Raw genomic sequence first — 72,089 nt, forward strand, 5'->3', positions numbered from 1 at the left:
ATTAGGTTAAGGGCTGGGGTATGAACGTTTGGACAGTATTTATTTTGGGACATCGGAGCACATCAGACATATCGAATTGCATTCTGAATACGAAGAATGTCATTCTGATATCAAATAATTTTGATTTTTGAAATTCGCAATTTAATACACATTTTATGGCAAATCATTAAAATTGATATTTTTGATATTTAACAGTACTTGAAGTAAACTTTATAAATCTGATGATTTATACTTAAAAGTGTATGTAGGTGGGATGAAAAGCCGACGATCAATTGAAAATTTTGACCTTTCGTATTGAAGATATGGATTTTTTCCCAAAATACCAAAAAAAATTAGGTCTTTTGGGGAAAAAATCCATATCTTCAATATGAAAGGTCAAAATTTTCAATTGACCGTCGGCTTTTCCTCCCTGCTACATACACTTTAAGAATATATCATTAGATTTATATAATTTACTTCGAGGACTGTTATTATATCAAAATTTGAAAAATATCAAATTTTTATAATTTGTCATAAAATTTGTATTATATTGTGATTTTCAAAAATGAAAATTATTTGATATCAGAAAGACATGCTTCGTATTCAGAATGCAATTCGATAGGTCCGAAGTGCTCTCATGTCCCACAAAAAATACTGTCGAAACGCAATAAACGCTCATTTTAGATCCCTTAAGTCCGCGGGATTCAGGAATCCGCAGAATTTACACATTGTTTAACAGGTTGAAGGTGGTCAACATGGTCAATACTTAGTATGGCATGGTTGGTTACACCCAAATCAACAAAATTGGTACGATTAGAGCACTATTGCAGGGTCATATACAAATTCGTCCATACAAAATATTTAGAGGTATTTTCCCCTAAAACTCCCTGGACACATTCTATGGGCACATTCCAATACAATTGCTTTTAGAGAACGCATCGGACTTCTTTATTCAATTTCCCCAAGTGATGTATGGAAAGACTTTCAGTGACAATCCAAAATGAACATGGATTTATAACAGTGTTGTGGAAATGGCCCCAATATGTCGGACATGAAAACCATTTAAGCAATTAGGCGATGTACTTAACATGCTAAATCACTAAACAAGAGTCAAGGGAAAGGGTTTTGACATCGTGCTATTCTATTTGACACCCATACACCCCCTATGAAAGACATAACCTTAACCTTCCACACAGGGAGGGTGAATTACAAAATCGGTTTACCTGAATGGATGACTTAATTTGAAATCTACATCCCCTGTGTGGGAGATTAAGGTCATGTCCTCCATAGGGGTGTATGGATTTCAAATAGAATAGTCCATTTTCCTGGGTCTTCTATGCTCGTGCAAGAGGTTTAAAGGGTTAGCTTTCTGTACTGCATGTTATGTTGGTTTTATACTGCCATACCGCTTGTCGTCGCTGAGCGGCGTGACGCACGCGCACTGCAGACAATCGGACCCAATCAAGGCTTGTCATTGGCTGATACGTCATGCCGCTTGTCACAGCGGCAAGCGACATGATAGTATGACAGGAGTATTATAGGATTCGACATCAAATTTGTTACACTCAACAATACAGTGTGTACAGTGCCTTACTTTAATGTAAGGTTACCTCTTTTTATTGATTGTATCATTTAAAAAAATTGTGGGCATCCAACCACAATACACTGACTACAGACAAAATTACCAACAAACACACAGATCAAAGTTTAATTCCATAAAAAATGGATATCCTGTTTTAGTTTCGAATAATTAATTAATATACTTGATATTAGTGTTTATTCTTTTTATTTCTTTTTAATATGAAATCTTTTGTGATCGTTATCATAAAAATTGGTGATCATAATCACAACTTGTTTTCATATTGATATATTCTGAGTGTGTCTTATTATTTTTTATTATTGTTTTTTTTAATATTTTTTATTTCAATGGCAATAAACTTGATCAATTATAATGTACTTTCCTCAGCTGAGATTGATTGCATTGTATTTATAAAACCCCCGTATACAAATAAAATCATCGAGAGATCTTGTTCCTGCTCGTATACATGTGAGCTGTGCATATTGGTCATCCCTAGGTACTCAACAAAAAGAGAAATATTTAATGCTTCCTTTACCGTTTACATGCTGAACGACCTCCAACGCGACTGGCTGCAACTATTTTAACTCCTTACCGCGATGTAGGATTTATAAACAAACAAGCACTCAATTCATTCAATGTGCGCGTATTGTTCACTCTCTTTGCATGAAGCAACATGTGAAAAATACTTCCTTTACCGTTTACCTGCTGAACCACTGAACCAACGCGACAATGCGTTAATTAACAGATTGCATGCAGACTGAATCAAAGTCGTGACACGGCGTCAACAACTTGTGACGGCGGCTTGAAGAAATTTACCATTAACGTGCTGAACTAGCGATATCGTAGTTTTGCACATTATGCGTGCATTGTGTTCCAAATAGGACACATATGTTTCCGGCAATTCATCTGCGGTGCAACATCACGATGTATGACACGAGTCGAATAAGGAAAATTGAAACCTTTGATGGTTGGACGCAAGAAATTTTGCCCTGTTGATGTTGCATAAAAGTTAATAACAAACAAGTTCATTCCTTTTCAAGGATATATCTTTTTATTATGTTCTTGAATAATCTTTATTTTTTTTTATATGCAATAATGTATATAGCTTGTTTTAAAGATCAGTCCGCCCTGCGGCACTTCAAAAAGTACATATGCAGCGCCTCATATTACATTTACATTGTATGTACTGGTCAGTGATAGAACGACATGGCGACGATGTCATCGATGTGGGTACATATCCATTCACAGGTTTTCCCGACAGGTCAAACCATGTATTTTTATTAGGTTTTCCACAATTTTATAAATGTTTCATTGTCACTAGTAGCTACTAGTAATATATATATTTGAATGGAAAATTCACATTCAATTGAGTACAAATACGCTTAGTATTGATGAGTGTTTCTTGAGATAGGGTTTTACATCTTTTTGGACAAAAGTTAAAATTTCTTTTCGTCCATCCTTTTCTTTATAGTGAAACATTACTGTGTGCAATACATGATGGATTGATGGTACATTACACTGTTTCTTTGTAGCGTATGGTTAGAGCCTTGAATATAATTACATTGAGAGTCATGTTTAAAGGAACAACGCACATGCCCACTTTACTATGTTTACATGTCCAAAGAAAAGTTGATAGATGTTACTGGTTGTTTAAAAAAATTGTTTTGGAAGAACCTTGATTTTTCAAAAATACCTTTCCAAAAGTAAGAGATAGCTTTTATTTCCGTGATTACTTGATTTAATTTAAACAGTTTGAAATATCAAAGTATGATTAATTTTCATATTTATAGGTAGGCTAATCGTCCTTGAATTGAGACATAAGGCCAATGAAAGTTAATTCCGAGTTTATCGTCCCTTTTTTTTCCCCGGTTGGTGAGGTGACTTTTTCATTTTCATTTTCATTATTTCATCAGATTTCATTATTGACCTAAAATGCGTGTTGATTTAAAGCCACACTCATACATGTTGTTTATAAACATGTTTTTATATGGGTAGTGAAAAATAATAAATGAATGAATGAATGAATAGGGACTAGAAAAGTTAGAAAAGGGCCTCGTTTTGCTTTCAAGTTATGAATTTATATGTTTTACAAACAAAAATATATGTTTCCAATTGCTAAAACTGGTGAAACACTGATACTTTGAAAATAATGAATTATTTTGGCATTTTTGAAAATTTGACGCGGGTGTTTTTGGTTACCAAAAAGTGACGCGGGCGGGGGACGATAAACTCGGAATCGACTTTCACTCGCCTAAATGGTTATTTTTTTTACGTTTAACATAATTGTTTTGATGTTTAATTATTTACCATAACATAACAATGCAAAAACTGCAAAACACTGTAAAGGCTAAACACCAATGTCAAACTTGAAAACATCAAGTGTTTAATATCTAAAGGCATCAAATTCCTAAACATGTTTAGCATTTACACATGTTTACAAATCGAGGACAAGGTGGATTGAAATTGAAATGTTTTTGAATATAAGAATGAGATTTTATAATATTATTTAATTATAGATACGGTGCAGCTAAACAAAATACTTTGCACATAAAGTCCCTTATAATCCCTTAAATTTGTCGCAGAAGCCAGAATTGGAAAAGGTACTGCGGTGTGATTGACCATTGTGCACATTGGACCTGATTATGTTGATCGATGCGACGACACAGCTCAATTTCAAATTCGAATTCGACGGTACTATTTCAATCTTGCTGCTCAAAATCTCAATATACGTCTACTGAGTGTACTGGGCTGGCCACGAAACATGTCAAAACATCTTTCTTTTGATTTGAGATAATTGAAAGCTAACAGCGAGTCATGAGCGATCAAACTAGAACATTGGGCTATGCCAGTTGAAATACATACACCCGCTATGGAAGATATGTTCTTAATGTACAACAAAGGGGGTGTGAATTTCAAATGGAACCATCCATGGAGTTAACCCCATTTGGAATTCACACTCCATGTGAGGAAGATTATGGTCTAGGGGTGTATGGATTTCAACTAGAATAGCCAATTGCAAAATAGGAAATCGGAAAAATGGCATTTTGTACGTTAATATCAGGCACTCATATTAACACTCACTCATGTATTACACAATGTACACTGCTGGGAAGGAAGTAAAACGCGTGTATCCAATTATCTCGAGATACTGACATTTCAGAAAAAGTACATGTTTTATATTAAACGTAGAGGCGAAATATGATAAGCCCACAGAGTTTGATTTGGAAGACTCGTACAAAGACTGATTCTTTTTGGAGAAAGAATTATAGTAGCACGTTAAGTTTTGAAAGAGATTCATGTTACCTGGAGGTTAAAGGAAAACTGCTATGCTGCAGTGGTGGCGGAAGCATTAATATTTAGCGGGGTGGGATGGGTGGGGTGGACAACCATATTTTGTTCCCGTATTACTGGACGAAGCGCGCAAAAAATGTCCATTTTAGAATTTTGCTATTTGATGATCCATTAGTTCAAAACACGGTGTTTTGGGGCCAAAAAGGAAAATTATTGCTTTATTGTTTTCTTCTCATTTATAGAGGACACCGCTTCTACTGCCTATGTAGCTCTATGTTATGCAGCTGCATATGGTTACAATTGCAGCAATTGTGGAGATAAGCGACATGCTTAAATATAGGGAAGGGAATCACTTGTTTTACTGAAAGTACTGCTTTTAAAAGCATTTAAGAACCAAATTAAAACATAAGGCCAATACCATTTCTTCATTTGTATCGTGTATTTTTTTTAAAAATGAAAATTTAGATTGATTTAATGGTATTTTCATATTTTTAATGAATTTAAAAAAATTCATTTTTTAAGCACAAGAACTCTTCCGAAAACTCTTCCAACCTGAAGACAGTCTGTATATCGCCTTTTGATAGTTCATGGCGCTCAAACCAACTCTTGGAGCTAAATTAAATGCTATTAATACAGAACAACTATTCTCATTTTGAGCAACAGCGCCAACGTTTTATAGTAGGGATACGAGATTACATTACAACCTGCAATAATTGGTGGCGTGCACCAATGCAAAATTCGTTAGAAAACAGGAGGTGGCGGGCACGATATCCTAAATTTGGAGGTTGTCATTGATTTTTAGCACAAATATATTAATAAGATTTATTAAATCATTCCAAATACATTTTATTAAAAACATGTTACCAAGCAATATTTTTTATTCTAAGACTATAATAAATAGTAATAATATACTAACCCCGGGATACTAACTAAATCTATTTATTTTTTTCTCTTAAAAGTTAAATATAAATTACACCCATCAAATCAAATGCAGCACAACCCAATGACTGTGCATACTTGTTGACAGACAGTAAGATCCAGCCTAGTTGATTAACAACAGCCGATTGTTCCATGAAATGCAACGGGCAAAGCTGCTACGCACTTATCGCGTAGGTTTACGGTCTATCGCGTAATCGCGAAGGCACACAACAACGCTCTATCGCAACGCTGGCTTGATTGTTAGACACGTCACGATCGAACAATCGGCCCTCCTGAATATGCGAGAATTCACAGCATACAATGCACGGGGACATTGACTGTTGATACATGATCTATCTGTGGTGTGTGAACACTAGACTAATTTCAATCAGTCGTATACACTGCGCATGTCCTGTGTTATGCTTCGAAGTGACGACTGCACTGATTATAATCTATCAGCAGGGCCCTGACACTCAGTTCAGAAGTGTGTTACTGCGTGGAAGCGGCCCTGTAATCGCGTATCCTGGAACTACCGGCCGCGTAGGCGCACTTGTTTGCGCCCTATACGCGTTATTGATCGCGTTGGACGCTTGTGCTGGCGACGCGTTCATTAGCACCCCAGCACCCATTAGCACCCCATGGCAGCGCCCATACGTGTGTCAATTTGTGGTTCGCGGGCCATCTTCTTTTCAGGCTCTGTAGCGTGCAATTTTAGCTGGTGCGATTTTACAGTCTACCGTGTGCTATCAGTAATTTAATTATCTTACAGTTCATATTGTGGCGGACTCATGAAAAATATTCTCTTGCGACTTTGGTTAATGCGCCATAGCGCTACTGACTAGCGGCGCCCGTGTACTGCGCCGTGTGTACTGCGCCGTTGTGACAAGATAACGCTCTGAAGTTCTAAAACAACAAACTCGGTCTTGGACACAACTGCGCAGTCTCAATGAAAGTTTGCAACCTGCTTAATATTCATGTGGAACCAGAATCTGGTTGCAAAAGTCCGCCACTTTTCTTCCACGTAGTTTTCTCAGTCGTCAATCCAGAAGGTTGACGAATGAGGGCAGCAGTCTACTGTGTAACCTACACACAAGAAAGAGAGAATCATGCATTCTCATCATGCCTTATTTCAGTGTTTCTAGAAACCAGGCCATGGGAATGCACGATTCTCTGTTGTTAATCAACTAGTAGTCTGGATCCTTTTGTCTTTCAACAACTACGCACGATCATTAGGTTGTGCTGTGAAATAAAGCAACGTAAAGGACCATGGGTAAAAGAAGGAGCCACCAGTGAAGGCCTGAAGGATTCAAACTAAAAGAACACCTGACTAGTTATTCGTGCCATTTTACATGGTAATGAACATTGAAAATTTGTCAGAATATGTGCAAAATATATATTTCAAATAGTAGCTCCGCCCCCTCAGAAACAGAATGCATGCATATGCGACTCGTTCCCACAAAACTCGGACCATATCGGCAGACTTTATTATTATTTATTGAGGTAAAGGACTGGTAGGCCTATGTGGGTTTTTGTTTCTAGACTAGAACCAAGATGACAAGAAAGATAAGTTTATGGAAGGAGCCTACAATGTACTGAGATCTTGTAATTGTTACGATTAACATAAATACAAATTGGGATCAGCAATTTTCTCTTTTTATTTTCTGGAAACCATGACAACCAAGACAGCTAGTAAATAGTAGTATATAGTGGGTGGAAGGGATATATACATGAATCAATATAATTTGAGAAGCAATAAATAAATAGATAAATAAATAAATAAACAAACAAGCAAACAAACAAACAAGCAAACAAACAAACAAATAAATAAATAAAAATATCCCAGACCCCTGACGTCTCGAATAGAGTATAGTATGTGTTGGCCCATAGTAAGTATACTTATTTTGGCCTAATTTTGTGTATATTTGCTATTATGCAGACCTTTTGCCGATTTATGGGGGATGTGTCACACCCTGTACCTTAACCATTCAGGTAACTAAAATTGAAATATTCAGGTAACCCCATTAAAATTCACACTCTCCCTTTGTGGAAGATTTAGTCTTCAGTTGGGGCGTATGAATTTCAACTGGAATTGCACAGAATTGACACCAACATCTGAAAAGATCTTTACATGTCATCAAAATATCAAAACATATTCTTGACATGCTCCTGGTTCGTGGGACCTTTTCACGAACTAAAAGGACGCTACCCCTATATTATCACTCGATCTTCTATATTATAACACATAGGCAAAATAACCAAACATATAAAATAAGATAAAATTGTACCAAAGAGATAACAGATAATAATACATCTGTGAACGACACAATAATTTCGCATGATTAAAAAAATAAACCAATTCATAGTCAATACAGCGCGACAAGATATGAGATAGTACAAAAGTAGTGCCCATTTGCTGTCATCTCTACCATTTGGGTAAGTTGTGGACACTAAAGCAAAATGGCGTCCATATTCAAGTTGACGGTTGTCGCATTTTTCTTCGCTGTATGTCACGCCATACCACCCTTACCTCCTGTACAATTTTCTGTGATGTCACCGCAAGGTCTTCGAATGCAGATTCTAGGTAATGTTACTGCAGGAACCTGAATCTCGATCTACTTCCCTAAATATTTATCACGTTACGAATACGGAATAAATCGCAACTATGTAAGGTATTAGATCGGGATGCAGGTTATTGCAATGTTACTACTTTCAAAATTCAGACATTTGGTTTATAAAGTTTGGGTGATATAGTAATATTCATCAAATTGTTCACAATAGTGTTGATTTGTTCGTTCACTTAAACTTTTAAAAGTGACACTCGGTTCTTTGTAATAATGTTGTTCAACATGGTGTTACGGGTAAAGTGATACTTATAGCAATATACCTCCGGGAATGTCCGTCACAGTAGAATCCAAGCGTGTTTCCGCAATTAGATAAGTGTTAAATAATCGAACAATGAACATGCATACGATATCACTCGATGGTGACAGTCTTGATGTTCTATATCAATTCCTCAATGACACTTTTCCTGCCTGCACCCTGCCTTATATCACCACGGGTCGACCGTCGCAACGGTGGCATTTGCTTGTGTGGCTCAAGCCTTGATATTCATAGGTTTAAGTATAAATTGATTTTGCTTGTTTGTAAGCAAGCAAAGAGAAGAAACAGTTCAAGGATCTATTCCCAAGCCACCTTCACAATGGAGTGCGAAATAAAAAGGGCGAAATAAGGCCCCGAAGGTGACAGCAATGGTGTTCTACCAATGAATAACTTCCCATCCTCCTTCAGCAAATCAGTCCTATATTATAAAGGTATTAGCTAAAAAAAACCGGTAACAACTGTCAACATTTGACAGCCAACAGCCCCAGGCAAAGGTCACATTCTGGAAAGCTGGATTGAAAAAGGTCACCTAATTCCCCATGTGGTTCATACTACATGTATTTCCCTTGGCTGTAGGATAAACATTTTCGTCTGGGCGTTTAATCGAATGATTGGCCCTCATTATCAAATGATGGTGGATTTTTCCTGTTTGGTGAGTCGCCTGTATTTATTAGTCTATGGTGGCAACGGACGCTTAAATGACGTTTATAATTTGATCAGCTCGTAATTGAGTGGCCCAGTATAAAAACGGTCCATGGCACATTTTTCGTCATTGGGAGAAATCGGCACTGTAAATGTACGAATGTTCAATAAAATACATAAGAAATTTGATGCTTAAAAGATTAAATTGACAACATTCCCAAGTTACATTCATGATGTGTTATGTTTGTATGGATGACCTTTGGTGACCTTTGACATTTTTCAACAGCGCCCTCTATTTTTCAAAAATGTGCCACGGGCCGTTTTTATACTGGGCCACTCAATTGTCGGGTCTTATAACATCGCGGATTAATATCAATATATTTTATTTTGAGAATTGCCTTGTGATATCTCGCATTACAAATTACTAATTGAAGTCCTATACTTTGCCTACTTTACTTAACACCACAATATAGACCAGACAGGTCAACTATTGACTCTTTTTAATATCGTGGGTCTACTTTTTGGTGTAGTGGTTAAAGCCTAACATTTCCCGCCGATTACGAGCTGATCAAACTATAGGTTTTGCCCTCTCTCATTATGACATATTCAAGGTACAGAAAACTTGGAAAACAAAGAAACAAACAAAACAAGTAAAACAAGCAAAAACAATAAAAACAGAACCGTCGAGATATTATAAATGAAGAAGTGAATGTCAAGTGAATTGGTACTATATTATTATTATTACATCTTCTTTAGCCTCGGATACCCAATCAGTGAAACACTGTTTCCATGGGTGCCCATGGGTCAAACAAAATACATCAAAAGGTTAAAACATTACATATGAAATATACAAATTCTTAAAAGTACATGTATAGAGAAATAAAGCAAAATACAACAATACATTATTAATATACAAGTGTAAAAAAGCAAATGTTAAGAAATAATCTGTTTGAAAATTGAAACACTAGCAGGAAGAGGTTGTTTGGCCATGACAGGCAGATTATTAAAAGTTACCACCCCCTAGAGATAAATTTTCTTTCACCTGAGTTGTTTTTACATAAAATTTGAACCAGATTTCCTTGAGAGCCAGCTCTCGTACTATAAATATGACTGTCAGAAACTGAGTTGAAAATATTGCACAAATTGGAAGGAAGTTTTTGAGCAAGGCTTTTGTATACCAAAATGTTGAGATGTGTTGAACGCCGATCAGAGAGTTTTTTCCAGTTTAGCATTTGTAATAAAACATCAGTCGGAAATCTACGTGGAAGGCCAAGTATGACCTTCCCAGCAGTATTTTGCAGTTTATCAAGCCTGGAAAGATGGGTAGTACAAGCGTTTCCCCAAACAACATCACAATAATCAAAATGAGGTAGAATTAAAGACTTAAATGAAAGATTTAAGGTAGCCTTTGGAAATATATTACGTACTCTTCTAAGAAGGCTGATGCGTTGATTAATTTTGGACACAAGTTTGTCAATGTTGAAAGTCCATGAAAGCGATGGATCAAGCCAAATACCAAGGTACTTAAAATGGTCAACATTATCAAGTTGTTCACCCCTGATACTAATATTAAGCTGGCTTTGAGTACGACTGAGTCTTTGTTGGGTACCAATTAACATAGATTTGGGGTTTTTTACATTAAGAGTGAGATAATTGGATTGTAACCACTGGGAAACATGAGCAAGTTCAGTGTTCAGAGTTGTATTGATTACATCGATAGATTTCCCTTTAACAAAAATAGCAGTATCATCTGCATAAAGATACACTCTAGAGCTACTACTAATATAAGGAGAGAAAGAATTTAAACCGTTCGGATTCGAACCAGCGCGTACTCATGATAAATGCCGTTGAGTTAACCACCACACGCCGCATTTTCAAATTCTATATTTTAATTTATTTTCTTGCAGACGAGCCTGGTATCACTCTTGTAGCATATCATTATAGCATCAACAAAGACGTCATCGGAGTAGCACCAGGGGACTATAATTATGACATCACCGACAAAACAGGTAATTTAAGGGCTGGGATAGCGACGTTTGCACTTATTTATTGTGGGACCTAGGAGCACATCAGACATATCGAATTGCATTTTGAAAACGAGCAGTATCCTTCTGATATCAAATAATTAAATTTTTTTTAAATTCGCGATATAAATACAAATGTTATGGCAAATGATAAAAATGTGATATTTGTGATATTTAACCGTCCTGGAAGAAAACTTTATAAATCTAATGATATATACTCAAAGTGTCTGTTGCTGGGATAAAAAGCCAAACATCAATGTCTATCAACTCAAATATTTGACATACGGCAGCACGTACAATATTATCAAGTTTTGCAACTTAACTTTTCTTTATAAATTTATAATAGGTGATTACTGGGTACACGAGAATACAGATATCGTAGTGAACTCTGGCGATGTTGTCAATTATTGGTACTTGGTCATCTATAATGGTGGGGGTTACCAGGACACCGACCTATCATGGACAGCCGGTAAGTTTTCCAAATCCTTGATTGATACAAGGTTAAATTTAGATACATATTGGTACATAGTCAGTTAGGTCCGATTTCTCGAAGCGTGGCTAGTAGTCAGACTTCCTAAGCCAGTATTCTAGCCCTATGTGGATCCATTTTATTGATAGGTGATATATGATGTGAAATTGTAAGTACTGGTACACTGCAAAAACAAGTGTTTTTATTTAAACACCATATTGTGTTTATTAGAGCAACACTTAATAAACACATAATTCATGTTAATGGTCTAACACTAATGTTAATGGTTCTAACACTAATGTTCATAAATTAACACTTGGTGTTATATTACAAACATTAGTGTTTGTAATATAACACCAAGTGTTAATTTATGAACATTAGTGTTAGACCATTAACATGAATTATGTGTTTATTAAGTGTTGCTCTAATAAACACAATATGGTGTTTAAATAAAAACACTTGTTTTTGCAGTGTATATAGGACTAATTGGGCTTAAGCCATGCTTCGAGAAACCGGCCCTTAATGTAAGAAATCAGCCATATTGGGCTATTCCAGTTGAAATCCATAATCTTCCATACAGGTTGTGTAGAATTAAATACACTCACCCATTTTAGATAACCCGTTTGAAATTCACACTCCCTGTGTAGAACTGGAATATCCCATTGTCTTCGGACTCTAAAAAGAAAACAAGCCTTTAAATAATTAAATTTTGGCTTTTGAACTTCTCTTTTTCCAGGTGATCCAACTAGTCCTCCTCCAACGAACCCGCCATCAACTTGCCCACCTTGTCCGCAGGTGGCAGAGGTCAAACCAGCCGCAGGTACGAATATTAACAAACAAAATATTAAACATAATCAAAACATTATAATTTTAAAGTAATTCATATAATAATCAGATAATATATCTTGGTGTAGATTATTTATCGAGTAGTTTAAAACATTAGTTTGAAATTAAATAATACTGGAACTAAAATTTTGCAACTCGCTTTGCTACGTTGCGTCTGACGTCACAACATCATCAATCAGATGTTTTCGGACGCAACGTAGCAAAGTGAGTTCCCAAATTTTAGTTCTAGTATTAAATTAAATTTCAAAATAATAATTCATTTTAATATTGATACAATAATTGCCATTAGGCAGTCTATTATCTTTCCATGTTATAGTAAGGGTGCAGTTGTTTGAACAATGATGGCGCTATTTATCTCAAATCTTGTTTGCATCTTTACAAGGGGTGGCCACCAGAGTTGTAACGAGTCACATCATTTCATGGTCGAGTCGAGTCATTTCTTGCAATATCTCGAGTCGAGTCGAGTCAAATGACTCGAGTCACTGTACAATCTCTATGGGGAAAATTTGAAAATCCGAGTCGAGTCATTTCATTTTTGAAGAGTCGAGTCTCGAGTCATGACTCGTTACAAGTCTGGTGGCCACTTATATAATGGTATTAGAACATCAGCAAAAATACTACCAAATGACAAGGGAATTTTTTAATAAACCTTTTGTCATGAAATGCAAGGTATAACACATATAATTTGGCTAATTTGAATTTAAAATATATGTAAATAGCGCCCTCAATTTACACAGTACAGTTTATAGTACAGTTTATTACGACAAGCAGAAACAGATGAATAATTTGATATAGAAACGAAAATTTATGTTAAAATTGCTACAAAGTATTATGTGTATTATTCAGTTTATTAGTGTGATAGCTGTTGGTATTATATATATAGGTCTAGAATTGAACATTACATAATGTTTCGTTAGAAAAAAGAATAAATGATCACATCAACCAACCGTCACTATACACCACAATGGCCTCGTCCCATTGGCATAGTTCAATAACCTCAATTAAACAATCAAAATGCAAAATTTGACCTCAAGAATGCGGAGTGTGAGTTTTTGTATTCAAATTTTCAAAGGTCATTCAATGAATGTACAAATGTATTGGGGTTGTAGAACTGTGCCTTGATAGATGAGCATGTTGTGGTTTGATTTTTACATTAAAGAGGTTGCGATGTTACATACGCCGTACCCATGTTGCCCGTTCATACGTGCGTTCATACCGCATGATGGTGATGTGCATTTTCAGTGTAAGATAAAATACATCATATGGTCACACGAGGGTGACTTATCAAATGTTCAACGGTGTATGGCCTACGCCCGAGTATTATGTCTACTTTAATTCAACTATTTTTGTTTTTGGTTATTAACGAGGGCTAACATACCGCTTTTAAAACGACTGTATTTCACTTCTTTCCGAATATTATGGCTGCAATATAAATATTTGTAGAACGAGGACCAATAAAATGATATTATTATCAAAATGATACTTTTTGGAAGGAGTAAATGTCGCTGGTCACGTTGCGGCATGCGGTTCAAATCAGCCTGTTTCGACACCTTACGGGCGTTCTGCCACCGGTTTGTGTCCCAAGTGTGAAATCGCTAACTCCTTTTTTTTACACATTTTAATGGAAAGTCTACACGTATGAATGAAGTCAAATTTTCAAACTTCGCTGGTAACTTTGTTATAATGATTTCTTAAATATGGATCATATTAACTAGACTTCATTAGACTTAATCACAGACTAAAACGGACAAATTTTGTTGTGCATTTTCTGTTTCGTCTGCGTTAATTTCGTACGTGAAAAATATGAAATACTGATGCAACCTAGCACCGTCAAAGGAGAGTGGGCAGATAGGGCAGCGGGTTGGTGTAGTGGTTTTGTCTTCGCTTAAGGCGATTTAATACCCTGATTTTCATCAGTACCCATCTTCTTTTTTTTGTTGCAAATTTATAAAGTATATAAATATGTTCATCATCTCATGTCCTGAACTTATAAAATATCTCTACATACAAAGTGGTTTTAAACCATTTTAGAAAATCATTTTAGCCCTATATATTTTTTTGTTTACTGTATCCTGGTAACTGAGATGTGTGTTTCATAACAAACCATAATTTATTCTACTGAACATGTCCAAGTAGAATACATGAATAGAATACATTAAATCCTTTGTTATACTATCTATAGAAATATACTCACTGATTATAACACTGAATAAATTAAATAGGCCTAAATAATCTCTTCCACATAGACAAATTAATACTACACCATGTATGTATCTTCTATAATATGTTGTTAGGAAAAGAGATTAAAAAAGGCTATAAGGTCATCAAAGGTCAGGTTATAGGTCAATTGGTTCAGGTCAAATTCAGGCATCAATTTTGAATACATGTGATAGTCTGTGATATCATACATGTCATAATGAGGCATCAATTGTGATATTTTGTCTGTTACTGGATATATAATGGAAATGTGTGAGGTGGATATACTAAAATACCTTGGGATGTAAATGGTGAGTACAATTTAGATTGCCTAGTTGAGTTGGATTGGGCAAATACATATAAAATAGTTACCAAAATCACAAAAATGAAGCTTACGGAAAACTACCTAATATGGTGGTATAGGTGACAAAAAATACAATATTTTTCTAAATTGCTGTAGTGTGGTTGTGGTAACCTGGTACCTATGGCTTAATTAAGTTTCAGTGACATACTGTTGCAAGTTAAAAATACAAAATATAGCTCGACATTGAAAATAGAAGCATTTTAACCGGTTCGTTTTTTGATAGTTGTGGAGCACCAAGTTCATGAAGTCATAAAAGAAATCAGGGACCACTTATTCCCATTGTACATATCAACATTATTTCCCTAATGTGTTAGCAACACATATCCAAAATTTTAACGAAATCCGTTGATAGTAAGCTTTCCAAAATGAAGTGAATTTAAATCATCAGTGATGTACCTCCTTTTGGCTTCTATCTTCAAAAGCATGTAAGCTACATTGATACCGATGCCACCAATAAAACGAGAAGATTTGCCCCTTCATTTTGCATACCACTTTGTCCAATTTGTTTTTGTAATTTCTTCACAAAATGCAAAAAAATGCAAAAACAAATCAATGGGTGTAGTACCCCCTTAATACCACCGAGGTCCCAAGTTCGGTTTGAGCCCCAACCGTGCCTGCCGACTTTATGTGCATTTGGTTTCCAATTCATACTCGCTGCCGTAGTTTTTCTTCAGTTTTCTCCTGCTTCTAAAGCTGGAATTTCTTCAATGACTGTTAAGTTTCGGTCCAATTTCGGTATAGAATATAATGATTGACAACATTATGGTCAATCTAAGAGGCCAGTTTTTACTACTATTCTGGCGAATACCTTTGGGATTCCGCAAGTTAATATTGTTTTCATTCCCAGGTATGAGGTATTTCTTCTTCACAAATGTTATAGATAGACCTACCCATGTGACACAGGATGCGACATGCAATTAGAGCCTTTGCAATAGCCTTATATTTTGAAGATTGGACCAGTTTATTGTTTTCATTCCCATGGATGTATTTCTTCTCCAGATATGTGTTATAGATATCCATGTGATGCCGGATGCGACATGGGAGTACCGCCCTGCAATGGACTTATATTTGAAGACAATTTTGATTCCTTGAATAAGAATGTCTGGGAACATGAGATTACAGCAGGAGGTGGCGGGGTAAGTGTGAATCAACAGGCGCCTGCATATATCTAATACATGTATAGTAGTAAGATCTTGGAGGGGATGATGTTTCTAAGCCATCGTATTTTACAGTTTTTCATCACTAAGTGAACAATGACCCCTCAACATGCTTTATCTTTGTAGAGCCATATACTGTCAATGCATGTACGGCTGTTTTTTTTTTAACCCGGTGGGGGGGTATTCAAATATGACTGTGTACGCATGCGTGACCAAATTTTTTTCAAACACCCCCTAAACGAGTTTCACCCTACCAGCAAATTTAGCCCCTTAATAGGGTAATTTAATATAGAATTTACCCCCTAATGAGTTTTTGGCTAGTAAAATTGCAACAAATGTACCCTTTTTGGACTCTGAAAATTTACCCTTATTCTTGAAAATAAGTGTTTTTAGACCCTAAATGCATCATTTCGATTTGGATTTGGAAGATACCTTCTCTTAAATAACAGTATTGCGAACCACCAGCATACATAATTCGATGTAGAGAGTCTTTCCTATTCAGAGGAAATATTGCAATTACACACCTTATTGCCTTTTAACAATAACCAATGACACTAGCACATATCAGAGAAGATGTAAGAAAAGGAGGGAGAACAGAATCGGGGATAAAGAGGAAGGGATAAGCATCCTAGTCTGCTGCCCTCTTTTGAAATATGTATCCTAGGTCTAGACAATAGGCGGATTAGCGGCCATTTTGTCTTCGACATGATTTTATTCACGTGTCCTTATACTTTAGTACACAAATATATAAGTTAACAGGTTTACAATATTAAAATTATATTTTGAATATACAATATATTCTGTAGTAAATCGATCAAATGACGGTGATTGTTCATGTATTATATGCTTGATAAAATTAAACTGTCTGACCAGCTAGTATTCTCCTCCGCCGTACCAGACACTCCACGTACCGTGTTGCGAAGGTGGTGGAGACTAAAGCTGTATTGACGAACACGCATGCGTTAAAAAATATGTAGCCTAGGTCGAACAATAGCGTGACGTAGTTTCCGGCATTGTTCCTATGCACTTTCACCCTCCTGACAGAATTATATCCTTGAGATAATCCCGTAGGTAATCCTGTTGCACCTATTCATAGTCCTTTATTCTCAAGTGGTGGGTTAACCAACAATTAACAATGAGAGGACATTCCTGAACCTCGTTCAGTTGGGGATGATTTGAAGTGACCGCCAATTATGACCATTTGATATTTAATACCAGCAATGTGAAAAAAAAGAAATAATATAGTGCCAAAATAATGTACCCTTTTACGGAAGGAGCAAAGTTTAACAAGTTATAACTCCGCTTCTGCAGTACGAATGTCAGCGGCGAATGTCAGGTTATTATTTCCCAGTCTTTAAAAAAAATTGCAGGCAGAGGTGGGAATCGATCTCGGTACCTCCCGGTTAAACAGCACTGTGCAAGACCACTAAGCCAACTAAATATCTGTTGTGAGATGTGTGACATTAATCTTTGATATTGCTTAAGGGGACTCGATCTTTTGTGCGTAATTATAGAGGGCCAGGAGATTCACTCTATCATTTAAAAAATTATTTGAAGAAGTTAAAGAGCCCTAAGAATAAAAAACTGTAGTGTAATTCACGCCAGACACAATTTCTTTATATAATATATAAACGTTTTATATCAATTTTAAATTTAGCCTGAATCGGTAAATATGGTACCTCTCGCCCTTTTTTAGGTCAAGGCTGTTTTTACCATTATGCAGCGAACCATTGTTGAAGCTATTTCACATACATGTACAAAACATTCTAGAGAAAGAATGAGGCCATATACTGTTGAAATATCTTTTGTTACGGTGCACGTTCTGCAGGTGCACGCGTATAGCTTAAATCGAGCAAGGCAATTTCATAGTACCGGGTCACATAAGGCTACGATCGCATAGAAGTATACTATTCGGGTATACGATGCACGTTTTGCAGGTGCACGCGTATAGCTTAAATCGAGCAAGGTAATTTCATAGTACCGGGTCACATAAGAGCTATTCGTATACCTGCGTATAGTATAGCATAGTATAGTGGGAATCGTGCGTGTTCGATTTTAGGGCAGCGTATACCGTCCTAATTTTAAAAACCTAAACCATATGTGGGTAAATTCATTTTTTAATAGATGCACTATCTAATTCTGCACATTATGACACCTCATTGAATGCAATGTGACCTCAAGAAGTAAAGTTACAAGCATTTGATAAGACGAAGAAAATGGGTAAACTGACATACTCGCTATTCGCTATACGAAATACGCTCATTCGATCAGGCTGAGTTCACATAGTATACTCCTATATGAACTCAGCCTGATCGAATGAGCGTATTTCGTATAGCGAATACCGTATACCGTATACTTCTATGTGAACTCAGCCTTAGGGAAAGATAAACACTATTCAAAATATCAAAAGATCAGAAGAAAGGGATTTAGAGATTTGTAATTGAGTCATGCATGATTTAACAGAAGGTTCTTTCCAAAACCCAATCGTAATGTCACGCGCGTAACTTGCCTTGCCTAAAAAACACACCCTTTTACTTGTTTTTTGGTCACGCATGCGTACAGACCATTTATGTGAGTGGCCCCCGGGGTTTTTAAAAACTCTAAAACCGTACATAACGTGTACGGCTCTTTCAGAGCCTCCAAGTTTGAATTAAGCATTTCCTCTTAGTTGCGACCCCATTAAGAAATCTACACCCCCTTGGTAGGGAGACTAAAGTCATGTCTTCCACAGCGGGTGTATCGATTTCAACTGGATATAGCACATTTCGGCTTATATTGAGGAGCACTCTCATAGAGAGTGAAATTAAGGGCTCGGATACCAACGTTTGCACAGTATATTTTGAGGGACATGAGAGCACATCAGACATATCGAATTACATTCTGAATACGAGGAATGTCCTTCTCTTCATTTTTATGGCAAATTATTAAATATTGATAATTTTGATATTTAAAAGTCCTCGAAGTAAACTAATGATATGTACTTAAAGTATGTGTAGCTGGTAAGAAAGCCGACAATCATTTAATACGAAAGGTCAAAATTTTAAAATGATTGTCCGCTTTTCCTCCCAGCTTCATATATTTTAAGTTCATCTCATTAGATTAATGAAGTTTACTTTGGAGACTGTAAGAAAATAATAAATAAAAATAAAAAACAAATATTAATAATTTGTCATAAAATTTATATTATATCGCGAAAAATCTAAATTATTTGATATCAGAAGGACACTCGTATTCAGAATGCAATTCGATATGTCTGATGTGCTCTCATATCCCAGAAAAAAACTGTGCAAACATTGCTACCCGAGACCTTATCATGTTTTTACATTTCAACTCTGAACAGAACTGGGAGTTTCAATATTACACCAACAACCGAACCAACAGCTATTGCAGGGACGGAACGCTTTTTATTAAGCCGGTGAGTACCAATTAAGGTTAGCAACTATTTCTATACTGTTGCGATTAGGTAGTTTACAGTATCTTGCGAATGGTTGCGAGCTTTGACAAAAATTACATTGATCATTTCATAGCAAGTGTGTAGAAGGATTCAAATATCACAGATATACTTTTGTGGTTCTTGAGCTATGTTGTAAAGAGGGCTGAAACAACAACACTTTTGTAAAAAAAAACAAGTAATCAAGCAAGTTTGCAAAGTATATGATTTGAAGACCTGAGAGCAAGAAGACCGTAAGTCCACTTGGCCCCTCAACATGTATACACTAAAGTTGCGTATAGTTTCGTATAGTTTGGTAATGTTTTATACATGTTCAGGGACCAAAACAAATCTTTCACAACCTTTCATGAAGTTTTCACCATATGGAACATGTTTAAAATCCTAAGAAACTATACGTAACTTTAGTGTATACATGTTGAGGGGCCAAGTGGACTTACGGTCTTCTTGCGATCATGTCCTCATTTGTAGAATGAACCTTTGCAAAGCATCAAAGTGTAATTTATCAATAATATATTGATTTAGATAATGCAATTCGATATTTTGACTCCTTCGACCAACAATACCGCGTCTACCCTTAAAAGCTAGATAATGAAACATAAATGAATTTTACAATTTTTTTGTCGTCTATACTGGGCATATGCATATGGTATTTTGTCACCTCAATCCAACCCTCTTGCATTCTGTCATTCATCAAGCCACTATCTTCGCAGTAAAAGATTATCATCTAGCTAATACAAACAAACATCATGCAGTTATTGTTGCCTACATGTATGCACACAACACAGGGGCACTCACAATAGGCAATTGACCCTTACTGGTAGCGCTGTGTTGTAGATATGGGAGATGAACTAGTTAGCGTCATATATCAAAAAGTATAAAAGCTATGATTTTAGTACTTGCTCTATGTTTAATTTACTTATTCTTTTCAAAATATCTGAAGTTCCAACCTTTCCGAAATTCCATTTAATAATAATTGTAACTCCTTATACATACTCTCTCAAGACGCAAACTAACGACTAACATATCTGTTCAAAATATACATTCAAGTGCAAGGAACCACATCTGGTTTCTTTATACGAAATCATTTACGGGAGATATTCATCATTTTCTACACCGGTATCCAAAGATTTTCTTCTCATATCAAACTCGTGCATAGCAAATTCACGTGTATCGATCCCGGGTATTTATTTTAGTATCTCTGCTGACAAAGTAATTATTAGCCAGGCGATGCAGTGTGTGACAGCAGTCAGCCTGATGATGCGTCTTCGATGAGACGCGATACTGTCGCTATCAAAAAATAGTAAGTCCAGATGAACAGATTCAATACTCATTTTATTATGTTTATCTACCTGGATGACTGAGAATATTCACAAATGTTACTCCTTATATTATAATAGAACATGTGTTTTATCATTTTGTTTAAGACTCTGACAGAGGACACGTATGGAAAGGGCTTTGTTTCGTCTGGAACACTTAATCTTTGGGGTACGTAACAATAAGAGTTAAACGAAAATATTATGGTGTTATTTTATGGTATCCAATAACTGTTCGGATAGTCTCTGATAGATTCTGATGTATTTGAAAAAGCACTGAGATCACGAATAGATATCCCCTGAATCCGTATAATAATAAATATCAATCAGCTCATCTCATTTGCATAATTCCAACTTCATTGTTATTTCATTTCCCGCAAACCTTTTGTATGGGATAACAATGTTGGGCCGGTTGTGAACGCATTGGGACTGGTAGTAACTACATTAACTCTGAAAACACCTATAGCCTGCATAGTGTGCATTCGTTATCTGCATAATAATGAATATCATCCAGCTCATTTGCAAAAATTAATATGATTTACAGGATCATTTTATACATCTAATCTTTGCACGGGGCGCCAATGGTGGAATTGTGAGCGCATTGGGACGGGAAATACGAGTAACTATATTGTAATACTAGAATGCATATGAATATCATCAAACGTGCATATTATTATTTAAAGTTCAGCGCATCGACCCTATATCTTCATGGCATAAATCGACATGGTAGGTTAAATCCACAGCCACGATTAGCCATTTGGTTCAGACCTTTGAAGCTCTTTGAGACGAAGAATTAGTCGAGGGACATGACTAAGGCTACACACAATAGCCGGTAATTGATCTTGGTTGTGCGTGAATAAGCTTGTATACCCCATTGAGGTCAATGGTCATCGACTTTTATACTGCCTTGTAGTGAGTGCAGCTGTACTGCACGCTGTAGTACCACGCTACACGCTACAGGACCAACGCAATATAAAATTAGAGTTTTGGTCAAATTTTGAGTTCAAAGCGCACGGCCAATTTTCAATTCTAGCGACTATCATATCTGTTCAACACGTATTTTCAAGTGTATGAGACCACATCTGGTTTCTTGAGAAAAAATAATTTACGGGAGATATTCATCATTTTCTAACCCGGTATACGAAGATTTTCGTCTGATATCAAAATCGTGCATAGCAATTCACGTGTATCGATCCCGTGTATTCATTTTAGTGTCTCTGCTGCACCAAATAATTATTAGCCAGGCGGTGTCGGTGTGCGGGGCACCAATGGTGGGGCTGCATGCGCATATTTGGGGGGGCTTTGGGGCGCCAGCTAACGGGGTCAAAGTAGGGGCGGCAAAAACGAAGGGCGGCGGAAGAAGAAGGGGCGGCAAAAAGAAGGGCGGCAAAAAGAAGAAGGGGCGGCAAAATGAATTTGAAGAACTGTGAAAAAATGGTACTATACATTGCTTTTAGGGCGCTAGCGCCTAAAATCCTTTTTTTTTTTTGGCTCTTCACTTTTTCAAACCACCGAAAAAAATTTGGGTCAACCTTTTCGGGCTGTTGAGGAAAGGGCGGCAAAATGTGATATTCTTCAGCCCCCCGGGATAGGAGCGGCCACGGTATGCCACTGGGCTGTGAACGAAATCAACGAATAATTGAGACTGGTAATGACTGCATCAACTTCAAGCTTGTATAGTATACAGCGTGCTGGACTGCACGTGTAGTCCATTTGGCTTCCTCGAGGAAATGACGTCAGTACTTAATTTCGTGCGTGTACAGATGTACCGCCTTTGATCTCGCGAGTAAGCACGCCGGTTCTTTGAGTCAAAGCGCGCGATTTAACCGCATTGTAAAACACTCTGACGTCACTTTCTCGAAAATGACAAATGGACTATAGTGTGCATTTGTTACCTGCATATTCATGAATATCAATCAGGTCATTTGCATATATAACTATTATTTACAGGATCATCGCCCGCTAACCTTTGTACGGGGCACCAATGGTGGGGTTGTGAACGCCTTGGGAATCCTACCAACTACATCAACCCTGTACAATCTGCTCGTCTTCGGAGTGTGCATTCGTTCGGCTTCACGTACGGTAAAGTTGAAGTCAGGGCCAAAATGCCCATTGGTGACTGGCTTTGGCCTGGTAAGTGGTGCATAACGTTATAATCAGGGACACGCGATTTGCGCGGAACTTTTTTTCCGCACAATTGTGCGGGAAAAAAAGTTTCCGCGCAATTGGCTATTTTTTTCCTATGGGCAGGGATACATGATTTGCACTGAAAAAAAAGTTCCGCGCAATTCCGCGCAATTTGCTATTTTTTTTCGCGCAAATCGCCTGTCCCCTGGTTATAATAACAAAAACCAAAGGTAAAAAAATCTAGTTTGCGTCTTACGTCACCTGTCAATCAAACTCAGAGAAGATTTGTTTACGACTTGTCGTGATGATTGATATTTCTGATCGCAGCGTTCCCAAGGTTAGTTTTTCATCTTCAAAATACAAACAGTCTCAAAAGTTAGGTCGCAGTATGGGATACTTCCTTTGCTGAAGGCACCATGCCTAGAAGCCGTTGCTTTTTACCTTTTAAAAGTATCGACATCCCTCACTATTTCTGGAGTCCCCTTTTTTTCTGACCACGGTTGTTTGATGGCATATAGAACTGTATATATTTTTAAGCAGAGTTGAACACTGATGGCGCTATTTATCTTAAATCTTGTTGCATTTTTACAAGGGGTAGACAGACACTCGTATAATGACACTAAAACATAAAAAGGAGTAACATGTTGCAAGGACATTTTCAAACTACTTTTTACCATGAAATGAAAGGAATAACTCATATTATTGAGCTAAATTGAATTTAAAATTGATGTAAATAGCGTCCTCAATTTGCACACAAATGTACAGTTTATAGAATAAAATTACCACAAAAATGCAGAAAAAGATGAAATATTAGATAAAGAAAAGAATATTTGTGACGTGTCATGTCAAAAGGAGACACTTTTGGGCAGGGTATCAATTTCGAGGTTTTTACATATCTTAAATATAGAGATATTTTACGCCACAACGCCGTTTTCCCCAATGAAATCGGACATTCTTAAGCAAAGATATTTTAATATCTTAAAAGTTCGTAAGTTATGGTATTATAAAATTGGAAATTGAGATATCGGCCTTTAAAAATATTATTGACAATGTTGAGAGTAGGAATTACCTGGCAAAATGTCTCAAAGAATACAAGATGCCACTTATATTCCGGTCTGAAACTATCAGACAATATTTTAAACATTAATAACATCACAAATTTGCGACAAACCCAAATTGTGAAAAAATCATCCCCAGGTAGATTTTTGGCTATTTCTCCATTTACGATCCTGCCCAAAAGTGTCTCCTTTTGACATGACACGTCACATTTGTGTATTATGTGTGATAGCTGTTGGTATTGTAAAGGCACAGATTGAAACTTGAAGGTCGACTTTTTCTCCCAGCTACATACACTTTAATTATATATCATTGAATTTATAAAGTTTACTTCGAGGACTGTTAAATGTCAAAAATGGTCAATTTTTAATAATTGTTCATAAAGTTTGTATTATATCGCGAATTTAAAAACAAATAAAATCATTTGATATCAGAAGGACATTTATCGTATTCAGAATGCAATTTGGTGTGTCTGATGTGCACTCAGGTCACACGAAAATACTTTGTAAATACTTCCAATAATACTTCCAAGTTCCACGCCGTCACTCATCTTCACCTCTTTTAAATTCGTTACACTGGCTTCCAATAGACAAGAGAATTGGCTTCAAAGTGCTACTCTACATTTACAAGACATTGAACGATCTGGCACCACCCTACCTCTCTGATTGTCTGGCCATCCGTGTTCCAACTAGGGAAGGCCTTTGTTCAAATCAAGATATTACGCGCCTTATCATTCCTAAGACAAACAGACTGATAGGCGATGGATCGTTCAGTGTCTTTGGACCCAGAATCTGGAACAATCTTCCTTCATCCATTAGGTCATCTCCCACAGTTACTACTTTCAAACGTAGCCTGAAAACCCATCTTTTTAACCATTGCTGATTTTATGTTGTTTCTTTTGCATATTTTTGTTTTCTTGTAGTCTTTAGTAGTAGGGTAAGTTTTCTGGAAAGTGCAATGATCATTTCTTTGAAATTGCGCTATATAAATGCCGTTGTATGTATGTATGTATGTATGTGCTCTAAAATGTTTTTCGTTTTAGAAAATTAAATTATTATGGTATCCAATTTGTAATAGCTATTTGGTTACTACCAACACACAGTGGATATGGAGAATGGCCAGCATCAGGCGAGATTGACATAGTGGAATCACGAGGTAAGATAGGTCACTAGCTGCAATAGCTGCCTTATGACAAATGTCATGGTAACTGGAGAAGAAATAGGCCTACAAGGGAAAAAAACAATAAGCTGGTGGAATCTAAAAAATACCGGGAAAAAATACCATCCAAACCAGAGCTAAATGCATAGGAGTATAACAAACAAGAATTTGTAACGTTTATCTCATGTAAATGAGTTATAGACACAATAATTGTAACGTTTATCTGATATTAATGAGATAAATACACAATCAATAAGTAAATACGAAAAGAAATTTTGACACATGCCAGGTATTATATTTACAGAACAACTTACTCCTGAGCTAGCGTTATAGCAAAATGGCCTCATAGATTTAATCGTTTTAGTTTTAATGGTTTTAATCATTCATAATCTATTAATTATATGCTGAATTGACCAGATCTCCGCATCATAGCATCTGATTTGGATTGCACTTATCATTTTAAACTAGTCAAATGTGATGGGTTTTTGTCGTCTTAGTAATTTTGATCAGAATATCCGAGTAATTCTGTTCAGAAATCTGGTATGTCATCCACTGATTAGTTTTCTTAGTAACATTTAAGTTTCTGGCAAAAAAATGACTAGATTGATTTAAGAGTGTATACCCGTTACCTTGTTTTGGGATATATCACGGGATAGTTTATTAGGCAATTTTAACTTACGATCACTATGCAAAATGTTGTGTCACTTATTTGTGACTCTTACTTCAAGGTTATTCTAAACTCATGCTGATGTTTAAGACTTTAGTACTAAATGTTATGCACTTGTTTTACTAAACAAATTTTGTCATTTCCTGGTATACTAACTGTAACGGTGGACATTATTGAATGAAGACTCTACACCAATCCAACGCTTTGTGTATGTACCCACGTGAAGGCACCCCGGTATACACCAGTCTTGTGCACACATGTTAAATCCACATACAATTCGTTTTATCTATCTTCACTTCACTTACTTCACTTAAAGCTTTCCTCCCATGACACAGGTAGGTCCTGGAGATAGCTGCCTAGCCACTATGCTTCGCCACTCAGCTCTGTTGTTTGCCATCCGACCGGCTTCTACTACGGATTGGATTCCCACTGCACTGCAGTTTGCTTTGATGTTGTCCATCCAGCGCATTGGGGGTCTTCCTTTAGGTCGTTTCCCTGAGATTCTTCCTTCTAATACGATTTTTGGATATCTGGATGGAGGCATTCTTTTCACATGGCCATAGTAGGACAGCTGTTTTGCACGGATCTTGTTCATTACAGTGCACTGGTAATCAAGGGTGTCTCTGATTGAGGTGTTCCTAATCCTGTCCCTTCTAGTAACACCCAGGATTTTTCTGAGACAAGCCATTTCAAATACCAGAAGTCGCTGCTCATCACGTTTTTTGATTGTCCAGGCTTCAGAGGCATAGGTTGCTATAGAAAGCACCAGTACTTTGTACAATTCCAATTTTGTTATGGTGGATATTTCTTTGGATTTCCAGATGGGGTTGAGTTTTTGCATGATGCCCATGGCCAAGCCAATTCTCCTTTTGATGTCCTTCTCGCTGCTTGCCTTTTCAGTGATCACTCCACCTAGATAGATGAATGATTCCACCTGCTCAAGGATGGAATTTCCAATGGATATGGTGGCTTTTGCTGTTTCTCTACCATTCACCAGGACTTCGGTTTTAGCGATGTTTATGGTCAGACCAAACTTCATGCTTTCATTGTGTACTTTGTCGACTAGAGTTTGGAGGTTAATTTCAGAGTCGGCCAGTAAAACAATATCATCGGCAAATCTCAGGTTGTTGATGAGCTGTCCTTGAATTGTAATTCCAATGCTGACATCTTCAATAGCTAGGCGTAGGACCAGTTCCAGCAAGATGTTAAACAGCTGGGGAGAGAATACATCCCTGTCTGACTCCTGTTTGAGTGGTGAACCAGTTTGTCAGCTCTTCATTCACTCTTACTGCACTTTTAGAGGTGTTATATAAGGCTTGGAGAAGTCTAACCATTTTTCTAGAGTAGCCTAGGTGGTCCATAGCCTTCCAAAGACCTTCTTGCCAAACAGTATCAAAAGCTATCTGATATCGCCGAAACAAGCATGGGAGATATATATAAGGCCTAATGTTAAATCAATTTGTATTGGATAAGTTCGAAGTTTAGCAAAGTAAAATATTGAGGTAATTCATAATTATGAAGTACCCTATAGGTCCAAGTGTTATTTTACTTGCATTATCAAAAATAAAACATGTTCTTCTAATGTGCGTTGTTGATCTTTACGAAAGCCATTGTTACCGATTCTAACGGAAAAATTGTATTAGTTTTCTCTATGTGCATTCACACTACAGGTAACATAAATTACAAAGATTCTGGTGGTACATCAGTTGGAGTAGATCAGATGGGTTCTGCCATGCATTGGGGACCATTCATGCCTTACAATGCATATCATTTGACACATGCTTCCAAGTAAGTTTACGTATTTTAAGATGACACTGTACCTCAAGGATAAAAATATACAAAATACAAAATATGATATGGTACCTTACTAGTATTCGTTTACAACGATTCATTCGCTTCAGATCTTGTGAGAGTGTACTCTATACTTTTTGTATACTATAAAAACAGTATTTAGCATTTAAACACTTGATACATTCTTGCCTTCACATTGTAAACGTGTTTTAGTACTAAACATGTAGGATCTGTCAAGCTTCCAGCTAAAAAATGGGCCTCTTTGATTGTTTTTTTGTCGAAACCTCAATTGTTCCCTTCATCCAATCAGATTTTTTTAAATATCAAACGAAAGCTAAAACTTCCCACTAAAACACCTTTAGTCACTAGGTCAACAAATAACACAATTCAATGTTATAGCAAGGCGAATGTGGAACATCTGTTGAAAACTACCTATCCAAGCACATTTTTTGACCAAAATGTAGGTTTTAAAAGTTAAAACTTCAAGTGTTCCTTACAGTATTTTTCAAATTTTATGTCAATAAATGAAAAAGCACACTTATATTGTCCATATACTAGAGTCACTAGAATGAGCAATGGTTAATTCTCTTTAAATTGCAAATCTTATGCAAAGAGCGCTTACAAATTGATGTTATTTTTGTTAACCGGAGATCATTATTTTATCTTGTCTGGTAGTCATGGATGTCAGAACGTTCTGTAAAATACTCATCAAATGAATTAGATGAATTAAATGAATATTGATGTTTAGAAATTTTATACACATTGTTTACCTTATAAACATATCTACAAAGCGGGGGAAAGAATGTGTTAAATTCGTACCAATTGTTAAAGTTTAGTTTGCAGAAATAAATATTTTCATATCGCAGCATGAACTTTTTGTTCAGTAAGGTCTTATGACTAACATGATATGGTTATTTCTTTTTTTTCTAGAAATCTAAATGGTCAAAACTTCGGAGAGGCCTTCTACAAATACGTCGTGGAGTGGACTCCTACCGATATATCGTGAGATCCTTATTGTAGACCTCTATTATATAAATGTATAGTTTAAAATAGAATCACTTCGAAACGATTCCATTTCAATATTGAAAATGCAGCAAGTAAAACCAAATAATTAGTAAACCAAAAGATAGACTTGTCGCCATCACAAGAATTTGATTAGTGTCAGTGTTTAGGGTAAGGGCTACAATCGAAGACAGAACTAAATTAAAAAGGCTAGTTTGCGTCCGATATCACTGTCAATCAAACCCACCACAACCCTTGATTGGTTAGTAGCGCGCAAAAAGAATATTGATTCATCTGGTGCCGATCGGAGAAAAGGAATCGATGAAAATGGTGAAAAATTGCGAAAATTATCACGCCGAAAGGCAACTTTTCTAGATATTGTTGACATGGTGCCTTCAGAAAAGAAAGTTTCCTATTACTAAGACCTAGCTTTGAAGATGGTTTGTATATTTGAAGCTGCAAAATTAACCATAAGGCACATTGTTTTACCGCCGCGTACAACAAACGTAAACAAACCGTGCCCGAGTTCAGTGACGTAGCGTGGGTCATCGTATTGGAGGGGGGGGGGGGAGGGGGGTGCACATGTCGGTTTTCGGCAATTGTCCTTTGGGATTGTAATCGATGGGGGGTCACGTGCCCCGTGCCTCTATGCCGCTACGCCACTACCCGACTTTGGTTGACAGATGAAGTCAGGCGCAAACTGGTCTTTAATTCTGTCTTTGATTATAGATGTCAGGGTTACATGGCGACTACCATTCTTAAATAACACATACATTGGAATGTTCCATGCCTATACCCACTGAACGTACTTGAATTCACATGACGCCGGTACAGCGTTCGCACCTGGCGACATCACTCATCTGCGCTATTTGTGAGTTCGCTAATGCACCCTTTACTTATCGTCAACCCCCATAGGCAACATGCTTAACTTCCGCGGTATACCCGCCATCTTTGTTCTACGTATCGTTGTTCTAGAATTTCTATCCAAACAATAACGATCATACCATGCCCATGGTTACTTATCATGCTTTAATATCATTTTCTTCCCTAGATTCTTTGTTGATGATGAACAGATTCTAAAAATTGACCCTGGACCGAATGGTTTCTATGATTTCGGTAAATTTGCAACTGAAGTTCCTAATACACACAATCCATGGGAAAACTCACCCAACAAAATGGCGCCTTTCGATCAGGATGTAAGCATATTATAATAAAACATAATGATATCAATAGATTCGTACTCGCAAAGTTGTCCAAAGTTGCAGGCCTGAATCCTCTACAATTATGGAGGGTGATAATTATAATTTTTATATCTTTTATTAATTACTTCTTAAATATGGAAGGTAATGATGATAACTCCCCTGTACGCAGAGTTTTAATACCCTGGCCACGCCCTAGAGTCTTTGGAAAATTAAAAATGACGATTTTTCCTAGCAATAACCAAAATGTATTTCGATTGACTTAAAACAACTAATAACAATAATAAAAACACCCAACAACATTTAAAATGAAATCGAATTGATTTCCTGGTCTCACAGGAATGATTTAGTATACATATATTGAATAATTATGAGTTCAATGGTAAGAATATTTCCATGAGGTAAAATATGGACTGTTCCATTCAACGAGGCTTTTAATGGAACAGTTCATATTTCACCGAACGCAAATATTCTTCCCATTGAACAAATAAAAACATTCAATATTTGTTTTATATAATTCGTATACAAGTTCCCTAATTAATTTTATAAATCACCACGAAAACAATATAAATCAAAAATATCGAAATGTATATTTATTTTAGAAGCAACACCTGCACCTATAATTGGCGAGTCGAGGTGGAAACCTCGCGCATCTGTCATCTTTGCTATTGTAGCTCCGCGTCAGTGCAATGGAAAATTGACTAACGCACGGGCGCGAAGTGCAATAGTCCTTTTACAGCTGGCCACTAAAAATAGCAAAAATAATCAATAGTAATTGGCCAATCAAATGACAAGAAACTTTGCATGAGTTATACGTATTACTTAAATTTTTATCATACTTATTACATTTTGTAATAGTCATATTTCGGGCTAAATGGGTGTCAAGACCCTCATGGTTACTGCTTAAAATGCTTTTATTGTTCATTTTAGGTTAATTAGAATACAAACTGAGCATTATCTGATGAGTTCTGATTTTTTGCATTTTCTATTGACTCTAAAAAGCCGGGATGCGTGGGGAATCAGAAAGAGGGGTTACTATCAACTGATTCTAAGAAATGTTGCTCTTCTGACATTTTACCACCCCTATAATCTAAAATGCAGAGAAAAATAAGAACTTGAAATTTTCACTCTGTTATCCCTCCTACTACAATAGCCCAGGATATCTAGCATTACATTTGACTAGAGAAACTATTCAGATGGGGACATAATAGATTTCTCTTCAAAATTACTAATAAAAAAAACAAATGACAAGGTCATTCACCAAACTCAATTGAATGCAACATAATGGAGTGTGTCAAGACGGGACAAACACTATTATAGGCAGTATTGCCAATATACACTGGATACTCTCTATTTTTATAGGATGAATAGATTCTTGTTAACTTAATAAGTTTGAGTAGTTATCTCCCAGAGGGGAACATAACAGAAGCTTGTCAAAATGAAACGAGCAATCTTGTCAAATAATGAGTTGGAGATCTTGTCAATTTGAAAATGTACTTGTTAAAATAAAACGGAAACTATTCATTTTGATAAGATTGGAAATGAAAAGTTTATCTCATCAAAACGAATAGTTACGGAATCAAAAATAAATGAGTGGGATTCTATTTAAAAGATGAATAGTACGAAAGTAGACTGTGGAGTTGGGTTGTTCCCGGTAATTCCTTTTTTGATACGAGAGACAAATATGCCCGGTATGTATTTGAAGGATCCATAGAATATCGTTTGGATAATAAGTAAGCTACCCCACTTTCAACATTTTTTGGTTTCCTTTCATGTCAAAGTCTCAAAAAACCTTCATCGAAGCTAATTACTCTTTTCTTCATACTAGTTCTACATCATAATGAACGTTGCTGTTGGTGGAACAGGAGGTTACTTTTCAGACGGTCTGACCAACCAACCTTATCCAAAGCCATGGAATGATCAATCACCTACTGCACCCAGGGACTTCTGGTTGGCCAAAGACCAATGGTATCCAACTTGGTTCCCTACTGTCAACAACGGAGAAGGGGCAGCCATGGAGGTGGACTACGTTAGAGTATGGGCTCATGGATCTTATTGATTATATTTAGAACCCTAACGCCGTCTTAGCACAATTTTATTATCGATAGACTGAAATTAATCAATTGTGGGATTTGAAATTAAGATATTTAAGTGTTTACTGAACGGACGCCATTAATGGGTATGAATTATAAAAAGAGGGTGCGCGGTAATAAAATGTCCCCATAATGGGCAAATTAAAATATTGTGTCTCGAAATTTTTGTGCTACGTGCATAGTAGCGACAAAATCTACTAGTTAAATACAAATAAATTGTCATGTGTAGGCAGAGTGCAAGACCATCTCAAATGCAGTAGAATGTAACACAGCAACACAAATTGCAAAACCACAAAACTCCATCATTGAGAATTGACTCGCCATTTTACGTCACGCCGATCTGCGCCGATGCGCACATCATTTATCGAACTTCGTTTATTGCGAATTGCAATTCGGCGTGATGTAAAATGACGAGTTCTCAGGTGTACACGCAAAGGCATATGGGATTTACTGAAAAGGTCAATTGTTGATGTTCTGTATTACTTTCCTGGTGGCCTCTAAGCGAACCTAAGATATCACCTTTACATGTATAAACCAAGACACGTATAAACCCAAAACTGACGTCAGGGCAAAGGCGTGGCGTGATTGGTTGCTGATCTGCGCAGTACGGCATTTTCTGTCTGGTTGACATGACGTAGTACGCAAACTAGTACTTTTATTTGTTATTGATCAAAAGTAACATTTATTGAAATATTGTAAATGGCAGCTATAAAAAATATAAAAAAGTCTGCTACAATTATTAAGATTCGATGATTTATAATGAATTATTTCACACATAAATCGTCAATATGTCACACTGAAGTCTCTAATGTCTGAGTAAAGCTAGATATCTTCAATATGATTCTTGCATTGCTTATTATTGAACTTTGATTCTTCGAATAAAAATTAACTTTTCTGTACATTAGTAATGACCATTAAATGCTGATAACCTTTAACAAAATAACAAGTTGTCTGATCTTTAATCAGTAAACTCCATCATGTGATGTGAGAGACACATTTCATACTCTCACCCCTCTTCCACCTATCCCCTCCCTCCATCTCCCCCTCTCACTCTCTCTCTCCCCCTTCTCTCCTCTTTCTCTCTTCCTTTCTCTCTCTTTTCCCGTTTTTAGGGGTCGTGGGGTCGCAGTTGCACCCCACCCCCATGACGACGGCCCTGTTCCCCTCTTTCCCTTTCCGCTCCACTTCCTCCCCTTTCCCTTTCCCCTCTCCTTCCCCTTTCCCTCTCTTTCTCCCTCTCCTGCCCTTACTCTTCTCTTTCTCTCTTCTGCCCCTTCTCTTTAGTCCAGTCAATCTAAACAAATAAGTGGTGTCAGTCACCACTAATTGCAACAGAATATTTTTCACTTTTATACATTTTAGAGATGTCCCCTGAACATCATACCAAAAATATACTAAAATATACTTGGTGGAAAGGTAGTTTTTGGCGGGAAAAGGTCAAACAGGGGTCAAATTTCAAAATTGCTGTAATCTTATTGAGTCAATTAGGATAATTTTAGCTGAGATATTACCCATGCAAAACTCCAATAGTACATTTCTTGTAAATTTTGACCCCCCTGAAAACCAATGTCAGACAATTTGCCCTACCATCAACTTTAGGTATGTTGAAAATATGTTCTTGGACAACATTTCTGAGAAATAGGGGCTTGGGGTCTTGATGACTTTGCATTAAAAACATCAGTTAGGCTTGCCTACTCACATAGGAGTCATTCCAGCCACATCAACAAAAAGGGTTGGTTGGTCATTGGTCATCCCCTCAAATTTTGCTGAAAATCATTTCTAGCATACCTCTATGAGCATAATCAACACATGGAAAAAATGAATGCTCAACTCTAAGCGGTTTTGGAGATATGGCTTATCAAAATTTGGCCCAGATCCCCACTCGAGCCCCGGCGACGCCATGGTATTGTGCCCTTGAGTAAGGCACTTTATCTCGATTACTCCTCTTCACCCAGGTGTTTAAATGGGTACCGGCATTCTTAAATGCTGGGAAGGTAACAGACTCGCTGTAGAGGAGGTGTAGCGATCCCCCTATAGCAACATTACATGGAGGAGTCTGGCCCAATCGCCAATGAAAGAGAGATGGGCACTCCGATCACTGTTTATACAGTGTCGTCTCCTTTACTTTACTTTTTTATTGTAAGGGGGAAGGGTTTCGGTTCGTAGCCCAGGGTATATGACTGACATACATGTAGAGCGTATGTGTTTGTCGACAAACGAGGACACGCAAACATTTAAACCGTGGACATCCCCACAATCGCGTTTTAGATAAACTGACTGCAGTTGCTAGTTTAACGTTTATCTCATACACGTCACCTAGGTTTCATTATCATTGAGGTATAAGACTTTTTATTTTTTCGGAGAAGAGCAGGTAGGGCAACTACTTGATTATATTTCTACATATTCATACTACATACTCTGAAAATTTTAGAAAATTCGCACGAGTCCGGTTTTTTTTAAATCACATTTTTGTTCCTAAAATGGGGGTCATAGCGCCCTCAACGGGCACTCTACCCATAGGGCTACATGTAAAGACCAGTTATAGACAAATGGCCCTAAAATAAAACGGACTCTTGCGAATTTCCTCAAATTTTGCATATGATGTAGATTTAACATCTGGAATGTAATGCAAGTGATGTCGTTGTTTATGTTCATATGCAAATTTTTGTTAAATCATACTTTACTTTTTGTTAAAGATTCAGATATTGTTAACTTACTTGAACAGTGTGTTGGTGTGGTTGTTGTTGTTGTCGTCGTGCATTCGCACGAATAATTGCAACTCGCCTGTAACACTGTGCAGCAAATGTTTGTGTCGAAAATAAACAGGATGTGCATAAACCATTAAACTTAGAAGAAAGGATTAAGCCCAGCTTTAAAACCAGTCATGTGTTCACATTACAGCCCAACGACAATTCGCCCTATATTTTTAATCGCCCTGATTAAGTGACTCGTTCTGTCAAAATCAGACGAAACTGTTCACGCCTACATGTAACTGGTTACAATTATGCTTCCAACAAAAGCATACAGGGTGTATCCAAATGATTGGTAGCCAACAGGTTTCCAGTGATTATGGACAAGACTACCACAACAAAATGGAACATAGAAAGCTACCTTATTAATAGATAAATGTTATAAAAGGTCATAAAACTCTAAATCCTGTGCATTTCAAGAGGATCCAATGTTGCATATTGAAGAACAGGCTTGGCAATAAACACCAAAAAATGATGGGTACTAAACATTTTGATACAGCCTGTAGACATGTGTCCTTTATCAAAATTCAGTCAATGGTGCAAAAATAAGATTCTACAACAGTAATAGACTGCATTAAGGTAAAACAAAAACATGTAAAATTCCTTGATTCAGAGCTAAACAAGAATAACAGAATGGATTTAAATAAGCAACATAAATTCACGTCAGAAGTAAGAATTTTAGCTACAGACAGCTTTGAACCTTGGATTCTAAATGCAATTTTGCACATTGATTTTGAAACTGCGACGAATTAGAATATTACACAAGGTAGACCTCCAAACGGAGTTTGCAATCGGCTTATCATCATGGATTGTAAGTACAATTCGTGGATAACGAGGAGTTTATGGATTTTAAAAGTCGCCACTCTTGTATCAAATTTAACGGATTATAGTATAGCCTTGTTCAAGGCCTCCTAAGATTTCCTTCCCAACTGGCTTGAACTATTTTCGGGCAGCTCGACAAGTCAGTGAGTGCCATATAATTACGGCTACTAATGACCGTGCGTTGAGTCGGGTTGAGTCTATGTACCGTCAAAACCTCGTCTCGCCATACGGGCTCGTATATAGATTCAACCCGAGTTCGGTCGTTCAGCTTACGCATGATTATAGGTAGCCGTAGTCTGTGGCCCTCATGGGCTTGGCGCAGTAACGTAACCAGGGGGTAGAGGGGGCAACCTGCCCCCCACCTAAAATGGGGAAGCGGAAAAATAGGGACGAGAAGAAAGGGAGGAGAGAGAGAAAGAAGGGGAAGGAGAAGACAAAGAGAAGTAGTCCAGTCAAAGTGGGTTTTGACTCACCACTAATTGCAACAGAATTTTTTTCACTGCTATGAATGTCAGAGATATCCCTGAACAGCATACAAAAAGTATACTAAAATATACTTGGTGAAAAGGTAGGTTTTTGGCGGGAAAAGGTCATACAGGGGTCAAATTTCAAAATCGCTCCAATCATTTTAAAAAAACTATACCAAATTATTCCTCTAGTCATAAGGATTCAGAAAAATATAGTTTGCCATATCTGTGAAGTACGGTTCTTGAGCTATAACCGAAAAGGTCAAAGGTCAAATGTTAGCCTCAACAGAGGTCAAAAAACTAAAAATTGTCTGATTTTAACCAAAATGGTCTCAAATTGTTCGGCTTGTAAACATAATTCATTTAAAGAATATTTGCACTGTTTAGGTTGTTTATTACATGCGTAACATCGAAAACTAGGTCGGGGTCAATAGAGTTCAATGGTCAATGACCTCTTTTACCCTGCTACCTAGGTAACGAAACATCCAAGATATGGCAAACTATTCTTATTTTGGAGTGTTTTTAAAGGACGAACACATTGAGACCATTTTAAAGGAAATCGGAGCATTTTTCCGAAGTTGACCCACGTGGAGCCCAAAATTTTACCTTTGACCTTTTTACTTATAACTTATGACAAACTATACTTTTTCTGAATCCTTAAGACTAAGACTAGAGGAATGCTATGGTATAGTTTTTAAAAAGATTACAGCAATTTTGAAATTTGACCCCTGTATGACCTTTTCCCGCCAAAAACTACCTTTCCACCAAGTATATTTTAGTATATTTTTGGTATGATGTTCAGAGGACATCTCTAAAATGTATAAAAGTGAAAAATATTCTGTTGCAATTAGTGGTGACTGACACCAACAACATTTATTTTCATTATAGACTTTTTATAGTCTATATTTTTTCATTTCAGCTTAATTTAGCAGTTGTCATGGTTGTGTGTAAATTACTATTACTATTAGATACGTTGTAATAAAACATGATTTTAAATATTTGTATATTAATTTTCTCTGAGGGCTTGCAGCAAAATTGATATTTTATTTTCCTTGGTATGGGTTTGTGGCTAGTAGTTAGGTAATGATGAAGGCGATGATGATGATGATGATATAATGATGATGATGACGACGACGACGATGATGATGATGATGATAATGATGACGATGATGATGATGATGATGATGATGATGATGATGATGATGATGATGATGATGATAATTAATACACAAACGACAAAGAGGAACAAACATGCCTAGCATGTAATTCTATTCTTAACATGGAAAAATTTGACCTCTTATCTTCTCGCAAACTAAGATTATGCATATTTTATCTCTTCAATAAACATTGTAAAAGTCGATTTGGCCTTGGCACGTGGGCCTCATCCTCTATAACAGCAGGTTTACTTTCTTGTTGAATAGAGGCCTCGAGGTCACTGAGCTGTGTATTTGGAGATGATGGCTCATAGCACACGTGTTAAGCAAAAACATACATGAGAAGTAAGCAGGTTACTGTGAGTGATACCATAGAAACGTGCTCTTTGTTTAAACATTACAAGTAACATGAGTGGCAAACATTAATGTTTCATATTGCTTGCAATCCCTCCCCCCCCCCCAAAGCAATGTTGGAGCCAATACTAGACCAATTGTCCGTTCCTGTCTCAGTATCAAAACAACATTGACTGGGTGGGTGCGGGAGGGGTTGAAAATTATTACTAAATTAAATCCTTCATCACTGCCATCATCGTCACCATCACGACTCATCATCATCATCATCATCATCATCATCATCATCATCATCATCATCATCAACAACAACAACAACAACAACAACAACAACATCACCATCACCATCATCATCATCATCATCATCATCATCATCATCATCATCATCATCATCATCATCAACAACAACAACAACATCACCACCATCATCATCATCATCAACAACAACAACAACAACAACAACATCATCATCATCATCATCATCATCATCATCATCATCATCCATCATCATCATCATCATCATCATCGTCGTCGTCATCATCATCATTTACACTATAGCCACACAAATAGAAATCTTACATTAACTGCAAGTCATCAGAAAAACAAAATATTTAAAACAAATTATTGTTTTATTACTGCGCGCACAGTTTGCAACAACAACATCAACTGCCAGATTGTGCTCAATTGAAAAAAAAATAGATTTTTAAAGTCTAATATGAAAAAAAATTGTGTTCACCACTTATTTGTTTAGATTGACTGGACTAAAGAGAAGGGGCAGAAGAGAGAAAGAGAAGAGTAAGGGCAGGAGAGGGAGAAAGAGAAGGGAAAGGGGAAGGAGAGGGGAAAGGGAAAGGGGAGGATGTGGAGCGAAAAAGAAAAGGGAAAGGGAGGAACAGGGCCGTCGTCATGGGGGTGGGGTGCAACTGCGACCACCACGACCCCTAAAAACGGGAAAAGAGAGAGAAAGGAAGAGAGAAAGAGGAGAGAAGGGGGAGAGAGAGAGTGAGAGGGGAGATGGAGGGAGGGGATAGGTGGAAGAGGGGTGAGAGTATGAAATGTGTCTCTCACATCACATGATGGAGTTTACTGATGAAAGATCAGACAACTTGTTATTTTGTTAAAGGTTATCAGCATTTAATGGTCATTACTAATGTACAGAAAAGTTAATTTTTATTCGAAGAATCAAAGTTCAATAATAAGCAATGCAAGAATCATATTGAAGATATCTAGCTTTACTCAGACATTAGAGACTTCAGTGTGTCATATTGACGATTTATTTGTGAAATCATTCATTATAAATCATCGAATCTTAAAGGAGTATTTCGTGATCATAGCATCCTCTTTATATGACATTTTTCAGTACATATCCACGAAAAAAGCCTATTCCCAAAATTTCAGTTGATTCCGATTTTGCGTTTGCGAGTTATGCATGATTATGTGTATTACACTGCTCCATAGAAATGCGTTGTAATTTCGTTCTGGTGCACCAGAACGAAATTCAAATTTCACGATATCTTTGCAAAACGAATTAATCTGCAAGAAATATTTTGTGCATAAACATTATGTAGCCAGAGGTTTCCAGTGATATAAAAATCTCAACTTTTTTTTATAGAAAAGTGGGGGGATGAGGCTGTGGATCACGAAATGCCCTTTAATAATTGTAGCAAACATTTTTATATTTTTTATAGCTGCCATTTACAATATTTCAATAAATGTTACTTTTGATCAATAACAAATAAAAGTACTAGTTTGCGTACTACGTCTTGTCAACCAGACAGAAAATGCCGTACTGCGCAGATCAGCAACCAATCACGCCACGCCACGTCAGTTTTGGGTTTATACATGTCTTGGTTTATACATGTAAAGGTGATATCTTAGGTTCACTTAGAGGCTATCAGGAAAGTAATACAGAACATCAACAATTGACCTTTTCAGTAAATCCCATATGCCTTTGCGTGTACACCTGAGAACTCGTCATTTTACTTACATCACGCCGAATTGCAATTCGCAATAAACGAAGTTCGATAAATGATGTGCGCATCGGCGCAGATCAGCGTGACGTAAAATGGCGAGTCAATTCGCAATGATGGGGTTTCGTGGTTTTGCAATTTGTGTTGCTGTGTTACATTCTACTGCATTTGAGATGGTCTTGCACTCTGCCTACACATGAAAATTTATCTGTATTTTACTAGTAGATTTTGTCGCTACTATGCACGTAGCACAAAAATTTCGAGACACAATATTTTAATTTGCTCATTATGGGGACATTTTATTACCGCGCACCCTCTTTTGATAATTCATACCCATTAATGGCGTCCATTCGGTAAACAATTAAATATCTTAATTTCAAATCCCACAATTGATTAATTTCAGTCTATCGATAATAAAATTGGGCTAAGACGGCGTTAGGGGTCTAAATATAATCAATAAGATCCATGAGCCCATACTCTAACGTAGTCCACCTCCATGGCTGCGCCTTCTCCGTTGTTGACAGTAGGGAACCAAGTTGGATACCATTGGTCTTTGGCCGACCAAAAGTCCTTGGGGGCAGTAGGTGATTGATCATTCCATGGCTTTGGATAAGGTTGGTTGGTCAGACCGTCTGAAAAGTAACCTCCTGTTCCACCAACAGCGACGTTCATTATGATGTAGAACTAGTATGAAGAAAAGAGTAATTAGCTTCGATGAAGGTTTTTTGAGACTTTGACATGAAAGGAAACCAAAAATGTTGAAAGTGGGGTAGCTTACTTATTATCCAAACGATATTCTATGGATCCTTCAAATACATACCGGGCATATTTGTCTCTCGTATCAAAAAGGAATTACCGGGAACAACCCAACTCCACAGTCTACTTTCGTACTATTCATCTTTTTAATAGAATCCCACTCATTTATTTTTGATTCCGTAACTATTCGTTTTGATGAGATATACTTTTCATTTCCAATCTTATCAAAATGTTTAGTTTCCGTTTTATTTTAACAAGTAAATTTTCAAATTGACAAGATCTTCAACTCATTATTTGACAAGATTGCTCATTTCATTTTGACAAGATTCTGTTATGTTCCCCTCTGGGGAGATAACTACTCAAACTTATTAAGTTAACAAGAATCTATTCATCCTATAAAAATAGACAGTATCCAGTGTATATTGGCAATACTGCCTATAATAGTGTTTGTCCCGTCTTGACACACTCCATTATGTTGCATTCAATTGAGTTTGGTGAATGACCTTGTCATGTTTTTTTGATTAGTAATTTTGAAGAGAAATCTATTATGTCCCGATCTGAATAGTTTCTCTAGTCAAATGTAATGCTAGATATCCTGGGCTATTGTAGTAGGAGGGATATAACAGAGTGAAAAATTCAAATTCTTATTTTTCTCTGCATTTTAGATTATAGGGGTGGTAAAATGTCAGAAGAGCAACATTTCTTAGAATCAGTTGATAGTATAATAGTTTCTGATTACCCCACGCATCCTGGCTTTTTAGAGTCAATAGAAAATGCAAAAAATCAGAACTCACACAATTATTCAGATAATGCTCAGTTTGTATTCTAATTAACCTAAAATGAACAATAAAAGCATTTTAAGCAGTAACCATGAGGGTCTTGACACCCATTTAGCCCGAAATATGACTATTACAAATGTAATAAGTATGATAAAAATTTAAGTAATACGTATAACTCATGCAAAGTTTCTTGTCATTTGATTGGCCAATTACTATTGATTATTTTTGCTATTTTTAGCGGCCAGCTATAAAAGGACTATTGCACTTCGCGCCCGTGCGTTAGTCAATCTTCCATTGCACTGACGCGGAGCTATCATAGCAAAGATGACAGATGCGCGAGGTTTCCACCTCGACTCGCCAATTATAGGTGCAGGTGTTGCTTCTAAAATAAATATACATTTCGATATTTTTGATTTATTTTGTTTTCGTGGTGATTTATAAAATTAATTAGGGAACTTGTATACGAATTATATAAAACAAACATTTTGGTTATTGCTAGGAAAAATTGTCATTTTTAATTTTCCAAAGACTCTAGGGCGTGGCCAGGTATTCAAACTCTGCGTACAGGGGAGTTATCATCATTACCTTCCATATTTAAGAAGTAATTAATAAAATATATAAAAATTATAATTACCACCCCTCCATAATTGTAGAGGATTCAAGCCTGCAACTTTGGACAACTTTGCGAGTACGAATCTATTGATATCATTATGTTTTATTATAATATGCTTACATCCTGATCAAAAGGCGCCATTTTGTTGGGTGAGTTTTCCCATGGATTGTGTGTATTAGGAACTTCAGTTGCAAATTTACCGAAATCATAGAAACCATTCGGTCCAGGGTCAATTTTTAGAATCTGTTCATCATCAACAAAGAATCTAGGGAAGAAAATGATATTAAAGCATGATAAGTAACCATGGGCATGGTATGATCGTTATTGTTTGGATAGAAATTCTAGAACAACGATACGTAGAACAAAGATGGCGGGTACAGCTTAAGCATACCGCGGAAGTTAAGCATGTTGCCTATGGGGGTTGACGATAAGTAAAGGGTGCATTAGCGAACTCACAAATAGCGCAGATGAGTGATGTCGCCAGGTGCGAACGCTGTACCGGCGTCATGTGAATTCAAGTACGTTCAGTGGGCATAGGCATGGAACATTCCAATGTATGTGTTATTTAAGAATGGTGGTCGCCATGTAACCCTGACATCTATAATCAAAGACAGAATTAAAGACCAGTTTGCGCCTGACTTCATCTGTCAATCAAAGTCGGGTAGTGGCGTAGCGTCATAGAGGCACGGGGGCACGTGCCCCCATCGATTACAATCCCAAAGGACAATTGCCGAAAACCGACATGTGCACCCCCCTCCAATACTATGACCCACGCTACGTCACTGAACTCGGGCACGGTTTGTTTACGTGTGTTGTACGCGGCGGTAAAACAATGTGCCTTATGGTTAATTTTGCAGCTTCAAATATACAAACCATCTTCAAAGCTAGGTCTTAATAATAGGAAACTTTCTTTTCTGAAGGCACCATGTCAACAATATCTAGAAAAGTTGCCTTTCGGCGTGATAATTTTCGCAATTTTTCACCATTTTCTACGATTCCTTTTCTCCGATCGGCACCAGATGAATCAATATTCTTTTTGCGCGCTACTAACCAATCAAGGGTTGTGGTGGGTTTGATTGACAGTGATGTCGGACGCAAACTAGCATTTTTAATTTAGTTCTGTCTTCGATTGTAGCCCTTACCCTAAACCCTGACACTAATCAAATTCTTGTGATGGCGACAAGTCTATCTTTTTGGTTTACTAATTATTTGGTTTTACTTGGTGCATTTTCAATATTGAAATGGAATCGTTTGGAAGTGATTCTATTTTAAACTATACATTTATATAATAGAGGTCTACAATAAGGATCTCACGATATATCGGTAGGAGTCCACTCCACGACGTATTTGTAGAAGGCCTCTCCGAAGTTTTGACCATTTAGATTTCTAGAAAAAAAAGAAATAACCATATCATGTTAGTCATAAGACCTTACTGAACAAAAAGTTCATGCTGCGATATGAAAATATTTATTTCTGCAAACTACACTTTAACAAATTTAACACATTCTTTCCCCCGCTTTGTAAATATGTTTACAAGGTAAACAATGTGTATAAAATTTCTAAACATCAATATTCATTTAATTCATCTAATTCATTTGATGAGTATTTTACAAAACGTTCTGACATCCATGACTACCAGACAAGATAAAATAATGATCTCCGGTTAACAAAAAATAACATATCAATTTGTAAGCGCTCTTTGCATAAGATTTGCGATTTAAAGAAAATTAACCCTTGCTCATTCTAGTGACTCTAGTATATATATAATATAAGTGTGCTTTTTCATTTAATGACATAAAATTTGAAAAATACTGTAAGGAACACTTGAGGTTTTAACTTTTAAAACCTACATTTTGGTCAAAAAATGTGCTTGGATAGGTAATTTTCAACAGATGTTCCACATTCGCCTTGCTATAACATATTTGTTGACTTAGTGACTAAAAGTGTTTTTAGGGGGAAGTTTTAGCTTTCGTTTGATATAAAAAAATATAATCTGATTTGATGAAGGGAACAATTGAGGTTTCGACAAAAACCAATCAAAGAGGCCCATTTTTTAGCTGGAAGCTTAACAGATCCTACATGTTTAGTACTAAAACACGTTTACAATGTGAAGGCAAGAATGTATTAAGTGTTTAAATGCTAAAAACTGTTTTTGTAGTATACAAAAAGTATAGCTGTACACTCTCGCAAGAGCAAGATCTGAACCGAATGAATCGTTGTAAACGAATACTAGTAAGGTACCATATCATATTTTGTACTTTTATATGAAAACGAAAAACAGCTGACCTAGAACAGATCCTTGAGGTACAGTGTCATCTTAAACTACGTAAACTTACTTGGAAGCATGTGTCAAATGATATGCATTGTAAGGCATGAATGGTCCCCAATGCATGGCAGAACCCATCTGATCTACTCCAACTGAGGTACCACCAGAATCTTTGTAATTTAGGTTACCTGTAGCAGGAATGACAGGGAGGAACAATATTTAAACATGTGGACCGAACTTAATTAGGCTATGTCTTTGTCGTTTAGATTGACGTTAAACATGTGATTCACATATACTATATAGCATATCATCATCGAAACTTACCTCGAGACTCAACGATATCAATTTCACCAGATGCAGGCCACTCTCCATAGCCATTACGTTGAGGCAAAAGCCATATAGCTGCAAATAGATGACACGACAGAATTCATGCACCTTAACAATATGATGTGGTTACGTTCTTTAAAATATGTTTGATATGTAAAATAAATAGGCAAACAGAATTAAATAAGAAAATTAGAGAGCTCAGTTTCACAGTGGTTAAGATGTTCGACTCTGATACATGTGGTCACGGGTTCCATTCCCTGGCAGAAATTATTCGCAATTATCCCCTCTCTGCATTACTGCATTCGAATAATTGTTAGGCAGATTCAGTGTATGACAAGGTAATAATAACAACTGTCTACAATTGGGAACTGACCGCGTAGTGAGCGAGTTTTTTTGTAAGTACTTGACAGGGCGTGTGCCTGTAGGGCGCTCATGGTGCAATGCCTTGTGCGTATAGAGCGTTCACGCCGCGTTCCTGTCTGCAGGCATTAGAGAACTTCACATTTGCATCGATACGCATTCTAAAAGTGCGCATTGATGCGAATTTTACCTCCCGTGTGGGGTTAGCCAGTGCAGTGTCTGAACACCAAATGATTCACCAAGGTTAAACAAGAAACATGTTAAAATACAAACAAACAAATAAACAAAACAACAACAAAAAAACAAACAAAGAAAAAACAATAGCAAAAACACACCCTAACAGTAAGACCAAAATTTAGCAATGTGTTTGCATAGTTCGTCTAGCATATTAAAATTAAAGTACAAGCAGTCAAAGTCTCTGCATCATCCGATAATGAGGGCCGATTGTTCCATGAAATGTGCCAGGTGAAACTGCTACGCGCGTATATAACTGCGTAGTTTTACGGTCTTTCGCGTAAACGCGAAGACAGGCGAAGCATATTAAAATTCTATTATATATCTATGTTACATGGATGAAAAAGATAACAGACCGCGTACAAGCAGTCAAAGTCTCTGCATCATCCGATAATGAGGGCCGATTGTTCCATGAAATGTGCCAGGTGAAACTGCTACGCGCGTATATAACTGCGTAGTTTTACGGTCTTTCGCGTAAACGCGAAGACAGGCGAAGCTCTATCGCGTATACGCGAAGGCACACAACGCTGGCGTGATTTTTAGACACGGCACAATCGAACAATCGGCCTTCATGAATATGCGAGAATTTACAGCATACAATGCACGGGAACTTTGACTGTTGATACATGGTCTGTAGTTGTCTGTGCTAATTTGTGACCGTCCACGGCGAATGAGCCGTAAATTCCTCCCCGGTCAATTTTGTTTTATTTCGTGTTTAAAAAATAAACATCATAAACTTAAAAATGATATATCATTTGACTTCAAACGATATCCAGAAGCGGGGTTATGGTTTGTTATACTTTGCTTCTTCAACAAAATTATAGCTTTTCACGTTTTTACATGTGTCTCTTTTTCCACATTGTTGGCAATAAATATCAAACAGTCATAATTGGCGGTCATTTCAAATCATCCCCAAGTCAATGAGGTTTAAGAAAGTTCTCTCATTGCTAATTGTTGGTTATGCATACCTGTACAAAATACAATGCCTGGTAACCCATCTCTTGAACAGGATTTAGCAATATAAGCAAACAAAGACCAGAGCTATTAAAAGTTCTATAGCCATCTAAGGTAGAAGCTTATTATCCACTTCAACAATAGGATTATTGATTAGTTTTGACTATCGAAATGAGACGGATGTCGGGCCAGCTTAAGTTTTACACCGTAACTCAGAATACAATTTAGGGAATTTACGGCTCATTTGTGCTGCCGGGTCACATTTAGGCTTTTACCATACCTGGCCATAACCAGTCCCCAACAGGCATTTTAGCTCGTACTTCCACCTTTCCGTAGGTAAACGCAAATGAGTTAACAGTCCTTACACGAGCCGATTGGATAGGGTTGATATAGTTTGTCCCAGTACCGACTCTTTCGCATCCCCACCATTGGTTCCCAGTACACATGTTAGCAGGAGAGCCACCTAAAAAACAGGGAATAAATTAGATTGGGAAGTGACAGTGAACGTCAGCAGAAGTCAGCATGATAAAAGACCTCGTTTCACAGGCGGTTCCGATCAGGGTAACACCCGATTGTCGGCTACACTTGCCTGTTCTGTAAAAATACCCCGACCAGCTATCTACGGCGACCCCCTTCGTTCACCAGGTCACTTGTATCTGGCCAAAGTTTCGTCAGCGTTATCTCCTAGATTTCAGCTGTTATTGCCTAGATATGCCCGACATACCCTTCAATCGCGTATCCTGGATGAACCAGTCGTGTAAGTCGCTTTGTTGATCCTGTAGTACACTATGCTTCTTTAGCTCACCGTACGTTTCTTTAACACCAGGATGGCGACACCCTTGCGTGTGTCAAGTCTCTTCATCCCGAAGATTTGTTTTAAATCAATATCCGTAACGTACAAACGATAGTCAGTCACATTCAGTCAGGGCATTGATAAATTATTCAATTCAATCAGTTACAAAACACCCTTCTCAACGAATTTTACAATAACTACCCTTGCTATATGCAACTTCTTAACATTTTTTTCTCTTAATACTTCCATTAAGAATTTCTCTAACGCTTCAGCCATTCAAAAGATCTCACATGAACCACAAACTCTTTTTTCTTTTGACTTTATCAAAGATGTTTTCATCCGTTTCAAGAATAATCAGACTTGCTTAACCGCATTGGCGTGTTCACAAATTATGCATATTTTAACCAAAACAAATTACAGAAAAAAAATCCGAAGCTGCGATTGAGCAATTTCATGCATGTTTTAAAACTTAAAATTGGCTTAAAAGCTTACCCCATATACTGAGCGTTCCACCCGAGACGAATCCGTCTCCAAAAGTGTCTTCTGTTAGAGTCTTATACAAAAATGGAAAAGGCGTTTGAGTAATTGTTTTTCTTGCCATTCTTACGCAACTTATCACAAAAAACAAGTACAAAATCATCTTGTCTCTCAATAAAGTGCTGAACAGTTCAAAATAAGACAATTATGTACAAAACGAGACAAAAGCACATACAGAAAAGGACAAACATCATACTGGAAGTATGCGGGACGGTCGTACACACATCAAAGGATCGTACCGTAGCAGGTAGTAAATTCCAATTTTCTTTGCTTTACCTCAGTTGTTCGGCTCATAATTAATTAGGGATGGACCTGACTGTAACAGCTATCATTGTATGGAAAAGAAATACTAATCTATTTATTTGTTATGGAAATGTAAAATATGAAGCAAAGTTTACACAAAACTGCGTACTTACAGGTTTAATATAAAGGATGCCGTCACGTGTATAGCTATTGGTTCGGTTGTTGGTGTAATACTGGAATTCCCAATTCTGTAGGGTTATGAAAATATTATGAAACAATCCCGTCAAATAGGAATTGCTTAATCAAAACAGCTTTGTGTTAAAACCATTTTAACCATGTCATTGCTAAACATATCATTTCTATCAAATATTGAACAAATCCACTCGTGAAAGGGATTTTATGACATGTACTACTCTTTTTTTTCTAATTATTGACCTAATTATACTCGTAATATGACACATGAGATTTGGCTACATTTTCTAATGCGTCCTTTGTAATTTTGGAACGTAATCAATAGTGCCCAGATTTGATCCAATCATTCAAAAAGTGAGGAGAAAAAACAGTAACAACATGCGAAAATGGACATGTAAAAGGTTAATAATTTTCAACCAACTATTCGAGTGTTTGCACACAACATGTTACACGCAAAACGCAAAAAAATCACGCATTTGAATCAAAGTTTGCTTGGCGGATAGCGAAATAATACATGGCGGAATGGGTAATCTTTGATTCAACCTCATTGAGGGAAACTTACTCCTCCTCCACCGGCTGTAATTTCGTGTTCCCATGCGTCAAGGTCAAAAGAATCGAAGGTATCTTCAAATATGAGCCCATTGCATGGTTTTAATTGCATGTCACACTCTGCCTCACATGGGTAATTGCTGCAGGGACCTGAAATATAGGGAGATAAATGACAAGTAACAAACACGGGAATCGAACCTGTGACCATTTCTAAACGGGAACGATGTTTCATGTATTTTCAGGCGCGCGTGATATACTCGCGATCAAAGTTGGGGGTATATGTAGGACGCAGTTATTTCACACCGCATCAGATGCATCGACATTGATAGTTAAAATGGGCTATTCCAGTCAAAATCCCTTTTTAAATGTTATTGGTCAGGGTAAATCATTTTGAAACCCCTGAATTATAGCTTTTACCTATATTTTCCACAACTGGAGTGAGAATTTCAAATGGAAGTCTCTATTCTATTTGAAACTCATACTACCTCTGTGGACAACTTTAGCTAAATCTTACACAGGGGTAGTGTGGATTTTAAATGGAATTGCCCAATAAGCACTTTGTTTAAGGCAGATATAACGTAATGTAAGTTACTTTAGTACTAAGCTACGGCTTACCATCGCCAGGATCTCCAGGGTTAGGCGGAGCAGTTCCCGGAGGCTGTGTTGGACCACTGGTTGGCGTATCAGTAGGCCCACTGGTTGGGTTGGCCGTTGTTGGTGAGGGATTGCATGGAGGACAAGTTGGTGGCTCTGTTGGTGGTACCTGTGTTGGATTGACTGAAATACGCAAAGTAGATCTGGTTACTGAATACTGAATAGCAAAGGGTAAATAATTTATACTCAGTCGCTGAATGACGAGCGAATATTTTTTAACCAATGCGGTAGCGTGTTATTTGTTCCGTTGGGACATGTTTTTAGTTCATTACTTTTTGCCTGTAGTGCAAATTTTGCGTCAATGGTAGTTTGACACGTATACCATTACACGCACTCAGTATCGGTCAAGCGTTTTTATCTATATTGCCTCTAAAACGTAAAGAATCGTTTAGAATGAATAAAATTGGATAGCAGTCTTCTGCAAAGAACCAGGTTTCGTCGTGATTCATTGTTTTGCATTTGATTGACTCGTTGAACATGAATCAAATCAGATAGATATAAATAGACAAATGATGATGGTAAACAATCACGAATATATTTATTAATTTATAATTCCACTTCGCTTGGTTTTGACAGATTAAATTCTCTTTTAAGAGAATTTAATCTGTCAAAACCAAGCTACTTAAAACTTAAAAGTTAAAAGTTAAAAGTTAAAACTTACAAGTTCTTAATTACATAACGTGATGAACCTCATAATCACTACGTAGGTATATTATACGTTTGATCTGTATATTATACGTTTGAATTTAATCTGTCAAAACCAAGCTACTTAAAACTTAAAAGTTAAAAGTTAAAACTTACAAGTTCTTAATTACATAACGTGATGAACCTCATAATCACTACGCATGATGCAGTCATGTCTACAGTAGAATTCATCTCGACCTTTGCAGGACTTAACCCCATTAAAAGCTATTAAACCAAGATAACACTCATTGAAACAGCTCAACTGATTAAATCGGATCTTCTCTGGTTGTGCACAAGTGTCTGTTTTCATGTGCGATATCGCAATAAAGCTGGTATTATAGCTTCAGTTGGGTAACCGATTATAAAGGAAACGAAAGGAAACAATGGTATGTGTAGCTTTGTTCACGAAATGAGACAATTGCCTGCTTTTTGTAAACCAGCGGTCTTGAAAATGAGCAACATAATGATTGTTGACTTAACACGGTTTGGAAATAATTTCTTCATATTTTTGGTGTTATCTGTCGTTTACATATCCTTCCTAAAACACCAAAGTACGAATATTTCCAAACATCTAAATTAGCTAAAAATTTAGGACATGTTACAAAACTATATTGTCTAGAATTTTAGAAGAGTACTTTTAATATTGGCCGGTTATTTTTCACACAGCGACGTTAACTAGGCAATGTACTATTACCTATAACATTAACTAAAACACCAAAGTACGAATATTTCCAAACATCTAAATTAGCTAAAAATTTAGGACATGTTAAAAACTATATTTTCTAGAACTTTAGAAGAGTACTTTTAATATTGGCCGGTTATTTTTCACACAGCGACGTTAACTAGTCATATCCCCATACTTTTAACGTAGGGCTATTTGTAGAGGTCACGCGTCAATGGGAAAGAGCACTGTGTATTGTGTATAGGAAAACGGACAGTAACTGCAGTATGGTAGGTATATTATACGTTTGATCTAACTGTCCCTCCAATAGGAGCTTGCTTAATTTGGTTCATAATTATGTGTAAACAACTCTTACCTGCAGTCCATGATAGGTCCGTCTTCTGATATCCACCACCACCATGAAGTACGTACAACCAGTAATATACAATATCTCCAGGGTTCACTACAACCCCTGTGTTTTCATGAGCCCAATATCCACCTAAATGCATCAGAAATAGTATTATTGTTAACCTTCCCAGCAAACACAAAAACGTGTTTAAAACGTTTTAAATAAGTTATATTTTGGGTTTTGGTTTAGGTAAAAACGTTTTAATAACATTAAAATGTCGGGTTATATAAAGGTCATGAAATCGTTTTAAAACGTTTTGTATGAAAACACAATTCAACAATATTTTAAAAATGTTTTCGAAATGTCATTGTAAATATTTTGTCAACACTTAAATAACATTATGTTAAATATTTGCACCCAGCAAACACAGAAATGTTCTTAAAATGTTTTTTACAAAACGTTTTAATAACATTTAAATGTCGGGTTATATAAAGGTCGTGAAAACATTTTAAAAACGTTATTGTAAATATTTTGGGCAAACATTTTTTGCTAAATATTTTTTCAACCCCAAAATAACATTCTGTTTAGAATGATTTGTACCAAGTTTTCAAAAATATTTTTGGAATGTTATTAAAACGTTTTTATACCCTTTATCATGTTTATATAATCCGACATTTAAATGTTTTCTGTAAACATTTATGTTTGCTGTGCAGTAAATTACCAACAAATGTTATTTAATGTAATGAAAACGTTTTATACCATTAATGTACCCTTTAAACGTTTTCTGACAACCTTTTATAACCTTTTGCGAATGATGTCGAAAACGTTTTGTGTTTGCTGGGTTAGCACAGTATTAAGATAAATCACGACGAATTAGCATTCTTCCTTTCCCTTCATTCACCAATTAATGTTAATTATAAAGCAGTAGAGTATAAGTTTAGATAAGATAATGTAGAGAAGAGAAGAGAAGTTTAGAGAAGAGAAGAGAAGTTTAGAGAAGAGAAGAGAAGAGAAGAGAAGAAGAAGAGAAGAAGAGAAGAGAAGAGAAGAGAAGAGAAGAGAAGAGAAGAGAAGAGAAGAGAAGAGAAGAGAAGAGAAGAGAAGAGAAGAGAAGTTTAGAGAAGAGAAGTTTAGAGAAGAGAAGAAGAGAGAAGAGAAGAGAAGAGAAGAGAAGAGAAGAGAAGAGAAGAGAAGAGAAGAGAAGAGAAGAGAAGAGAGAAGAAGAGAAGAAGAGAAGAGAAGAGAAGAGAAGAAGAGAAGAGAAGAGAAGAGAAGAGAAGAGAAGAGAAGAGAAGAGAAGAGAGAGAAGAGAAGAGAAGAGAAGAGAGGAGAGAAAAATTAAAAAACATGGATAAGACTACTGTTTGTGCATGTGAGTTAACAAAGGTTTGGTATCCATTTATTAAATGAATTATTTACCTGTTGGGGAATTGACATCTACGTTATAATCTCCAGCACCGACACCGGGTAAAGGCTTATTGATGTTGTAATGGTATGCCACTAGACTTATTCCATTTTCATCTGCCAAAAAGGGAAATAAAATAGTTATTGATTCCATTTTATCGTCATTAAAATTTTGCACAATTCACCCATGATCGTCACTTTCAAGCAAAAATTACAGCTGGACGCAGCTTTTCTGTATGTTGGCATAGAGATGAGCAAGGGCGTAGAAAGTGCCTCGGGGCCCATGAACAAGAAGCAGTGCCCTTTTAACATCTCCAATTATCACCCATTATTTCTTTCTTTCTTGATTTTGCTCGGGCGCCTGAACCCTCGGGCCCCTGGACTTCATCCACCCTGTCCACGCGCTTGCTACGCCCCTGGAGATGAGTGATGAGTAAGTAAGTAATTTATATGAAGGTAAATGTCATTTTACACGTAACTAAAGTATTGTGATGATAATAAACACGACTTATTCCTTTTTATGGAGTACAACATCCCAGAGTATAGCATACCACATTCAGTGGGGCTCAGTGGTTTGAGTTCTCGCTTCTGGTACATGAGGTCCCGGGATCGATTCACGGCAGTGGAACACTTGTTGGGATATTGACGTGGAAACTAGTATGAATTTAATTTAACTGAAGAATAAATTCGTACTTCCACTTTCCCCATGGTGCATTAAGAGTTGGGAAAATGAACCATGGGAGAATTCGGTCTTTCGGAGGAGACGCTAAGCCGTCGGTCCCATGTACAGAAGATCAATACCTGTTTTTTACCTTTATCCGCAAAGATGGGATGCCGTAGAAAATTCCATGCTCATTTGAATGAATGCCTACATTTTAAAAATGGATTAACGTTAATGTTCGCTCAGAAACTTTATTTATCACACTAATGATGCATACAAAAATAAACTTACCTGGAATTCGGAATCGAATGCCTTGTGGGGACAGCAACGATAACTCAGGTGTGGGTACGGTATATTGAGCGCTACAGAGAGAAACTAGGGTTGCTAGTGCAAGGCACATCAAACCCGCTGCCATTTTGATTCAAAGTATTACCAAACTACAGAATGCTAAGACGAGGATGATACACTACCAGTCCTCGATGTGGTATCTTATTATAAGATTATGAGGGCAGCTGTACGTTGATAGCTGCCTTTTAGGTTTTCTGATCCGCGTTAAGTATGGAGGGACAAACACAATGTGCAACCGGTCACTTACAACATGGTATATATTTGTTTATTAATACAATGTATAAAATTTTATTCCTTTGTCATCAGTGATGGACAAAACTAATTGTTCCTCTTTTTGTTAAATTCTGTCATCCTAGTAACTATTTTGGGACTAAAAAACAAACAAACTAAAGAAGTACCAACTGACCAACAGGGGAACTTTGGATGGATCTAAAGATATTCAAAAGTGTACAAACAATGTTAAAAGTGTTTAACATGTTTAATATGTACAACAAAATCTTAATATCTTAATAAGTCCGGCGCTTTACCAACTGAGCTAATGGAGTTGAGACACACATGTGCAGGTTTACTTTAACTATGTGTATTGACGATTTGCTCAAAACACTTTACACTTTCGTGCATGGGGCTCTTCATGTTTGCAAAGTGCTCGATAGTAAGCACATTTATGCTAACTATCGAGTTTTTACGGTAATCATAAAGACAACAAAAATGACATGCATGGAATGAAAAGAAATTATAATAATAATAAAAACATCTCAAGGGAAAATCATTTAGCTGAGAAAAACAGACATGTGCAAAAATAAATGATTTCTGCTTTACGTACAAGTTAAAAAATATTAATCTATGGTTTAACAATACTCGAAAATAATATAATTATAACATAAGGCAGCAAGATCAGGCACAACTGAAAGAGCGATATGGACTTTTATGAGAAGATTGTAGTCTAAAACAGATGTTGAGCAACAGAGTGAAATAAATATTATCATATTTAAATATTGTTTTGTTATCATTGGACACGGCTCTTCAAGATATTATCTAAATGCTATAATACTAATTTATTGTGATACACAAAACAAATAATTATTATGTTGATTGTGAATTGAAGTCAACTATGACAACCCTGGGTATTGTTTATGGAGAATTGTTGGTGCATCTATACATGTATTAATACGTTTCTTCGTGGCCAACATCTAGAACCTAATACATGATATTTTATAGATTTTTTAATAAACATTCATCATCATGCATTTGAATTTTCACTGTTAGGGTCAAATGTCATTATGGGGTCAGTGGGTCAAATTATTCCTATCGTGTGTACTCTGTTTCAATGGTTCCTATCACATTAGAAGAAATTCACCTTTTTGGTAAATCCCATAAGCCTTTGTGGGTAGCCCTCAGATGCCGTCATTAATGACGTCACGCCGAAGTGCACATCGTTTAGAGAACATTAGTCATTACTCCGCATTTGAAAGCCGTGAAATGCATACCGCAAAGGCTTATGGGATTTACCGAAAAGGGAATTATTACAATGATCACGCCTATTCCACGCAAACATTTGCATGATTTTAACATTCTCTACAACAATTGACCTATAATTCAAATAAGGATAAGATAATATAGATTGCTAAAACGCATAACTACCGTATACAGAGCACCAGATGTGAGCATTCTCAAAGCATCCACAAATATTGTTCTATAACTACTTTTCATCTCATAGTCATATTGGCGGCTTTGGCAAGTGAGTATTTAAAGAACCAATCAAATGGGTCGTATTATCTATTGTAAGAAGATAACGCCGTATTCCATTGGCTTGCATCATCTTGGCCGTGACCAACGACCTAATCAGCTTCACTAACATGCGTGGTGACAGTGGCTTTGTTATGCGTTGGTATCTTAAATTCACTGTGTAGCCTATTGCAAAATATCTGGCACAGACGAAGATCGAATTCTGCTCCAAGATGGGTCATCTGGGGTTGACATGTTTTCTTTTGATGGCAATTGCTTTAGTTTGCGACGCTACATTCATCAACCCAAAGAACAGATGGAGAAAACGGCAGTCGAATTTGAAACCCGTCAGAACTAAGTTAACAGGTAAGCAGATGAGTACAATAAATAAAAGGTTGATCAAATGAGCATTAAATACGTTAAACATAATCAGAAATCAGAAATCAATAAATATCAAATGTCGAAATTTTTATCAGAATAATGTACATTTTAATGGCCAAGAAATAGAATATCCACTGCTTTTAGAACAATGGGTTTTATTTTCATTCAATATTATTTTTGATGGCAGCAAAATATCAAACATACATTAGTTACCCATTTTCGCGTTTGCAAAATCAGTTAATATATACATGTGTTTTGGTTTTCGTTACCATTTTAGCAATAAATGAGGCAAATTGTTTTTCAAACTTAACATGCTGAAGGGGCTCCGAAAGATTTCGTGAGAAAAAGGACTTAAAATTTGCCTTATTTTGATTGGTGGAGTACTCAAAGAGCCTACTGAATAAATGTAGTAATCCCCACCCATCCCGTAGAGTGTTAGCAAATGACGAGGCTTGTAATTATATACAGTAAGCCAAAAAATTAAGCTACCAGTTACGTTTACCCCTGTATATCCTAAACAAAGAAAGATATGTCATAATGGAACCAGCAGCCAATAGCTGCATCTTTTAGCTCGAATTTAAGATCTCATTCGTTGAATTTGTTTAAGAAATAAAGACACGACGATCCAAAACCCTAAGAAAGGTGCCAATTTAAAAGTTGTAGTTCGCGAACAAGGGAACTAGCGTCGTACTTCCATTGATTTGTACGTTAAAACTAGCGTCATGCTTTCATTGATTAGAACACAAAAGTGCAACTTTTGATTTCGTCTCTTCGGTAGGTTTTAGATCACCGTTTCTTTAATTCTCAACCAATTTCAACAAATTAATAAGGTCTTGAATCAGAGCTAAAAACTTCAGGTATTAGCTGCTTGTTTTAATTTTGGCATATTTGTCTTTATTTAGGATATACAGAAAACACAACTGGTACCTTAATTTTTGGTATAAGTATATTAAGAAAGTACACAATATATCAGCATGTTTTTATTGAATATACTGAGTCTTGAGTAGGTCCTATATCGTGTTCGATAGTCCTTGTATATGGATTCTGGTTTAATAAGTCTTGGGGCTGAGAAGAGTTTTGAATGGCCTCCTCGCATCTAACACATCATGAAAAGGTTGCTACTTCCGGTAATACAGCACAAAATTTGTCCTTAATATGTGTTTATAGTTCAAATATCTCGCGCCAATATTCTTTGGTTGAGAAGAATATCAATGTACGGTACACACCCGTTTCGGCTAGTGTTTATAATGAGCAATACCCATGATGCCCCATGTTTTTTAATTTATTTTTCAGGCCTTTGTAGCAGTTATCCATGTGATGCATCATGTGACACAAAGATAGCCCCATGTAACGGCCTCATATTTGAAGATGAATTTAATAGTTTTGACTTGGACACATGGGAACACGAGATTACAGCTGGTGGTGGAGGGGTATGTATGCATAATGTAACAGCTTCATGGCTGGTACGTTTTATGGTCAAGAACCATGAGCTCAAACCGATAAAGCTGTTGTTGGACGAAGAAGCTTTATCACGTCTAGGACATACATGTATTTGTATGGAGGGCAGAGGCGGCAAAAATATGGAGTGAAAAAACAATAAAAACATAAAAAATTAGCGCATTAGTGTTTTCAGGATATGAAAGCCTAATGTTTGTATAAGGTAATGATTAAAGTAACTTAATTGTCAAAAATGCCTCCTTTGGCCTATATGGACCGGATCGAGTCATATATGAATTAACTATTAACAAAAATAAAATAAAAAAACCCGATAAACCAACAGTTTGAAAATATCAAAATATCTCAACTTCCCACCATTTCCCAATCCCTTCCATCCTCGTCATCTAGGCGCAGAAGGTCAATAACAAAGGAACAGACGGACTTCTCAAAAGCGTTCGATATGTTAGACTACAACATCCCCATTGTGAAATGTGTCCTCTTGGGAGTCCACATATCCATTCTTCCTTTGGTTTGTGACTTTGTCAACAACTGCATGCAATGAGTTCGCTACAATCAATCTTTCTCTGACAAATTTGGAACTGTTGGAAGCAGGGGATCCCATATTCACAACCAAGCAAGCTTAAAGACACGCTGGACGTTTTCACGGCATGGGCAAACACAAACAAGCTTAACGTGAGCCCACCAAGTGTCAGGTCATCAAGGGTTCCAATCACCAAACTTTGATCCATTCGCAAATTACAATTAACACCATTTTACTAGACGTAACTTACGAAGGGTCCTTGTAGTAAACCCCTATTACTTACGAAAGGTACCGATCGTATTTTATTCTAGTGAAATGGATTTTACAATGCGTTGTAAGTTACGAACGATCTGAATACAATGTTTTCTATTTGTTTTTATAATTCTGCAATTTTCATTCTTCGTTCTGTATTTATGACAATCTTAACAATTTATGCCTTTTAGATGTTTTAATCCTGTAATTTTACATACGTGTCGCCATTTGATTAAACATGAAATGGAATGAAATGTGAACATACCGAATGATTGCATTATATTCGAGTTTTCCTAATATTTCTCAGCATACTAGTAAGGTTATAATACAAAAAAGCTTTATTGTAGAATAAGGTTATGACTAGTTATCCACGTCCAACTTAGTTTCGTCAGCACAGACATTGACTGTTATCATACTAACTTCACTACTTAACCTTAACCCTAATTTCGTGTAAAATTACATGAAGGAATAACCATATTCAGAATATGAAGTCACTGCATTGTCACCATTTTATACCTCTGCATCGTATTTGGTGTTTCTTTTTTCAGAATTGGGAGTTCGAATTCTACATCAACAACCGAACGAATAGCTACGTTCGTGATGGTACTCTCTTTATCAAACCGGTAAGTAGTGCGCTCGCTATTGAAGGTATCGATATTGTATTAGTGTATTTTGACTACCCGTGTATATGAACAATATTGTAATCACCGAAAATGTATCATCAGATTTAAATGACCGCCAGTGCATCTTTAAACCGGTTCAGTGAAATTATGTTTATACCTTCTCATGAAGATCCTCTGATTAGGTCAAACAAAAAATACTTGTTGATCCTTATAAATAAATAATAAATAAATTTTGGATTTATAAAGCGCCTTTCTCCAGATCTTAGAGGACTCAATGCGCTTTAATTTCGCTGCAATGGTGAATCATCACAATCAGATCGCATCAACTAGGTTGTTGCCGAACGGCGCACACCTATCCGCATTTAGATTGTAACATCCACCAATTATCTGTGCAGCTCCCCAAATTCCATTGGGTGAAGGAAGTTTTGATAACCAAACAACTAATCACCGATTTTTTGAAAGCAGGTGGTAACTGGAGATCCCGGAGAAAACCTGCGAGAGCATGGAATCGGGATAAACCAAGTGCACATGAGTCCTTGGGCCGCGCCAGGGCTTGAACCCGGGACCTCAGTGGTGCAAAGCGAGGAATTACCGCTGCGCTAACTCGCCCTCCTTTCGCTTCCTTACTTCCGGTTGGACGTATTCTTACTGAAGAGGATGTATTATCAGCCAGGAGAGGATCGATCATACACGTGACTAAGGTAGTGGGCCCCTAATATCTGTTCATGACATTGGGTCCTCGCTTTCTGATCCAAGTGGATTCTCTAATTCTTCTTGTATTTGCATCACACTCTTTACCAAGGATTTTAGCATTGTCTCAGTTGATGACATAGTTTTCTTGGACCGCATGGTCTGCAACAGCCGACTTAGACTGCTTGCTCGCCGTTTGCTTGCGGGTTTGGCGATTGTAGTTTGTTTTGGTTTTGGTCACCCGGCAGCCTGGCGGTTTCTTTTTGGTGTTCACTAAGTCTAATTTCAAATTTGTGACACGATTTGCACCATGGGGGCCAAAGAAGGCATTTTTGAAATTTGAGTAACTATAATTATGACCTTGTTAGGCTATCATTCTGAAAACACCAAAGGTCTAGCATACTTGGTTCTAAAGTTATAAGGTTTTGTGATGTGTATTTTCTTTTGTAATTTATTGGTTTTTACTCCATATTTTTGCCTTTATCTCAATTTCAAATTTGCCGCCTTTGGCTCCCATGGACCATCTCATACACAAACAGTGGTAATGGGTGGATCAACTTTGTCTTTTGAATGTACTAGTATTTTCCGGAGAGTGTTGTTCGGTTTCATGGCTTTCGCTATTCCGTGTTTTCGGAAGGTTCTGTTGGCTTTCTCTTCCTACGGGATCACAAGAAGTCCCTTGGTCTGATTCTTATTGTCTTTCTTCCTTTCAGGCTTGCTCTGTTTTTTCACCATTTTGTCTTTAACTTGTTTGAAAGTCCAACCTGGGTAGCCACAGCGCCCGAGCGCTTGCTTGATCTTTTCTTCCTGATTCGTATCCTACTCTTCCGTAACTATACTGTCAAAGAGATTGCGAACGACATCCAGTTTATGATGGATAAGGTGATGGTACTCGAAATTAAGGTATTGGTCAGGGGGTGACATTTTTGTAAACTAATAACTTTACTGTGCCACCATCTTGGATTTCTGGGTAAATATGAGTTCGCAATGTCAAAGTAATGTCAAATTTGAAATCCTTGTGGTCGACTTATCCAAAAAAGTGTCTTTGTACACGATTTTAGGTCCTCTTGTTCAAAACTAAATTTTTCAAGATGGTGCCGGCCACCATCTTGGATTTCTGGGGAAAATGATGCCGTAATGTCAAACTTATGTCAGAATCGGAATCCTTGTACTCGACATATCCGAAAAAGTGTCTTTGTGCATGATTATAGGTGCTCTGGTTCAAAACTTAAATTTTCAAAATGGTGGCGGCGGCCATTTTGGATTTTGGCCTCTAGCGAAAAATGCCGGGATTTTCGCGAGGACACGGTGGCTATTTTTTTCTAAATGGTCCATAGAAGTCGAATCAATCGTCAAACCTTACAAGCCAGAGAGTGGTCACCAAATTGAACTTTTTCACCTAACTAACTAAGTATCTTTTATTATTCTATTATTTTTTTAAACGTATTTTTATCCTTTTAGACATTGACAGAAGATACCTATGGTCCAGGGTTCATTTCCGGCCAAACGCTTAGTATTTGGGGTAAGCTAATATCAGCGTAACATTATGTATGATAAAATGCGAGTAAGTGATAATTTGAGATCAAAATTGTCCTACAAATATGTTGGGGCGCATGTTCGGGCATGGCCCCTGTACCAACAGTTGTCGCGACCTTCCGGTATATATTCACGTATTGCAACACGCCAAACATACTCTGACGTTGATAACCTTTGACATTGGAAAGGCTCTCACTAGAGTGAATTGGCTTGGATCATCGTCCTTTTTTAAACTAAACATTGAGATCAGGTAGAGCACTGTTGCTCAAAAGTCGATCGTCGCTCAGCGTAAGTGTAAGTGTCCATGATGTTAGTAGGAGCTTTCATAGCTTGTCGTTTTATTGAAACTAGTTGAAATCTAATTTTAGGCAACCTTTTCCCAAAACACGAATGGAATGTTGGAATCTCGGTATTTTCGTCATAGCAACAAAATAATACACAAATTGTAAAAAAAATATATATAATGATTTTAATCTGTGTAATAAAGACAATTATATTTTGATCTCATCAGTCATCCTGTGTGGATTTCTTTCTCCCTTTAGGCGGAGCTCCTGCCAATTTATGTACCGGCAACGCCTGGTGGGGTTGCGAGAGGGCTGGCACCGCAACCAACTATGTTAACCCAATCCAGTCAGCTCGTATACGTACAGTTAACTCGTTCAGCTTCAAATATGGGAAGGTGGAAGTCTCGGCTAAGATGCCTACAGGAGACTGGTTATGGCCAGGTATGTTAGACTGAATCCTTCGTCGTCTACTAATAGTAATATTGCACATTGTGATGCTGGATAGTTAACGACTGAGGGCGACAGTTTACCGGTAGGTTAGATTTTACCCATGGTGCATTTGGAATTGAATGTTCTACCAACTGAGCTAACCTATCAGATGGGAAAACAAACGATTCCTAATCTATAGGTATTTCAATTAGATCCTGATCCTCTAACATCTTTTCATCCAAATAGCATAGAATGATTTTGAAATCACTTCCGAAATCGTAGGTTTCCAGAACACGTTTAACCCAGCAAACACAAAAACGTTTTAAAAACGTTTTAAATAAGTTATATTTTGGCTTTTGGTTTTGGTAAAAACGTTTTAATAACATTAAAATGTCGGGTTATATAAAGGTCATGATAACGTTTTAAAACGTTTTGTATGAAAACACACTACAACAATATTTTTAAATGTTTTCAAAAATGTTATTGTAACCTAATTTTGCAAACATTTTTGCCAAATATTGTGTCAATACTTAAATAACATTATTAACAAAATATTTGAACCCAGCAAACACAGAAATGTTCTTAAAATGTTTTTTTCTAAACCTTTTAATAACATTTAAATGTCGGGTTATATAAAGGTCATGAGAACGTTTTTAAAACGTTATTGAAAATATTTTGGGCAAACATTTTTCGCAAAATATTTTTTTCAACCCCAAAATAACATTTTGTTTAGAATGTTTTGTATAAAGTTTTCAAGAATGTTTTTGGAATGTTATTAAAACGCTTTTATACCCTTTATATAACCCCACATTTAAACGTTTTCTGTAAAACATTTTTGTTTGATGAGCAGTAGATTATCAAAAATGTTTTTTAAGGTTATGAAAACGTTTTATACTCTTAATATACCCTTTATATAACCCGACATTTAAACGTTTTCTGACAACCTTTTATAACCTTTTGCGAACGATGTCGAAAACGTTTTGTGTTTGCTGGGAAGCTACCTTTTGCAGCGACAGATAAATGAAACCAAAATGGTAAAATAAACTTAATTTGATTAGCTCATAATCGGCAGGACTTATAACATCGCGGATTAATATCAGTATACTTTATTTTCAGAGATGTCTTGTGACATCTCACCTGACACAAACTATTAATTCAAAGTCCTATACTCTATCTACTTTAAGTAAAACACACAAAATAGATCAGATAGGCCAACTATATCATTCTTAAAGGTCATAATTATATGTTTCTCGGACAACATCATATCATTGGCAAGCTTATATTATGAGGACAATGAAAATGACTCCTTTTTTGAGAAAATAAGTCGTTTAAAATTTATATTCCGCCAAAACCAACTGGAAGCGGCGAGTTCCTTCGAACGAGACAGATTTGACCTAGAAACTACAGTGATTAAAAATATGAACACGGCCAGCTTTGAGAGAATGGACTGCCAACACTGTCAATGTACATAACGTATACTGGTGTACAGAAAAAACTCTGAATCAAGTATTATGGTTTTTACACACATGGATAAAATCAGGTCGCTTTTTTTATTATATAAAATATTAGTAAAATGTAATATTAAAATTCATATGTATTTCAACTTGATCAGAAATATTTGGACTAAAATAAAAAAAATATTTTAGATCAATTTCACGCTATATCGCGCTACGATCAGAATTGACAAACCATTAACACACGAACGTGCTATAAAAGGATTCGATACTGTATTTATTATGCAAATAACCAATTTTCATGGCCCAAATAACTGTGTGTATCAATCGGGAACTGATCTTCCCAATTTTTAGTAGTGAAGGCCACGCTTTACATGCATCAATGAACATCAAAAGAGTTTTCTAGTGTCATGATGTGTGTGTTGTTAAATGAGCGGTGTTTAATATTATGATTTTTTAAAGTACTGCAATGGTTTGGAAACGTATAGTCTCCTCCGTAGCCAGTTTGGATACGCGTAACCAAACTAGCTGTGCAGGAGACTTCTGTTCATAAATATACGTCATTAGTATGTTGCATTGGAACTCAATATTTCGCTTGAACGCTGAAAGGGACCGTACTAACTTGAACACAATTTGTCTTTTTTCAGGAGAAATACGAATAAAAAAGTGTCAACTTGTAATGTAATAATTATATTATTTGAACGGAGTTAAACTTGTTTTTGCATTAGATATGCCCTTTAAGGTGGGACTACTTTTCAGCGTAGTTGTAAAAGCCTAATAATTCCCGCCACATTACGAGCTGTTCAAATTCTAATATTGACATTATCTCGTTGTTTGTAGCTATTTGGTTGTTACCTGTAGAGAACGGGTACGGAGAATGGCCAGCATCAGGGGAAATAGATATAGTTGAGTCACGAGGTGAGCGTACTAATATTTTGTTGTTTACCCAGTATATCGGTGGCGTAGCCAGGATGTCGGAATTGGGGGGGGAGTTACAACTTGTAAATTTTCCCGACGGCTAGCAACCCAAAAAACATAACAATGCAACATTTTTTTCAATTTTCCCATTTTTTCTTTTAAGCAGTGTAAAAAATGTATTTTGTTCACCCAATTTTTTGCCAACAAAGCCTTCCGTCTTCAAACGGCCTTACATAAGCCGACAGCCATGACAAACCTCCCCAATGCGTCCCGGCCCCTACTGGCTACACCACTGCAGTATATACATGTAACTTCACACACTATAGAGCTTTTATGATCGCCTGCGTCCCCAGAAGCATGCGAATCTACAAAACATATTCAACTAATCAATTTCTGGCGATTTGTCCTAATCTACCACTCAGTGGACACAGTAGAGACATTGCGATTTCCAAACGTAGACATCGGACGTACGTTGATCTATTCAAAATCACTCTCCTGTATCGAAGCGAGGTCACGTATTTAGCTATTTTTGAAGTTATTCCGCGTGCAAAATCGACGTCGTTGAAAATGCACAAAATTTGTCCATTTCACAATATGTTAAAGACAGTCAAAGATAATGAACATACGAAGGAAAGTCTAATTATTATTATGATCATTTTTGTTTGTAACAAATCATTATAATAAAGGTACAGCGATGTGTTAAAAATGGACTAAATTTAAACGCAATATTCATACGCAGAGATTGCTCATTGAAATGTGTGTGATACTTTGCGTACAAAAAATGACATTGCGATTTCCTATTTTGGATTCCAACGTAGAATAAAACGCAGATGCTACGTTGAAATATACTGATTTTACCTCATGTCTAAGTCCATGCAACGCGTCCAATTTTCAGGACGAAAAAGTCTCATTTTAAAAGTAAAGTCATGATGTATGGATGTAGTGATCTTTAATCTACCAAAATATATGTTTTGGGGCAACTATAATATTTGGGGAGCACAAAAAAAACCAACCTAAGCTTAATCAGCATGTAGGTCAAAATTTTAGTCAAAATCAAAAGCGGCCTGTTTGAATTAGGCAGAGACTCAGCTTACTGTTATTTTTTCAATCACTATGCCCTCTATCGACCTAGATTAGATTACATCAAATATTATAGTCTTTTTTCCAGCTGACTTGTTCTCCTTCGTGACGAATGAGCACAATCCAGTTTGGAACCGAGACTAGCACGATTTAACACCGTATTAACGTACGTAAAAACGTACGTGAAAACGTACGTTCCACGTGCTGCGTTTGGAACATCGCAATCTCTCTAGTATTCAATACGCCGCATCAAGTAAGAGCAAATTAATTGTTTTTAAAAGTGAACATGAAAGTGAATTTAATTACTTCTATTTAACCGGTGCTCCATAAATGATTGCATTTTACTCCTGTAAAATGTTGCATCGTAACTGTTAATAATAGTATTTTAAAATAGCGAGATTTTGCTGATGTTTTCGACACCGTGTAGGCCTACGTATAGATCTGGAAAAGAGGAAAAAAGAATCCGTCTTTTCATGACCAGGATAAACTGCTGTTGAAAAACTAAACATTAGTGTACCCGAATTCCAAATGAAACACAAATTACATCTATCTATTAAGTTAAAACAGCCTTACTTAACCATTAAGAAGCCACTACACGTACAGTCGTACACCCCTGTGCAAAACGTGATGTTAAATCTACCTAATAATATAACAATCTCATACAGGTAACAAACAACTCACGGATAAATCTGGCACCTCTGTTGGTGTAGATCAAATGGGATCTGCAATCACTGGGGACCCTTTCTACCTTACAACGGATATGCTGATACTTTTGGAGCATAGTAAGATACTCGTCTATCAAGCATATAAACAGGAGGGTGAGAGTTCATAGGGGCAATGTCGGGAACTACGTCACGCTATTGTTCGACCTAGGCTACATCATTTTAAACGCATGCGTGTTCGTCAATACAGTTTTAGTCTCCTCCACCTTCGCAACACGGTATGTAGAGTGACTGGAATTACACTGACGGTGGAGGAGAATACTAGCTAGTCAGACGGTTTAATTCTATCAAGCATATATAATACCTGAACAATCACCGTCATTTGATCGATTTACTACAGAATATATTGTATGCTCAAAATATAATTTAAAAATTGTAAACCTGTTAACTTATTTATTTGTGTACTAAAGTATAACGATACGTGAATAACATCATGTTGGAACAAAATGGCCGCTAATCCGCCTATTGTCTAGACCTAGGCTACATCTTCCGGTTTGGTTACGTCATTTCGGATGCCCATCCCATTGGTCCATTATTTCTGACATAAAGTATTTTCGATGAAAGCTAAATTAATACTAAACAGCCGTAAATATGCTAATACAATAGATTGGTCTTACAATTATAGTTTGTATGTGCTTGTATCGGTTATTTATTTGCTCAAACACCATAATGTTATAATTTTGTCGATGAATGGCGCCTGCATTAATTTTGCTTCCACCAATAGCACTCTATATATATGCTTGTAGATGAGGTTCTACGGTATCCGTATAAAAAAAAAAAAAAATCTGAGGATGCAAATTATAACGATACTAAGGCAACAATAGAATCTACGAGGGAACTTACTTTTAGTAGCGAGGGAAAAAATCCTTGTTTGTATTGTGTTAAACATTAAAATATGTCGAATCAAAATGTACTACGTTATAATATATACAGCATTTAACAGTCCCACAGTGTAATGGGTGATGGTAGTATTATACCATCGCTTCCCACACAATAGTCGTGTTCACACGGTCGGACTTAAGTCACTTATTACCGGTAATAAGTGACTATTATTATTGCCGGTAATAACTCACTTATATATCCGACTTTGTGGACACGACTAGTGTGACTTGGGGTTCTCAACATTGTCTTTATGCACTCTCATCCTCCTGACGCTGTGCAATTAAGCGGAACGATAAATAGATCATGTATTGTTGAATGGATAGTGATTTGATGACACAGTACTGCATTGGGTCATGTGCGTCAATGGGGGTAAACGTAATTATACTGTATTTGGTCAAGTCCCGAAAACGTCCACCAGATAAGTTTACTGTAAGCGTAACGCGGTGCTTAACACTGATGATGGGCTTATATGCGATCTGCTGACTTTCGATAGATATAATTAGGGATGACCATCATAATTTCATGTTGCCCCTTTTTCTACAAAAGATTGTTTTCTGGAAAGAACTCATCAACAGAAGTATTTTGGTGGTTAAATGGTCAAAATCGGTCAAAAACTTTTCGAATTATGAATTTTCAAAGTTTCCCATTCTGACCGGTCATTGGAACGAAATAAATTGACAAAGTCTAAATATAGCAATGTGAGCAAAATTGGTATAAGCATATATTTACCTTTTATATTTCTTTATTTTAATATATATGCAAACATGAAACAAGCATATTGTGAAAGTATCAAAGGGTTTCTTATGAAATGGCACTTTACTAGTCAATAGCATGAAGTATTTCTTCAAACCGAGGCACTGAAATCATGCTTTTAGAAAACATTTGCCAAAAATCATCCATAATGGCCAAAGTGGCACAAAATCAAAAGTCCAGGTGAACTTTTTTCCACAACAATATACACTACACATAAGAAAAATACTAATGTACTACAAGGGATTTTCAACATAGGAATCCAAACAATCAAGTACCAACATGCACAGCTTTGTCCTGATATCACTTCTGGGGTTTTAACAAAATGTTTAACCTCTATTGTGATTGGCAGCAGTATAAGGTATCTCTTTGATAGCTGATAATGCCCAGCCATTCAGCAAGTGGCTAATAACTGACCTTGATAGGCTTGAATGAATACTGTCATGTGCTACAAAACCATCACACTCCAGGGCCTGGTCAGTCCATATGCTACAGGGGCACAGTACTTTAACAATGGAGTGAAAGACTCATTATTGATTAGGCGCGTATTTTAAAAGTACAGCTCCTGTGCGTGTATAGCAGCAAGTCAGTGCAGATGGTATAAATATAAGAAAATGTTTAGGGTTGAGATCAGGTGAATAATACAACAAATGAGCATGAAACTTCACATTTATGTTCAGAAAGGTGTCTATTTAACATGATTCGAAAGGTGTTTGGAAATTCCAAAGGGAAGCTGGTGATTTAATTTTTAACTCAAGATCTACTTGTCCGTTTTTTTTTCCTTTTTACAGAGGGTATGATAGAGGTAATAACAACAACTCTGCCAAATTACAGCTCAGTAGGTCAAGGTGTTCACCTGATCTTATTCATCTGAATATTTTGTGCCATTCTGAGCAGTGCTGCACTGGGCCACTGGCAATTAAGCGCACTGTGGCGATGGACCAATTTTGACTCACACTTACAAAAAACCAAATAAGTTATGATGCTGTAATTTGCAGGATAGTTACAAAACATAATTGGCATTAACATCTCCAATTTTTACAGAAAAATTATGAAAAATAAAAGAATGAGCTCAATTTAGAAATGTCTGTGCAAGCAGTGCACAGTTGAGCTCCCTGCATGTCTATGGGAGTGTTCTAATAAAGTTGATGGTTCATTGGTCATCCCTAATATAATGCAAACTCTAGGTCCCGTTTCATAAAGATGTACTATAAGATCGATCTTATGATTGATTTAGCAGGGTTTTGTGTGTGGTTGATCAATCGTAAGATTAAATTTAAATGCTTTGTGAAATGTCTTAACATGGGTTTTTTGGTCGCGATTCTAACCTTTCGGTTATCGCGATGTCTTTTTAAAACATATCTTGTACGTTTTCTCCCCTGCAGCAATTTGCAAGGTGATGATTTTGGAAAAGCCTTTCATCTTTACGCGGTAGAATGGACGCCTACTGACATTAGGTAGGTCATACATTTTCTTTGGTGACATTAATTATTATTAAACTAAATAAGATACTAACCTGTGCAATATATATACACCATTATACGCGCACACCATGGGCATTGAAGGTGTATTTTTGCTGTAAAAGAATAAACAAATATGTATTCGCCGGCGAAGTGACGTAATAAATCGGATTAACTACCATAGCAATAGGTGAAAACAATTTTGAATATATCGCGCTGCACTACAAGCAGCAGGTTTCATTCATCATCTGTTGCAATCATAGTAATAAAATACCATACCGCTCTTTTCAAAGGTACTAATCTTGGTTCAATGCAGAGGTACCGCGTGAACGTACTAGTGCAGCGCGGTATAATCAAAATTGTGTTCACCTATTGCTATGGTAGTTAATCCGAATATTACGTCACTTCGCCGGCGAATAGAGGTTGTACGTGAATTTATTGATTGGCTCCAAACAAAGGATTTGAACCGATGTCCTTCACCGTAATCATGGTGCAGTGCAATCCATGCAATCAAATGTTGTCATCAACCTATTTGATCGTATTGTATTTGTTGTGAGAACTTGCACGGTAGATTGCAACCATGCCTTTGTTGAATGCATTTGAGTAGTCCGCCATATTTACGGTATGATGCACAACCTCTATATCACATCATTGCCTCTATATGAATTGTATTATGAATTCGGCAGGAACGGATCAAGAATTTAGAGCAAATTGATTTAATGCATTCTTTTGATTATGTTTTGGGTGATATTTCATTTCTACCTAAAAACTAACGGTAAGTCCTAAATATCGAAGACCGATAAATGAACTGGGTAAAGATACGAATCCTATTTTAAGGGCTCAGAGAGCGACGTTTTCACGTATTTTTTTGGGGACCTGGGAGCACATCGAATTGCATTTTGAATATGAGGAATGTACTTTAGATTGCTTGAGATTCGCGATATGTCAAATGATTAAAAATTGACATTATTCAAATTTAACCGTCCTCGAAGTATATTGCATACATTTTTCTGGGAGGAAAATCCGTCCATCATATGTAAATTTCGTATTGAAGATATAGATCCCCCCCCCCAAATGGGAACAATAAACGAAAGTTCTTTCGTTAGAACTTTGACTGATGTTTTAACTTCTTTTACAAACGTAATCGGACTTTTTGATCCCTCCCTCCCTATCGAAAGGACTTGTCACCATTATTAACTCATCTTTCTAGATTTACCGTAGACGGCAAGCAGGTATTCCGTGCTGATCCAGGACCAGGCGGGTTCTACGACTTTGGTGATTTTGCCAATAAAGCGCCAAACACACACAATCCATGGGAAACCTCATCTAACAAAATGGCGCCTTTTGATCAAGAGGTGAGAACAATATGAGGCTATTCCATTTAATACTGTGGATTTTAAATGGAATATCCCAATGCATCACAAAACGAATTAACCATCTCGGAAAAAATCACCAATTTTCCCAGGTGTGGTTTATTTAGACCTATAAAATCAGATATTCGTCGGTTCTAAAGCAGAACGTTTAGAAACCCTCAAAGCAACTGATATGCGCAGCACAGTGCAACACGCTATATTATAAATATTTTTTTTTCATAAAGCTTCATACTCCGTTGGTGATCAATATTCTATTGTTGACACAGATAAAGAAAGTTTACATATGCATTGTGATATACACGTGTGATCGAATTTTCTATTATACAAGCACCTGGATCATAAATGTGTTCCTTTATATAATTGTAATTCTCAAAATTAAATATTTCACAATTTTAACTTTCGATTTAAAAATCGTTATGCCAAAAATGCAGTAAAAATGTATCCAGAGCAAACAGTGATGGCCGCTAATTAGTGTATTTAATTTCAAGTTAGTGTATTTAAAACAAAACCTTGGTTTTACCTCAAAACAAATCGAATTTCCTTGTAATAGCAACACCATATGGGATACTAGAGCATGCGCAAATCGTAATATGTGTAGAATAGAACTTGATGGTATCTCATATGATAGTCGTACAATGTTTAGCCTGAGTCGCTCGGCGTATCTCGAACAAAATCGCCATGCGTTGAAAAACGAGAGGATTCGCCGTACTATCACGGCAATTTTGACACAAAGATATAGGGATGATGACGGTGTGCGTAGTCATTAACCTCCAAACATTACAGCAAAATAGGTTGATTCTTTCCAAATGAGACTGTATGGACAGTGCGGGGCCCTTACATCTCCTTTATCAGCCCTATCCCTAACCAACTTCCTTTTCGCTTTTGCTCGGGGCCCATGAACCCTCGGGGCCCCTTGACTTCGCCAACCTGTCCACCCGCTTGTTACGCCCCTGTGTGGCGGTTTTGCTGCTTTGTACACTGATTTGGTGAAAATAAGTCGCTCGTCACTTAGCGACCGAGTGCAAATCGAGCTTACCACAAACGTGTTCTAAATATTGCTTTAACGTGGTTCTAACTTTGAACCTAATATTACTTTATCGGTTTTCCTGCAGTTTTATATCATCATGAACGTAGCCGTGGGTGGTACCGGTGGTTATTTCTCCGATGAATTAACCAATCAACCATACCCTAAACCATGGACTGATAAATCTAGCACTGCACCTCGTGATTTCTGGAACGCAAAGAATAGCTGGTATCCCACGTGGAATGGTGAAGATGCGGCATTGCAGGTCAAATATATAAGAGTGTGGGCTGATGGATCCTACTAGGATTTCAAACATCCTCATCTGTCAGGACTTAATTCGTTGACCCTAATAGACTTATACATGCATAAAATGACCTTTCAATAAAGTAGGTACAAAAACTCATGCTCCAAAACTTGAGGTCAAATTTGTGAGGTATGATTGTTAAACAGTGCTCAGTGAACTGTGACAGTTGATATGAGAGAATAGACAATTACCATCGATTAATTCCGATTATACCCGAAGCATCAAATAATTTCCGAACGAACGCTAAATCGATATCTCTTCAGCATCACTCGCAGTGCGGAGTTCCAAAGTATAGCATGGAAGACAGGATCAAGCGTTTTTTTATGTCTGTTGTAAGAGATTGATTTTTAAGTTGCCAAGTGTCAATTTGTTCTAATCTAAACTGGCAAATAATGACCAACATTTCGCTTTTCTTTTCATTACTGTAATATTGTGAAGTGGCAATTAGCGGACGCGTTAGTTAAGAAATATGTTAGGAAATATTTTACCTGATGACCTCTTGTTGACATTGGCTATATAAGCTGAATTTTTGCTCAAAAAGTACAATGATTCATAACTTTACTTATCCTCAATTTTGACCCCTAGTTAAACTGAATGAATACCGCTTACTACACCTTTTCTGAACTAATCCGATGTTGATTTGAAATTGCCTATTATAGCTCATGATCCAGGTCACGAATTTGTAATATTATTATACTTGAATCAATAATTGAATCAATAATTAGCAATAAACTTGGTATAGAATAGAGATGGAAGAAAACATATTTTGAGTTACTCATTGATGTGGGTAAGCTCTTCATCCACGGCGTCACTCCCATCGCTGAGCGACTAGTGATTGGTTTTTGATCAATACAACCACAGGCAACAAGCATTTCCTAACAAAAGCGCTTTACCACATTCACTAAAAACTAATCTCTTGTCGCTCAGTAATGGAGTATAAATTCAGCTTTAGACTATGACGAAATAAAAGTTCAACTAAGAGAACTGCATTGTCTCTCTTTATGAGAACTGTTCAAAACTTTCACGGGGTGGTGGGGGGGGGGGGTGGGGGTGGGGGTAAGTGAGGATTTGAGGGAAGAATCAAAATATATTTGGAGGGTTTTTTTCTCACATCCCCGTGAATATTAATCGTTCCCTTATTCAG

The 72,089-nt window shown here is 36.8% G+C and overlaps 2 protein-coding genes and 1 pseudogene across 2 annotated transcripts; 2 read left to right on the forward strand and 1 right to left on the reverse strand.

Annotated features, from left to right (window-relative positions):
• Window positions 1–8,224: 8,224 nt before the first annotated feature.
• LOC140140695 (beta-1,3-glucan-binding protein-like) lies at window positions 8,225–32,180 on the forward strand. The gene is made up of 12 exons (XM_072162455.1): window positions 8,225–8,353; window positions 11,202–11,298; window positions 11,660–11,782; window positions 16,149–16,324; window positions 19,686–19,760; window positions 21,221–21,281; window positions 23,060–23,242; window positions 25,370–25,447; window positions 27,788–27,905; window positions 28,839–28,910; window positions 29,962–30,106; window positions 31,938–32,180. Exons 1-12 carry the CDS (start codon window positions 8,225–8,227, stop codon window positions 32,166–32,168), a joined length of 1,488 nt encoding a protein of 495 aa, XP_072018556.1. The 3' UTR covers window positions 32,169–32,180.
• Window positions 32,181–40,169: 7,989 nt separating this feature from the next.
• LOC140140706 (beta-1,3-glucan-binding protein-like) lies at window positions 40,170–53,147 on the reverse strand. The gene is made up of 12 exons (XM_072162465.1): window positions 53,024–53,147; window positions 52,087–52,188; window positions 50,689–50,817; window positions 48,333–48,469; window positions 47,752–47,826; window positions 47,291–47,351; window positions 46,286–46,468; window positions 44,455–44,532; window positions 44,201–44,318; window positions 43,179–43,250; window positions 41,985–42,129; window positions 40,170–40,400 (listed from the first exon to the last, which is right to left on the reverse strand). Exons 1-12 carry the CDS (start codon window positions 53,145–53,147, stop codon window positions 40,170–40,172), a joined length of 1,455 nt encoding a protein of 484 aa, XP_072018566.1.
• Window positions 53,148–56,433: 3,286 nt separating this feature from the next.
• LOC140140712 (beta-1,3-glucan-binding protein-like) lies at window positions 56,434–70,945 on the forward strand (annotated as a pseudogene).
• The last annotated feature ends 1,144 nt before the right edge of the window (window positions 70,946–72,089 follow it).

The sequence above is a fragment of the Amphiura filiformis genome, chromosome 2, assembly GCF_039555335.1.
Source record: "Amphiura filiformis chromosome 2, Afil_fr2py, whole genome shotgun sequence".
In the NCBI taxonomy this organism is placed as follows: Eukaryota; Metazoa; Echinodermata; class Ophiuroidea; order Amphilepidida; family Amphiuridae; genus Amphiura; species Amphiura filiformis.

Excerpts from the sequence above, each read along its gene's own strand:
- LOC140140695 (XM_072162455.1), top strand. The coding sequence starts at position 8,225 with ATGGCGTCCATATTCAAGTTGACGGTTGTCGCATTTTTCTTCGCTGTA. Across the intron at positions 11,299-11,659 it reads TGACATCACCGACAAAACAG|GTGATTACTGGGTACACGAG; the intron begins GTAATTTAAGGG and ends AATTTATAATAG. Across the intron at positions 21,282-23,059 it reads TGGAACACTTAATCTTTGGG|GATCATCGCCCGCTAACCTT; the intron begins GTACGTAACAAT and ends TATTATTTACAG.
- LOC140140706 (XM_072162465.1), bottom strand. The coding sequence starts at position 53,147 with ATGGCAGCGGGTTTGATGTGCCTTGCACTAGCAACCCTAGTTTCTCTC. Across the intron at positions 43,251-44,200 it reads CATTTGACACATGCTTCCAA|AAATCTAAATGGTCAAAACT; the intron begins GTAAGTTTACGT and ends TTTTTTTTCTAG. Across the intron at positions 42,130-43,178 it reads TGGACTCCTACCGATATATC|ATTCTTTGTTGATGATGAAC; the intron begins GTGAGATCCTTA and ends TTTCTTCCCTAG.